The sequence below is a fragment of the Gadus chalcogrammus genome, chromosome 5 (genome assembly GCF_026213295.1).
Source record: "Gadus chalcogrammus isolate NIFS_2021 chromosome 5, NIFS_Gcha_1.0, whole genome shotgun sequence".
NCBI lineage: Eukaryota > Metazoa > Chordata > Actinopteri > Gadiformes > Gadidae > Gadus > Gadus chalcogrammus.
Genome location: NC_079416.1, coordinates 11,568,382 through 11,639,464, shown reverse-complemented (window position 1 = coordinate 11,639,464; position 71,083 = coordinate 11,568,382). Strand labels below are relative to the sequence as shown.

At 45.4% G+C, this 71,083-nt stretch overlaps 4 protein-coding genes across 10 annotated transcripts; 2 read left to right on the top strand and 2 right to left on the bottom strand.

Annotated features, from left to right (window-relative positions):
* Positions 1–25,130: 25,130 nt before the first annotated feature.
* On the bottom strand, positions 25,131–40,004 carry LOC130383264 (acid phosphatase type 7-like). 5 transcript variants are annotated; one of them, XM_056591386.1, is made up of 14 exons: positions 39,896–40,004; positions 38,926–39,047; positions 38,360–38,560; positions 37,604–37,783; positions 37,185–37,210; positions 36,634–36,731; positions 32,906–32,968; positions 31,257–31,371; positions 30,598–30,711; positions 29,179–29,245; positions 28,623–28,690; positions 28,453–28,524; positions 27,811–27,948; positions 25,131–27,508 (listed from the first exon to the last, which is right to left on the bottom strand). In XM_056591386.1, exons 2-14 carry the CDS (start codon positions 39,041–39,043, stop codon positions 27,443–27,445), a joined length of 1,326 nt encoding a protein of 441 aa, XP_056447361.1. In that variant the 5' UTR covers positions 39,044–39,047; positions 39,896–40,004; the 3' UTR covers positions 25,131–27,442. The 5 variants fall into 5 exon arrangements, with proteins under 5 accessions (XP_056447361.1, XP_056447362.1, XP_056447363.1 ...); XM_056591387.1 differs by having other exon boundaries at positions 38,926–39,070; positions 39,896–39,939; XM_056591388.1 differs by lacking the exon at positions 39,896–40,004 and adding an exon at positions 39,373–39,886.
* LOC130383269 (KATNB1-like protein 1) lies at positions 39,337–42,707 on the top strand. Of its 3 annotated transcripts, none has more exons than XM_056591394.1 (10): positions 39,337–39,719; positions 40,470–40,563; positions 40,673–40,710; positions 40,804–41,107; positions 41,324–41,439; positions 41,519–41,569; positions 41,771–41,860; positions 42,017–42,121; positions 42,221–42,314; positions 42,411–42,707. In XM_056591394.1, the coding sequence occupies exons 2-10, from the start codon at positions 40,477–40,479 to the stop codon at positions 42,441–42,443; spliced, it is 918 nt and encodes a 305-aa protein (XP_056447369.1). In that variant the 5' UTR covers positions 39,337–39,719; positions 40,470–40,476; the 3' UTR covers positions 42,444–42,707. The 3 variants fall into 3 exon arrangements, with proteins under 3 accessions (XP_056447369.1, XP_056447370.1, XP_056447371.1); XM_056591395.1 differs by lacking the exon at positions 39,337–39,719 and adding an exon at positions 39,798–40,230; XM_056591396.1 differs by lacking the exon at positions 39,337–39,719 and adding an exon at positions 39,798–40,270.
* Positions 42,708–43,040: 333 nt separating this feature from the next.
* Positions 43,041–46,193, top strand: LOC130383271 (fibrinogen-like protein 1-like protein). Its single transcript, XM_056591401.1, has 3 exons — positions 43,041–43,251; positions 43,462–43,615; positions 44,076–46,193. The coding sequence occupies exons 2-3, from the start codon at positions 43,471–43,473 to the stop codon at positions 44,771–44,773; spliced, it is 843 nt and encodes a 280-aa protein (XP_056447376.1). The 5' UTR covers positions 43,041–43,251; positions 43,462–43,470; the 3' UTR covers positions 44,774–46,193.
* LOC130383261 (muscarinic acetylcholine receptor M5-like) lies at positions 45,363–64,464 on the bottom strand. Its single transcript, XM_056591381.1, has 2 exons — positions 64,401–64,464; positions 45,363–48,678 (listed from the first exon to the last, which is right to left on the bottom strand). Exon 2 carries the CDS (start codon positions 48,606–48,608, stop codon positions 46,989–46,991), a length of 1,620 nt encoding a protein of 539 aa, XP_056447356.1. The 5' UTR covers positions 48,609–48,678; positions 64,401–64,464; the 3' UTR covers positions 45,363–46,988.
* Positions 64,465–71,083: the final 6,619 nt, after the last annotated feature.

The following is a 71,083-nucleotide window of genomic DNA, read 5'->3' as shown; positions in this document are numbered from 1 at the left end:
CGCTGTGTGTAGTTAAAAAGAAATATAGTCACATCGGTCAAATCAGCCGTTTTAGTGCACATCAATACAAAACAATCAAGTCAAAGTGTTTCCATGTGTCGTGACGGCCTGCTGGATAGCAGAATATATCACGGCCTGGGTGAACACAGGCCCAGGGCTTCAGCGTTAAGATGTTCTCTCGGTAATATCGTAGCCCTCTCCTGTCTCTTTCTTCTCTCTCTCTGGCAGGATTTATGAGAATCCTCTGGCCTCCTGAGGGGCTATCGGGTTTCTAACCTGGCAGTGAAACTGTTGTTGTCTTCAAAGCCCTCAGCTTACTGTATGAATCGTGTGTGTGTGTGTGTGTGTGTGTGTGTGTGTGTGTGTGTGTGTGTGTGTGTGTGTGTGTGTGTGTGTACCGTGCGTGCTTTGTGTATGTGAGGGTGCGGTTCACGTGTCTGTGTGTGTGAGGGTGAGGGGAGTGTGCTCGTGCGTGTCTGTAGAAGTGGTGGGTGGCGGGGGGGGATGGACACCTCCTGCACCCAGCTGACTGCTTTGTGTTCAAAGTTTTCGTAGAAACGGTGCAGCTCAGTGAATCTACGGCAGGCGAAACTGTTCAGTTGCATTTCAGTGAGTATCTGTAAATATAGAGACATCAATCTGGCCAGCTATCTTTCACTTTCACTGCTGCGGGGCCTAGTTGGCCACGCCACACTCTCTCTCCCTCTGGCACCTCAACGCCTTCACGTTCTGCTCTAAAGGGTGGGCTGGCCGTCCCATGCGAGCCCACCAACGCCGCCTCATACCGTTGGGTAACAGACAAAGAAAACCTTCGGACCACAGCAGCTGGAAATACTCCCGACCCTCACCGAAATGAAGTAGTGGGGCTATATCGTTTTCATTACCAGGGATTCAACTTTGTGAGAAATCAAACATTGCCTGTCTCTCGTACGGGCTCCCATGTATCGCATGCTGTGGCGCTGCGATTGTTTTGCACACACACTGGAGATTTATCGCTAACACCCCAGCACATGCACGGCGATACCCCGAGGAATTCAGCGGGCCAGAGTGATTGTGATAACAAACAACACAGTCCAGTAGCTCTGACATGAGACGGCAGACCTCCTAAAGCACTCATCGGGAGCCCGGACAGTCTCCGGTTTAAAAACAACCCCAGTCACACACAAAGGCCCTGTGCAGGAACGTGGACGAGAAGGAGCCTATCTTGACACTGTTGACTTTAGTCACATGTGAAGGTATGCATGTAACAGGTATGTGTGTGGGTGTGTAACTCTGCATGCTTGTGGTGTGTATGCGTGTGTGTTGCTTTACCTGCCTGTGTGTGTCTTTGTCTGTGTGTGTGCATGTGTGTGTGTGTGTGTGTGTGTGTGTGTGTGTGTGTGTGTGTGTGTGTGTGTGTGTGTGTGTGTGTGTGTGTGTGTGTGTGTTCGTATGTATGTGTGAGTGTGTATGTGTGTGTGTCTGTGCCTATTTGCTTGTATGTTTGTGTGGTCTGTGCGTGCATGTGTGTGGGTGGTAACCATTCGTCACAGCTAACAAAAATCCGCTCTGAACATCACCAATCAAACACATTAATCACTTAATCACTAACCCTACAGCTGCCAGGGCGCCCCTCAGACAATCACAGCTCTGCTTGCCTTACTCTGCCACATGGTTTGACCCAGCGCATATTCAACCCCGACCAGCACGGCCCACATGTGTGCCAAAAACAAACACAAAACATATTGACAAAAATTAACCTAGATTTTATTGACGCAGGTGACAACATACTTTGAGTTGTTCTTTACGGAACACGAGTTCTCGATCAAAACTTGAATGTTCCTTGGGGGTTGAGTTTTCCCATTGAACCTTCTGTGTAGAGATGTTTGTGGGCCTTCCAAATCTAGGGTTGATTAACAGCACACTACAGTCGACCCAAATGTCAGTTGGGACAGTGATCACAAACAGACTAGGAGCCGACTGTTTGAAACAGCAACGAGAACAAAACATGCAGTGACAGAATGATTCAGAGAAAGTGATTGATTTGTGGGAATGTATTTTGTTTCTTGATTCACTTGAAACAATTCTCTGTTATAAAACTTCAACCCTAACCTCACAGCCTGTAAATATTACAGATGTAATGTCAAGTATACACTTTATTTTAGTCAAGTCTATTTATCTTGAGGTATTAACTAAAGTTATAACTAAAAAGGGTTGAAGTTAGAACAATTAAGATATTTCTTAGCAGCAGAATGGAACAATATAGAAATTATATTGTGTTTCCAAGCGTGAATGATGACGGAAGTCGGTCAAAACCGTCCTCACCAGCAGAAAAGTGTATAATCTGAGGTCATAGGTCATATTTGGTTATAATTTGTGGTGGACATGGTGAACTAAATGATACATTGCTGATGGAATGCTTGTCTGGAGCAGAAATAACGTGTTTAAATATATTTCAGATATATTGGAAAAGTAAACTATACACATTTGAAAATAATACCATAATTGTTTCTCGGTCTGCGAGAAAAAAGTAATGTCTACATGGCCATCTGCCGTCAATAAAAACAAGAACAAGGAAACGAAGGGACCAATTATTGGTTTTTTAAAGAGAAACAAAAATGGCCATTGAAATATACATGTCCAACTCTATGACATAATATTTGTCCTGGCATAGAGACCTGTACTTATGTTTCTATATAGGCAATGTAGGGTTTCTGTGGACTAGTTGAAAAAGCACAAGGAAGAGAGAGATGGCAGAGTGATTCAACATTTGCTATATTCATCTGGACGTAGGCTTTTTCAAACGACAAATCAAACCGCCTCCACCTGGTATTTAAATTGTTGGTTTTGTTACATATATAGCTGACAAAGCTATTTACGAAAAAATGCCTTTGCATTTTTTGCATGGGTGAGGGGAAGGCCAGCCCCCTTCTCCTCCACGCCTCCCAACAGTCTGGACCCAGTAGACACAGAGAAAACCCTGGAGGACTCGACCTATGCACGCTGGCTGTCAGCTGAAATATGCTGACACAGCTTCGGGGGAGGCAGAATTTATCAGGCGAGGAGAACGGCCGGTTCCGCTCATATGGGGATGAGTTTAGCTTGGATAGACTGGAAGCAGATCAAGGCGCCATTGACTGTATGTTTTGAAGGCCTTTACCTGCCCAGATTGTCTGGGACTGTAAATCACTCCTGGGGATCGTGCAGGATTTAACTGTTAACCCACTGTTACACAAATACCGTGCCATGGAAAAGTGGTACGGTATTGAACTTATCTATTCAATGTTTTCACTGAAATATGTGCTTAAGCTTAAGTATGTTTCACGTCAAACTTCTGGCGACCGTCAGACCTTATAGAGATGGATACTCTTAAACTTAAACACCAGCAGAGAATTGTTCTTGCGGGAGCTATTAACCGAGGACCATGATCAACTAAGTGCCAATCAGAGTGATATGGACGGTCCTCTTCACTGACTCATAACACCAGGGAGGAGCTTCTTGATCTTAAGCCAGGATGAAGGTCTTGCGAGGCAGATACTCCCCTACCGGCTCCCCGGGCCTGCTGCGTGTCGAGGTCACACGAGTGCAGACTCCATCGCCTGCATACACCCTCCAGACGTTTAGCAAAGGGCTATTTCAGAGTGGGCTTGGAATAGCTCTGTGACAGCATCTGCAAAGATAAAGACGACAATATCCAACGCAAACACACACATAATACAGAGCTACGAACCAGGAAATACCCGGTGCGGGCCTAATCTTGCAGATAAGGAAAGAATGCAATTAATGGGATAAGCATGGAGATGGAATAATATGCGTGCGTTTCTTTCTCGCAAAATGTTGGAAGAGTTTGGTTATCCGCAGTGTTTGGATCTGAGGAAAAGTGGGAAAACAAACGATGTGTTTGGTTTACATGTTGGAGGGTTTGGATATGTTTTCGGACCCTCACAAGGTTTGCAGGGTCCCGGGGAGTCAGCCGTGGCCTGGGTGGTCCTGAAGATGACATTTATAATGATGGTGTTTACGCCTCTCAGCTGCAGCAGCTGAACACCACTCCAGTCACCCACCATCAGACATCGCCCCCCCACCCTCCCCCCAGGGGAGAGTAGGGAGGGTGGACTAGGACAGGGAGGGGGGGCAAAGGGGGGTCGGACCAAGAGACCGAAGAGCCTTGCTGTGTTGGATCGCTGTGGCAGATATGCTCCTTGCTTGGTTGTGATGAACAAATAAAGGGAATTAACACACATTGACACATTTACGTTGCAAGAACAGAACCGGGGTCAAAACGGCAACATTTAGAAAACACTGCCTGAGGCACCAGGAGCACACTGCAGTGCTTCACGCAGAAAGCACCAGTGGTCCACTGAACACAAACGCCATCATCCCACCACAGATAACTTTCCGTGAAACCACCCCCCCCCCACACACACACACACACTCATCTACCCGGACCGCCAGTTGGCTGCGGTGCTGGGATGAAGTGTAGCAGCAGAGAAACACACACTGCAGTGTTACAGAGACCTACTGTATCGGCACCACCAGTCTTTCCATGTGGTCCAGCACCCTCCATCTGGCTTTGGTTTAGAAACATGTCCCGCGGTTTGGAGTGTCGACTCTTCTCCCCCAGCCTTACAATGTCAGCGCATCCACATTGCAATGGGAACCCAGTCTGTTAAATGCTCACGTTTAACTTACAAGGCGTATCAGTGCAAATCTAAATGGACATATTTCTTTCCCTTATCCTTTGAGAAGTGTATTAACAATTATAACCTCGTAACCAAGACAACATTATGACAACATAAATAGGGATGTTTGATTCTCTTTGGGAACATATAAACACGTGTCTGAAAGAGAGAGAGAGAGAGAGAGAGAGAGGGAGAGGGAGAGGGAGCGGGAGAGAGAGAGAGAGAGAGAGAGAGAGAGAGAGAGAGAGAGAAGAAGAAGAGAGAGAGGGAGAAGAAAACAAGAGACAGAAGGAGAAGAGAGCAAGAGAGAGCAAGAGCAAAAGAGATATGCACACCGCATATGTTCAAAACGTGACCGATCCTAAACATTTCCAACGGCCCCCCAGAGGGGACCCATGCTTTTTGGTCCTCCAAGAGGAGGCTTTATCAACACAACAACACACCTGCGTGTGGACGGAGACGTCCAGCAGAGGGAACCGTGCAGGACTTAAATCACTGTGACTGAAACAACAAACAACCTCCAGGTTCCCTCTCAGTCGGGCAGCGCTGCTCCTGGGAGAATTCACCGCAGCTCGCCCCTACGTGGTCCCGTGTGTACTCACTATAGCGTTAGCGTGTGTTTGGCCCCAACACTGGCACCGCACACAGACACACGCACGCACGCACGCACGCACGCACGCACGCACGCACGCACGCACGCACGCACGCACGCACGCACGCACGCACGCACGCACGCACGCACGCACGCACGCACGCACGCACGCACGCACGCACGCACGCACACACACACACACACACACACACACACACACACAAAACAGCTCCTGTGTCTTCAAAGGGAATGTGAGGATATGGATGAACAGTCAGCTCATCCGGAGAAGTTAGGATTAGGTGCCTTGCTCTGGGACACCTCGCCACTCAGCTAGGACGAGGCAGGGATCGGACTAGCAACCTTCCGGTAACAAGTCAACCCGCTCTAATTCCTGGCTAAGCTAACCCTTGTGGCCACCTGTATAATTAAATTATAATATATGCAATTTGGTGTATTGTAGTATATGTATATGCATATGTGTATCTTTAGTTTACCATACTAGACATGCGTGTTACCATACTAGACACGGGTGGCCCGATGGGAATCAAACCCCAAACTCTGGAGGCGTTAATGACACACTGGACCAGTGACAGGACCACCGCGGCTCTGTACAACAGATCAGAGACATGAGGGAGGCCAGTTGACAATCGATGTCCAAGCTAAACATTCACACCTGAATGCTTTTCCCCTTTTTGCAACGGATATATAAACTGCATTAGAAGTCACATTATGAGTCATTGCTACCTTTTCATCCACTTTGGTGCTAGTCGGTCTCCATGGTACTTTCTGTGTTCAAATGTTCCACCACCTGCTTCATGAGGAGAATCACATGCATGGCCAGGGTCATATGTGTGTTTGGATGATCATGGGATCTGTGATCTTCTGAGACAAAACTGAGGTTGGCGTAAACCTCTTCACTTGGCGTCCACTAGACCCTACCACAATATAAATAACCAAACACAATTCATGAAACCAAACGTTGTGCATGCTCATCGCCTGCAGAATACAGCAAACGCAGACTCCTCTGGGCTCATTTGGTCTTTGGCTGAGACGTCAGGCAGGTGGGTAATGTGATTTAAACATATAATCATGAAAAACTTTCTATCATACCTCTGCGCAACCACCTCCGCGGATCGATTTCCTTCTGCTGAAACACTTAGGGTGATAGCATCGTAGCTTCATTCCCCATATGGGGATTCTCATGCTTACGAGCCAAGGATAAAGAAGTCCTAAAAATGGCGGGTATAGATATTAGCTTACCATTTGCCATCTTAATTGCCCATCACCGCAATTGTGGCCAAAGTCGATCAAAATACTTCAACGCATGAGCATCTTATGACACACTTGGTACTTCTTCCAAGAAAGATTTGGATGATTACTCAGACAAACAATGACATAGTCGAGAATGGTGGCTTGAATCATTTTCCCGCTAACCGGGAAGAAGAGACCATGATAAAAGTGACAAAGCGGTGAACTCAGAGCGGTCGAATGAAGACACATCTCTGTGTCGAAGCCGCACACGAAGGCTGTGTTCAACTGTGATCCGATAGGCTTGAAAAAGTATTTATGAAGTTAGCTCACGTCTGCCTGAACAGCCAACAGCATCTCTGCGGTCGGACGCCATGGTGGCTGTTTGCGAGGGTTCGAGCTCCAGGTCAGCCTGCGGGCCCCCATCGCGTGGTTTGGGGTATTGGTTCCATTTCGGTCACCCGATGAAAGCCGTTGTGCGTATACGATGTCGTTGTTTGTTTGTGCTGTCATCTGAATGGATAGGGCCTGTGTTGACATTCGTCATGACAAGCGCGTGATAATATCACAAACGCTAAAGGTAACAAATCGCTCACAAAAGGTTTGCAGATTAAATCAATGGATGTGGTCTTGTTATATATGTCAAAAAAAAGAAAACTTCACCGCTGTCTACGCAATTAGCATATCGAAAAACAGCAGCGAACAAACCGTCTACACCACAGCATACCTCCGTCTTTCATTCCCCCGACGTGAACGTCTCACACAGAGCAGTTTGCGATGACAAAACCAACGAGTGGATCCAGAGTGTCTCTCTGTTCTGATTTTTTCATCAGGGATACGGGGGCTAAGCAGGGCCTGTGGCTTTGGCTGGCTCCGTGGAGAATAGAGAAATTCCTTCTCACTAACAACATGGGCACGGAGGCGCAGTTGCGCTGGGGCTTAGCGGTTTGCAATTAGACCCTGGTGCGCTTCCCAGACCAGGTCCCTGTCTGGAGTCCACCCCCATTCCCTCCTGTTTGTACGTTGGCTTCCTCGTCCACCTCCATCCTGATGGATACACAGGTTGGAGGACATTGCAGGGTCCTTGCGTAACCTGCCCTTAGTTCCTTCCAGTCTCTTAATAGTGAACTAATAAGGAGAACATGTGGGAGATACGACCACAAACAAACAGTGCGCCTCCTTTTTATTGCTTACCAGGGGTGTGTGTGTGATGTAACAGGGTTTTTCGCTCTTAAATTGTACTGGAATTTATTTGATAGTATTTACTGTGTGGTTTCTACTAGAGGTTTTAATACGATTTCTTAGGAAGCATAGATGCATAATTTATTATTTTTTGGATGTAAGCCTACTCTGCTCATGTTTTCAGCCAAGACGTTCAACGTTCATCAAGACGTTCAACGTTCATCAAGTGTATGATGGTTGTGGGGACTCATAGTAGCCATACTACCACCCTGTGTTGTGTGTGTGTGTGTGTGTGTGTGTGTGTGTGTGTGTGTGTGTGTGTGTGTGTGTGTGTGTGTGTGTGTGTGTGTGTGTGTGTGTGTGTGTGTTAGCTCTCATGTGTGCGCTCTCAAGGTTTGATGCTATAGTCTTTACACTGAGCTTGTCTCATTTCGGCCTTCCCGGCAATCTTCAGCAGGGAATTAAGGGTGAAGAGATTCCAAATGATTATAGACAGTCCATTAAGATCTTTTAACGCATCTTTCGAAATATTTTTTATTAGCGTTGTCACTCGTCGACTTCTTCCCTTTTCTACTTAGTTGTACCGACAGTGTCTCAAAACTCAAGCCGAAGGCTCTGTGGAAAACAAACATGTTTTGGTGGTTTGCTGCAGTCCAAACCTCAAGGTGCTGTTTCCCTACTCCCCGGGGTTCATGGAAAATTGAAACTCCATCCACCAAGCACGCACGCACGCATGCGCACGCACACACACACACGCACACACACACATACGCGCACACACACACACATACGCACACACGCACACACACACGCACACACGCACACACACACACACACACACACACACACACACACACACACACACACACACACACACACACACACACACACACACACACACACACACACAATGATAGTTTTCCTGTCAACTATTGATTAAAGTGAAGCTGGGCTTAATGGTAGAACTTAAATGGAGGGCGATATCGTAGAGCAAAATAACCGTTGCAACAAGTATGAACTACTATACGTTATTTTATGTGGTCTCCAGTGTCATGCCTTGCTTCAACTGTAAGTCTGTAAGTTACACGTATCCTACTACAAGACTCTTTCCACGTAAACATCTACAGGACTACATGATTACATGATCTCTGTCTGTAAATGACATGTGAGCGTTCCTCTCTCCTGGCTGGTACACACGTCTTTATATCCAATATAAACATTTTTTAAGTTGTGTCTGTATTTGTGGTTGTACCTGTCAATCTTGTCTAGGCTGTGTCCCTCATCCTGTTGTATTTTCATGTTAGCTTTTGTTTTGTTGATGTATGTATGTAGTCCACCTTCTGCTTCCCGCACGTATGCAAATGCTGACCAACATGGAAGTGAAGATGTGTAGCCCAGCGCCTAAAGCATCCCCTCGTCTCTTTTTGTGGAGGAACACGTCAAGTCATCGCTGAGTGGTTGAGCGGGGAATCCGCCTCGTGTTTTGCTTTGTTTTGGACTGACAGGAGAGCAGAATGAATGCTCCCAGAATTCAAAACAATGCATTCTCAACTCTGCAATAACGGGAGCAGACCTGGTCTCGTGATTCACAGCTCGAGATCAGTCTTTAAGCGCTGATAAGTTGATGTTAATTTTTTGGGCTGCATGCACAAGCTTCCTTTGTTGTCCTCTTGACCAAGGTTAGTTCAATCCGTCGAGAGAAAGTGCCCAGCGTGATTCTGGGCCGATCCCGATGATGTCATACGGACAGGCGTATGAATGAATGTGTGTGTGGGTGAATAAATGCATGAGTGGGTGAATGAGAGGCCATTCTATGTTGCATCTGTAGAGGCTGGAAAAGCCTGAGTGCAGGCCATTAGACATTGTGTAATTCAAAAAATGCAGTTAATGTTTCTTTTTCCTACAGAAAGCATGTCGGGGCTCAAATATATGGGAGATTTACGAGCGTTCCACATATGAGTCATTGAAAAACACACATCTTTAGAGTGAAAGCATAAATATTCCGGGAAATATTTAGGGATGTATTTTCCTCTCCCGTTTCCTCGATAGAAGTTTAATAATAGCATTTGAATTCTTCCATAAGCTCAGTATAAACAATGCATTTGTGCTTCAGACATGAGACCTGACATGTGAAAATAAATACAGTGCGGTTTTTGTGAGATTTGTTTGCGATGAATCATGACTTCTTCATCCAATCTCCAGCTGGATAATGAGTAGGGGCTTTTTACCCCAAATTATGAAAAACCTAACATGGTCATGTTGTTCTGCCATTCTAAATACTTTTTGGTGGGATGAATGGGATACTCATCTGGAAAAGTGGGAAATCATTCAAGAATATGAAAGTGTTGAACTCCTTCTGTCTGGTCTGGTGGCTTGTGCATAAAAGCAGGTATGACTAAAGACGATATCTGGTGGTATGAATTCAGTGGCTCACCAAAGCTATGAGCTGAGAGACGTGACCTCATGTAAACACCGGGCCATGAGTTTGATCCCAACACTATGGCTCAAATGCTGCATTTATGACCTCATCTTTATCTCAGGCCATTGTATCCCGGCCTCCATCCTGTTTCACGTCCTCTAATATAATATACGGATATATTATAATATTATATATAGAATATCTGAGAATCATGTAGTCTGAACCAGCTATAAGGATTTAAAATGCTGGTCATGGATTCCTCCCCAAACTATGTGTCCAGAATATGCGTTTTTTAAGACTTCACAGTAGACTTTGGTCTTATTTATTAACATATTTTAGGTTCAATGCATCTTGCCATTCAAGTGCATTTCGCTTTTATAAATCACACCATCAGATTTCTTCACTCAGTGGCTCTTTTCGAAAAGGGAAGTTGGCAGTATTATGCAAATCGTCTGCGGATTGACTATTACAAACGAGTCCCTACAGTTCCTTGCAGAGACTCAAAGTGATTTATAGCGTTTTTACTTCATTCATCACATGGCTTAAAGGTCAAACCCCAGCTGGACGGCTGTCCATTTTTTTTGTTTTATCGTGGCCAGGATTCTTCTTCTCGTGGCCCAAAATGCCAACTTGGGAACCGTCGCGGCTGGAGAGAAAACGAAGGCTTCTTTTCGACATGAAATCAGCCGCATCCACGCACTGGTTCAATGTTCTGATGCATGTCTGTCACACACGTGTGGAAAGCATGGCTAGCATTACATGAACTGAATGGAGTGACATAAATTATGTTGTGTCAGTGCAGCTTTACCTCCTTCTTATCAACTTTTGGTGCAATCATGTCAATAATTTAAAACGAATTAAAAAACAACACATAAGTTATAAATTATATTGGCCAATACCTTATCACATTTTTTCCTATCTAATGTTTCTATGTTGGGTTACTATGCGGTAAACACAATCAAATGAGTAAAAGCTGCAATAGCAGACTAATCACATGCCATTGATTATCCACTTTTGAACCTTATGAGTCAAAGTGTGACCTTCTGATGTGCTGCCAGAGGTTTGCCAAAATGTCTGGTCGCCCAGACTTGAGTGAAAAGCGGTTCCAGTAAGCGATAAAACCAGGAATAAAAAGCTGTTAATGTTTTACCCGGTCTGGGAACTACTCTGTTCCATACAAAGCTGCCATATTAGCTGCAAAATTATATGTATCAGTTGATTTTGTAATGAAGATGTGCATGACACAAGCACACTTTCGATGATATAGTTTATAATTTTGCACCTATTGACCCCTGACCCCCTATAATTCCTTATAGCTGCCCTACACGTTATTTGTATATACTGTATATTCTTGCCTACTAACCATTTTTATCACATTCCAACACAAGATGCAAAACTTTCAAATGTTTGCTAAACATATTGTTTCCAGTATTTAAATGACAAAAGATATGTATTATGAAAGAAATGCAATGCTACCACGAGAACATACTGTATCTTATAGTCTTTTGATAAATATGTGTCAGATGTTGAATTCATGAGAGGCATGCTAAATAAGTACAATAGACATACTTTCCTATATTGTGGTTAAACACCCTCACTCAGCATTCCAAATCACTAGTAACAGATTTAAAGAATAATTGATTAAACCAATGCATTATGGCTTGGTTTCTTTATCACTAACGAGTAGCAGCAGCAGTATATGACAAAAAGTTGTTTTGCTACATTAATTGTTCGGCAAAAAATATTTGTCAGTAAAAGTCGTGGACAATTATGGGACTTTAAAACGACATCATTAAAGACAAGTATGATGAAACTAGTTCGCTTAGCATTGTCCGTAAAACTCATTTCAATCATTTCATGACTAAACATTGATTTAACCACAGCTGAAGTAAATAATGATTCAGGTTTCCAAGCAAACTAAGCTCTGTTTCAAATAAAGAAAAACGCAATAATAAAATCAATGTGCGATAAAAGCTTGCGCTTTATTAACCGAAAGTGACTCATCCTTGTGTTATCGTCTCAATGTGGCAACGACACCAACAGCCCGAATAACCGGATGTATCAAACCGAATAAAACACAGACAAGATCAAAAAGGATAGTTTTTGTTTAAAATGCATCACTCCCAAAACAGTAGGAAATATAACATTGCATTAACCACTCTTTACCATGGTGTTGACCCATTTAAGTCAATAACTCTTATCTCTACCTGTACATAGCAGTCACTAGCCTGACCGCGGACTACAATAGAAGCCAGTTTGTTCTTTCCAGGATTAACAAAATGCAGCTTGTACATGTGATCCTGTGAGCGGGTGGGGGCGTCCCAGACATGCCAGACATTCCGTCAGTTTGTCCCCAGTGCTAAATCCTACGGCAGGGGGTCAAGGGTCAGAGCGGTGCCTTACACATGCAGATGCTTGCTTCTGCTCAGTCTTAAGTCTTACGTCATAACTCTAGCTTTCACTGTACTCACTGTACTGCTATTGCTCTGTACTCCCGTAGTCCTGTCATTGGTAGTCGCTCAGTCACAAACAGTAGCTGCCACACTGGGAGCAGGAAGGAAAAGCGGGCGGTCCATATATGGACACTGCCAGTGTATCCATCTGGCCCACCATCCCTCCGTCGAGACAACCAGTAGAAGAAACGGTATGTACCTAGGGAATGGTTGTCTTTGTCGCATTCTTCCTCTGTATCCGCATGTATCTGTATGTCTGCCTGCTATGTGTTTGGGTCACTGTGTGTGTGTGTGTGTGTGTGTGTGTGTGTGTGTGTGTGTGTGTGTGTGTGTGTGTGTGTGCGTGCATGAATGTATGTATGTGTGAGAGCATACATGCGTGTATCTTGTGTGTGTGTGCGTGGTTGTGTATGTGTGTGTTTTTGTCTTCTCGCCGTGTGTGTCCACTTCCTCCTCCCTGAATATTAGTGTTTACATCAGTGGGCTCCCAGGTGTTTCGGAGTAAACAATAGTGTCTGTGTGTGTGTTTGGGTGGGTCTCACAGGTTGGGGGGGGTGAGTATTCAGTGAAAACACTCCAGTGTGTAATTTGTTTATCATTGGCTGTCTTATTCCCCAGCGGTGATATCACCATGGGATCATTTATGATTTAGTGCTTACTGACTGGGTGAGATCTGTTGATAGAACGAATGCTTGATTACTGAGCAGGGGAACAGGGGGAGTGCAGTGCTACTGCCTTGCCCATGTCTTAGACTGCTACACACAACGTTTTATTTAGTCTGGATGCGTGAGTCAGCCCCGGCAGTACTGGGGGGCTGTGGATCCCTTCACAGCCCGGGCCCGGTATCATGGGCTCATGGGCTCAAGTCAGGCTTTATTGGGTCGTGTTGGGCCAACAGCGCAGTGAACTCCTGGGAGCCTAGACAGCATTAGCCATCTTCCAAACAATCCCTTTTTGTTTTACATATGGTTTCAGAGATCTGCAAGGAGCAGCTGCTCCTTTCTCTCTCAGGGGGGGATCGAGTTCACTGCCAACCCTGTGTAATTGTATAATTATTCCCCGATAGGATTCATAAAACTCCCCCCCCCCCCCCCCCCCCCCCACGTGTAGGAACGTTTGAGAGCTTAGTTTGTTTATAATCAGTTTGAAGGTCTCGACTGTCGACCCAGGGATTACTCTACGTATGAAGGTTTAATGATGGGATTTTCTGATTAAGAGGAAGGAAAAGCTGGCGGAATGTGAATGAGGTGTGTTTACACAATTATGTAACGACAAATGGGAACGTAGAGGAAAAAAACATCCTATTCTATAATATTCCTATAATAATCCATAAAGCCTTCTGTTAACACAATGGACAGTGGCAAGAGACAGACAGGGACAAAACCACGTATCCATGACACCAAGAATATAAATCAAACATTTACATTGTCAAGACCCCGTGCCGCTTATAAACACACACTCCTTCCCTATCACCTTATCATTTACTGATACAACTCCCTAAAATGGCCACACCGTAAGCCAATTCATTATAAAAGAATCACGATAAAACTGATCTGGACCTCTGTGGGCCGTGCCGGCCAAAGGGCCGTGTTGAACCAGCTTCAAGTGCTTTAGTCTGGCCCCATCCCGGCCCTGTCCCCCCCAGTGACTAGGGGCTGATCTCTGGGCCCGCTGGCGTCTGTTCTTTGTCTGCGCCGATAGCCACTGGTCTCTCCCACTTCCCGCCCTGCTCTCACTCCTTCTCCCCACGGAGGTTAGAGTGAGTCATTGAGTCAGCAGCTGCTCTACGTCATCCCACCACTCTCCCAGGATTCCAGCCCTGACTCCGCCCACTGCTTGGAGAATCCGAAGGGGCTACGCACTCTGACGACATCGCTTCCTCTTATTCCAAGTATGGGCAGAAAGTTGACCACTGCTATCTAAAACTTATCTTTGATGAATGACCAGTGGCGAACGTGTGTTTACTGGACGTGCTCGACATGGTCAGTGGCTGTTGTGAGAAAACAAACAGTGCTAGAAAATAATAAAGTGGTTATTTTTGCCAGAGAGATGCCATGGCGTTTAACTGCCAACTCCATATCAAAGTAATCACTCTTTTTTCACCGTCTTTTTTATTTTATACGGGTGGAACAGCAAGGTACTGTCAGAGATACTGAATACCTCTGATAGTGAAACACGTTTGCTGATGGTTTGTCGCTAATAAATGATGCACTAATAAACAACATCCGCACATCTGGCATGTAAATAAGACAGCCAAACACGATGCCCTAATCCTCTTACCAGTGCAGCATTAAACATCTTGACTTTGATTTCTATCAAAATGACACTTAGAGTTGGCTTTCAAAGGGAATTCCATCTTATGTTTTACTGGATTAGTCTCAGATGAACAACATAAAAAATCAAAAATAAACGTTTTCATTGTGGCAAAGAGCTGTTGTTTTCCGGACTGGTGGATTCCGTTATTCAATGTTTGAAACCGCCATGTTTAGTTTTCCCATTCCAGAGGCTGACAGAACAGACGACTCAGTCTAGCGCCACCTCCTCGCCACTTCCCTAGCGTTCCTCTGGTGGCTGCGAGGGGGAGGGCCGAGTACCACAGCCCCACAGCGCTTTTTATTTGAGAAAGCCACCATGGATATATTCCCCCTTGATGATGTCCAGGCACGTTGGTGGGATGCCACGCTGAGACCGCTCGCTGCCCGCTGACAGGGGTGGTTGAGGGTGGTTTGAACTGGTTGTTTGTTCTGATGTACCTGCTGGAAAATAAGGCTTCCACAGTTGTTCTTGGAGACTCCTAGGAAAGGAATCCCTCTCTCTCTCTCTCTCTCTCTCTCTCTCTCTCTCTTTCCTCCTGCTGCTCTCTCTCTCTCTCTCTTTCTTTCCTCCTGCTCGCTCTCGCTCTCTCTCTCTCTCTCTCTCTCTCTCTCTCCTCCTGCTGCTCTCTCTCTCTCTCTCTTTCTTTCCTCCTGCTCTCTCTCTCTCTCTCTCTCTCTCTCTCTCTCTCTCTCTCTCTCTCTCTCTCTCTCTCTCTCTCTCTCTCTCTCTCTCTCTCTCTCTCTCTCTCTCTGGCCTTCACCTTCACCACACAGTTTGTAGAGGAAACGCTGCAGGGTTTCCCATCGAACGCCCTCTTTCCAAATGTTCTTGCAGCCAGTTTGTCTTTCCAACCTATCTCTTTTCGTGAGTCTGGAGCCAAGGTGGTTTTAAAAGAGCCTCATTGTGTTCTCTTTGTTCCGACACCGAACCTCTGCATTCAGAACCTCTGTTTTTTCCCTAAATCGCATGTTGAATGAATCACTAAATGGGAAGACGTTAACCACGTGCCAAAGATCTAATTTCGACAATTTATTGGGCATACTGCAGAATAACGAGAAACAGATTGGTTGGCTCTCTAGTGCGCATTGCTGCTGAAGCTCTCCGTGTAGATTAAGGTGGATCTTGTTCACGCTGAGCGCAGTGCAGAAATTAGTGAAATACTAAGTTATTCCTCGGAGATCGGGGAAAGCTTGGCAAAAGGAGAGCATCATAGAGTGAAGGACATGAGCCGTTTCAGCTGAAGACACTTTTCAGATCGGTGTGAGAAGGTCCATTCCATCCATTCAATAAACAAGGTGTTGCATTGCTGTAAAAGTTCGTTCACACTGAAATACACATTCGTCTCCCGTTCGCGTTGTCCCCCAAGTTTTGTCGCGCAACAAATCATAAACTGTCGCTGTGTAAGTTTTGTCAGGCGAATTTGCTGCGGTTCACCCTGGACTGTACTGCAGGGAACGGTTGGCCTGTTGAACGCTGATTGGCTGTTACATTACACATGTCGCTCAGTGGCCACGCTGTTCAACACTGATTGGCTGTCATCACGCGAATATCACGGCAAAGTTGAAATATTTCTACTCGAGCGAATTAGGAGGGAAAGCGATTGTACTCCCGGAGCTGAGCTGCCGGACTGCCGCAGAAGCTTCAGCGGCAGTCCGGCAGCTCCGGCGGGTGTACTCCGGGAGCTGAACTGCCGTACAATCCCTTTCTCCCCCATGTCACGGTTCAATATGGACTTCAGAGAGTCAAGGCCAAAGTTCCTTTCCCCAAATTCTTTTCAACCATGGCCGAGATAACCCCCACTACGAGTCTTTACTTGTTGGGGAAGTACCAGAGACGTCAGACGCAGTCTTTATGATTCAAAATATCAGCCGAGACGGCACATAGCTTTTGGCCGTGATATTAGATATAATATTATATAAATACCTATATATCGTATAATATTATTATTATTATATTGTATATATAGAGTTCCAGGAGTCCGCAAACGGCATCAATCACTTCTCCTCCATGCTGTGGTTCACTCTGACAGCTCATTGGTCAATGGGCAGCAGCTCATTTGCATTAATGCTACAGACACCAGAAACCGCGCATTCTGAAGGGACTGAAACGGAGGGGAATAGTTTTTTTTTCCTAAAAGCTATTTTCAGCAAACAGCTTCAGCAACATGTTTTCTTGAACTCATATACTATGTTGGAAAAACATCATAATATTTCTTTAATGAGTATTCACTATATATACACTATAAATACTCCAAACCACCAATCAAACAACTGTTTGGTGGAAACAAGAGTTTCCACCGAAGTGTTTAACACTTTTAGATGAAGTGCACAGTGTAATTCTGCAGAAAGAACTTCACATCCATAAACAGATATTAGACAAGCTCTTAGCGTTTCACTACAGTACTTCACTGCCATTTGTGTTACAAGCTATTTAATCCATTACAACTGAGAGCAAGGCTTAAGTCCTCATTTCCAATGGGCGTCGCCGTGCTTTGGATAATCATTGTGTCTGGATCTGCTTCAGATAAACAACAGAGTTGTAAGTAATAGCCGATTATCATCAAATTTACTCCCTGGTCCATTAACACGTAATTAACAATTATCCATCATTTTCATTCTTGGAAGGGCGATCTTGCATTCAGATCACAAATAACAGTTTCTGATAATGATGACATTACTCTCCTTGCAGACTCAGTGGAAAATTCTAAATGGCTTTTAAAGGGCTTTGGAGGGTTTGTTTTTTTTAAAGGAATGATGGAGCGACTCTGGGACATTTTTGTTACTCTGTAGCGTTTGGCCCGCAAGCCCACCTGACACCATGCCTATGTGACTTGGCCAGACGAACTTTCCTTCTCATTTGAATTTGGGCGACTGCTTTCATTAAGGTTTTATAACCCACCTTGTGGACTGGTAATGAAGGGTAAAGGCCTGTAGGAAAAAAACGGGGCGTTTGTGAGGAAAAGAGAATGAAAAAAGGTTTTTCTATCGCATAGGCTTAGCTTAAAGTGTCTCTTTGGAAGATCAGCGATGGACCACGTTTTCAGGCCCATAGTTTGAAAATGCCCGGTTCAGCAGACCTACACACTCAAGGTTTGTGTCGATGCGACAGCGAGGTCTGTGACAGCGGCAGAGACACTCTGAGTGTGTGTGCAGTGTGAGGAGGAGGGCTTTGGTTCCATAAATCAGTCAGTTAGCGCTCGGTCGGGTTCCAGACCAACACATTTGAGACCTGCTGGCCGCAGAACAAGCCCCAAACATCTGCACCAGAAACTCTCCTTCTTCCCAGAAAATATGGCAGGATCGGAAACCCAGTGGACGAAAAACACCTCGCCCCCGTCATCTGGTCTCTTTTAACGCACGCCGTTGGGCCGCGACCTCGTGTGATACTTTAACTGCACTTGGCGAGAGTCAATCTCCAATGAGGGCCTAATTTGTGGAGGAATTTGACTGTGGTTTTCTTCCACTTTTAATCGTGCCACCTTATGAAAGAGTTCATTCTTTGTCTTCCAAGGGCAACAACAATCAGCATGTTGGGATGCTCCCCAGAGCAGAGGGCCAACGTCTGTATCCCTGCGACAGAGACAGGGAAGACATTTTCTTGATTCATTCCATGTATAGGGAACTAAGAAATGGATCATAACGCGACACGACAATCGTCGTGCAGGTCTAAGACAATCGTCCTCATCGTTACAATCAGACCCCCTCCGCCCACTTTGACAGCGCATATACATTCGAGTGACGAGTTTTGTGTCAACACAGCGTTGCTAGACAACCGCCCAACACCAAAGGATTCTCTCACAGTAGTGCAACAGAACTGAGAAGCGGCGTCCAAGCTGGCCCGGGTTCAGATGGCAGGCGCTGCTCCACAGGGGGACAGTGGGGGAGTCAGCGTGGGGGAGGCAGCATGAGGTTGGAGGGGGCTTTTGGATCCGGCAGCACTTAGGAGTGAATCATGCCTCTGCAGGCCCCGGGTGACTGACTGATGTTTGGATCGGTCGCAGCCGTGCAGACCGCGCCGGGGATCTTGAGCCGTGGCTGGGAAAGCATGCGGCGCTGCAGCGTTTGTATACAGGAGGAAAGTAAGGGAAGATGGGCTGCCTGTAAGCAGCATCATAGGCGGTGTGTGAGTGGGGTAACATTGAATGCCTATGATTGTCAAGAGGGGATGTTCTGGTGCGGAAAGGTTTGATTGGCACCTGATAAGGTATTCTATACTGTATAGTTGATCGACTTTCAAAGTAGATAAAGTAGTCCCCTTGGTTATCTTCTGATAAATCGATTCGGATTGTCTGAAAAGATTTTTTTATTGCAGTGCGCTGAGAGGAACAGATGGATAATATGTTTTAACAATATATTATCCATCTGTTTTAATATCCGTTCTTCTATCGGTCAACTTGAAGTCAAAACTGTGAACGTGCCGGGGTTCTAGTTTGGTGTTTCTGGGAGTATAGATGTTAAGTTTAGATCTTAACAGTTTACATACCACAGGCAGGACTGACAAGACAGATTATATGGACCCTTGTACCACAGACAGGAAGAACGAAACCAAACATGACCGAAATATCTCACCATAGTGCCAGGCTTGAAACTGACCCGATGGCCGTTCCTCGGTTGAACACACCATGCTAAAATAAGACACTGACCCCCTGTCTCAGGGACCTGTCTGTGCGACAACTCTCTCAAAGAGAACCATGATGTGGTTTTGCTGATGATTGCTGATTTCTAAGGTATTCCAAGGAGTTCATATTTCCCTGAGCACAAGCGTTGATTAAAGTCTGGAATAAGGGCAAACTGATAATCATGTTCAACAAACATAGAGAAACCCAGTTTGGGAGAACTGAGCTTTATAAAAGCTGGTAGAAGTGAACCTGTCCAAAATGTTGTATTCTTTTTCTGGTGGCCGCTTCAAAATTATAGGAGATAACCCACCCATGCCAACAGGGAGTTGTTTTTCCATCCCTTCCCATGTGTTTTTCTTCTATCCCCCATCTACCCTTGAAGAAGTGTTATTCCACATTACACATTATTATAGAAATATTTTACATTATATTAAATCTTTATATTATTCATGGTTTTATGGTCATTTTTCTTCCCCCCCCCCCCCCCCCCCCCCCCACGTCCAATTTTAGGTCACGGTAAAATAATTTAAGGTTTACAACTTTCAAGTTATTTTTCTGCCAAAATCTAACGCTGATTGTAACAAGGCATGATGGGAATAATACTGTCGACTTCCAAATATAGCCCATTTTTCTAACTATAGCCCTGAAAAACCCACCTTCCGCTATTAGACATGAGACTTCAAGTCATCATTCAGTTTCTCAAGTGAATCATCACTGTGCTAATTTTAGATCAGAAATCAAGGGGGTTGCAGTGAAAATACTGATTGCCATCTGAAGCGCTGTGCTGTGAAGCACACAGCAGATATGCTCTCATAAAAAAGAGTTCTGGGGTACATTCCAGATGCTTAGGATCACCATGTGGATTAATGCCTGAATGGAAAACCAAAATCACTGGGAATATTTTGGCGGGAAGTAACAATCCCTGTCCGGTCAGAATCTTACATCACGTCCGTCTAGAGATTAGAATAAAGAGCCTTTTCATACTTGCTGTCAATTTCTCAAAACAGATATTTTAGGCTGTATTAGTTATATACTGTTTTACCTTGCTAATTGGAGTTTTAAATACTCTACAGCAGCACATGTACTCTCCTAACTGTTGGACTTCATTTCCGAGGAGCACCACAATCGATTTTTGGTAAATGCTTTATTTTGACAACTGCAAAAACCAAGTATGGTCTTGATTATAGCCAATTTTTTTTAATGGAAAAGCACAACCGAATAAAAAGGCATCTCTGCTAATATGATTATAAAACCGTGTAATTCAAACTCACCACCTTACAAAAACACGAGCTGCGTTCCATTAGCCCCAGCCCTGTGCTGGGCCTCCTCCCCTGCCCAACGCCTAATTGGGGTGACAGGGGAGCAAACACCAGAACAGGTCTGAGGTGGCAAGGGGGAACACTTGGTACGGGGCGTCCTCGTGCCAGAGTCTCTAAACTGCTCGGTTAGGCTCTGCTGTTAGAACAAATACTTGGAAAGCACCACTCTTCCATGTGGGCCTCGGATCTCCCTGGATCTTAAATACAGGACAAATAAAACCAAGGATGGGGGGGTGAGGGGTTGGTGGTCAGCCACAACAACCCGTGCCTCCTGCTTTAGGCCTCCCACAAACCGACCGCAGGCCCACTGCACTGGCCTCGCACTAGACGCTAGACAGCTCACAGGACTGCTGTCAGACCGTGTGCCTCGGTTCAGTCTGGGTCGGTTGTAATGTGCTCGTAAAAAAATTGGACGGCTTAGGAATCGGTCGTGCTCTCAGTCTCACGTCCATTTCCGTCCATGATGGAGTCAGATGTTCTCATCGTAATCTAGACCAACTCTTTTGGTTTGCTTCTCATCTGCTTGCTAGATACTGCTCTCGGAGAGCAGAAACATCTGGTTTGCCGATCAGAATAAAAGATGTGTGATTTATACCTGTGTTTTTGTGTGGCTTTTGTCGATCCTCGACCAATAGTGGCATAGCTGTATGATAACGAGTTATTCAAGTATTTCTCCTCCGGTGTGATTCCTCATCCTGTCATTGTAGGATGGTGTAATATTACTCAGGGTCACTGAAGTCTCCTTCTAGCATTTAGACATTGCCATCTCAATTTCAGTTCTTCAATGGTTAGTCTGGTAGTCTAACACAGACGCTTCTCAAATTCGATCAGACCATCTGGTCTGCGCACCGTCTGATGGCGGTGAAGTCATCAAGGTGTTGTTATGATCAGAGAGCCCTCCACCATCGCCGCCGCTTTTTCTGGACGGATTCTGTGAATAGTTCACCATTCATAAATCTCAGGCATCTGTGTTTTTCTGTCTGCAAGACGGCCAGTCAGTCACTGTCCTAGCTGCTGCTGAGGGGCAGAGGAATAGGAGGGACATATGAACAGACAAACAAGACAGACAGACGGACGGACAGACCGACAGCCCACTAGAAATCGTCTGTGATTTCTGAACTCTGTGTAAAGTTTTCATCAGCCCCGCAGTGCGGCCGTCTACTCAGCTGGCTCTCCTTCAAAACCAAGCTACCAGATATGCTCTCCTGCAGATGATTACCTTCACAGCCCGATACGTGGTTACGAGGCGAGCGATCACGCTCAGCATGATTTGTTTTTCTTCCCGGTTTCCCTTCAACGTTCCTCTCTTTTCTTAATTGTTTTCATGCATGTCTCACGCTCACACACTCACACACACGACGATCGGGTGGGCCGCCGGAGTGCTCATCAGTCAAGGTCCCTTCTGTTGACCACTGGAAACGAGGTGGAGCTGAATGTGGGACTCGACCACGTCAGGCGTATAAATCAGCAGGTTCTGAATAGAGGTACTGTGGCAGTGATTGTCTCCACAGTACCATAGTGTTATCTTTTTGGGAGGGTGCTGAAAATTCCAGTCCGGTAAGCCCTGCCGTGTCAGAGGATGACAGAGAGATTCCAAAACCATTTCCCTTGGCACATAAGGTGTTGAAATGACCACTGGATGTGTGGAACAAGGTTATGACCCTGTCATATCACTATGGAAGAGCTGAATGATCTCGTCAAGACATCATAGAGTTGCACTCAGTCCAACATTGTGCCGTGTCAAACCAGGACTCAGAAAGCTGTTTAAATTGACTTAATGGATCAAGATTCCCACCCCTCTTTATATCTTTCCCCAAGTGAGAAAAATAAAGTAACTTGCCATTTTCTCAATATGTGTGTGGAGTTTTGAGGTGATCATAAACTGTGAGTTCGTAATGTTTTTAAAAAGGGTGGTATCTGGCATAAAGGAGGGTGCGTCCAAATGTGCATCACGTCATTCCTATCTAGAAGGGCTTTTTCTTTTTTAAATGCACAGGACTTGTTGTTTTACCTACCTGTATTTGCAATCTGTAACATCCAGTAGATCTCCCTTGACTTTTTCATTGCCAGATCTAAAGATCACTGTTTCAGCAACCACAAGCGTGGGCCACTTAGCTAATTTCAGTGCCGTTTTCCGCACAAATGTAAGGAAAGACAGTTGAAATGGATCAACAGTTGCATCAAACCATCAGCATGGACAGGAAAGGACATTTCACAGAAACAAAAGCTCCAAGATGTCTTTAGAGCCAAATGTGAGAACATCCCCAAAGTTAGGAGACATGAGTGATAATTGGTCAGAAACTAGGCATTACAAGCCGCTGGAGTCACACTCTAGGTGATATCCTGTATTATGGGAAAGACATGGTCGATGTGCCAACCGGCCAATGGCCAAGCCTTTTGTCATCCCCATGTCCCTAACACAGAAATGAGGGAGCACAAGGAGAATGTCTGGAGAGTTATTATACCCCTGTGTGCAGGAGAAAAATATTTAAGATGATGAATAGACCTGCATGATTTATATTGCAGACCAAATCATCTGTTTGACATCAGAAGTATTCAAAAGGTGAAGAAGTGTCACTCTTGACTCAACTTCACATAACAACATAATGATGATGCCCTGTCTATACGTGTTCATGAAATGACTTTTGCTGCAGGATTTAGTGTTACTGAGAGGAGCGCAACTAGAATTCTCTCTAGGGTTGGCCACAGGTCGCTCGATGAGGACTTTATGATGCAAAACGGGGCCAAGAGACATGGTCTGGTGCTCCCTCTCCCCACAGAGGTGAACTTGGTAGCACAACACTGTTACCCTCACAAGGACCCTCAAGTGCAAAGGTTCAAAGTTTTGGAGCTGTTGAATTTGCCCCCCCCCCCCCCTCCTCAGGGAAGACGTCTCTTCTAGTTCTCTCTTGGAAAACCACCGGGCAAGGTTCACTCCCTAACCTCTGACACAGGGACTGCTTTCTGCAGCAATGACTCAGCTGTGCTACCATCTTGTATGCACACTACTCAAGGTCTAATTCAAAACACACAGAAAACAGCAGGTTCAATATATGATGCAATCTATTCTGGACAAATGGAAAGTACTAGTAAGAGAACAGGAATGCACAATAAAAGGCAGAGGGAAGTCATGTATAAGCGGGGCACCTTGTACCATTAAATTGTGCAGACCAGATGAGAATGGGAATCCGGCCAACCTGATTGGTTCCTTGCCAATTGATCATCAATTAAAGAATCAATCAAAAGTTGCACTGATTCAGTGACGGATCATTGGCCCGAGGTAAATGCTCCCAGGATGGGTGCAGCAGATGCTCAAGGACCCATGTGTATTGGAGTAGTCGCGCACGTGTTCTTTATGGAAAATACGAGCGCAGGGAAGAACCACACATGACACATTGTTATGGTCTGTGCAGCCCCTATGCTCGTCTAACATACGTTTTAAGACAAGCAAACAAAGCAGTGCCGTGTCTGCCTCTTACATTATTGTGATTTACACACGGAAAACCACAGGACTCGTGCCAGCTTCCAGCTTCCTCGCAGTCTCCTTGCGATAGTCCTCAAACCCCGAGCTTATATCCCTCTCTGTTATTCTGACCCCCGGCCTACTCGCTTCCCCACATCCACCAAAATAATATTCTCCCACCCCCCGCTCCTTTCAGTTTAATACCTCAGGTTTGAAATTTTCTCTGACAGCGGAAAATGTGCTCTTGATAATCTCTACAAACTTTGTTGAGTAAACTAAATCGAAAAAAATATATCAATGTGAGTACGGCCTGTATCGCCTGCTGAGCCTGTCCTGTTGTTCATGCCCGCGTCGCGGAGTCCTGGAAGTCATCGCCACACCAGCGTTTACTCTGGGAGCTATTCAGAGAATGTAAGGAGAGATGATGATGTGCTGTGGGGTCCGCTTAGCTGTTGGTCTCGGTGGTCTGAGGCTGCTGAACAGCGGCACTTTCAGGGGTTTTGGATGCACACTGGGCTTCTGGATTGATGGACCCCCCCCCCCCCACCCCAGGAGCAACTTCTGAGGCATCTGAATTCATTACACAAGGACCCCCCTCAAGTCTCTGGAGGTTAACTCTTGTGCTCCAGCCCTCCACCTTGAACATATGTGTTGAGTAATAGCAATATGCTGAAGCCGTCTCCTGAGTTTTGGTGGGAGGGAGCGCCAGAGAACACATTTGATTATATATCTAGGGTGTGGGTTGGGATGCGGTAGCTGACTAGAAGAACATGTTGTTCTTCACTGGAACAGTGTCACAAGTCCTTAAAAGAGGAGATGAATCCTTCTTCCAAACGCCTCACATGGGGTCTTTGAAGCTTGTCTTTACGGATGGGAAGAGGCAACATTTGGACATAGATATGGAAGGAATCGCACTGCTGGGAATGGGGCAGTGTCAGAGCTCTGACCTCAGACAGATCAAACAGAGGGAGGTGGGGACTCGAGCCCAACACTCTGCCTATAACACAACTGGGAATAAGTGCTGAGGCAACGTCGCGCCACACGGCCCCCTTCCTCCCACTGTCATCCTTCCTGGACAAACAGACCTGAGTTGGTTTTCATCAGCACATTTGTGCATCACTGTGTGAAGAAATCCTTGGCTTCCCCTAATTAGCAGGAGACTTAAGGGAGCCAGCAGATTAGTCTGCATAAGCGGGCCAGGGGATGGGTCCACTTAAGGGTGGCAGAGGATTGGTCAACATAATGGGGCCATTAGATTAGTCCGCATAAGGGGGCCAGAGGTTGGTCCACTTAAAGCGACCAGAGGTGGTGTCCACATAAGGGGCCCAGAGGATTTGTACAGGGCGTTGGTTTGAAGGGGGAGCACGGATTAACCGTGAGTCTAACAACATGAAACTATTTCTGTCGAGAAGGACCCTCAGCGCGACGCCGCAGTTCCGCTCTGCCTCCACCGCGTCAGTAAAACAAACTCCATACTTCGGCATCAGCCCTTGGATCTGAAGAGACACGTGCTTACTTTTCCTTTCTGCTTTCCTTTTTCCTGGATCACCATGAATCTTTTTCCTCTTCTTGCTTGGAGGAGTAATTGTAGATGACAAAAACATGTCGACTCAAGGCTATTACCTTTGATACGCTTGTTCCATAGATAAGAACCTTTTTATCCTCTGTGGAAACCATTGCTGACCACCATCAGAACCATGCTTTATCCATACATAGGTTCATAAAACGATTTATTGAATCGTAAATATGGTTAACGTTGTAATGTCAATCCCTTAAAGGATAGATTCTTTATTTTTCATAAAGAAATGTTTTATTACATCCTGGATCGTTCTTTCCAGAACTTCTAACTAGTCTCTACGGTTCGAACCTTGGAAAATGTCCATATGACTCCTCCATTTCAACAGCACTATCATAAAGAAGTACAAGGTGACCAGAGCATTATGAGGTGTAGTTCCGCTTGCTGAGCGGTGTTTTATCTGACACTAAACAGCAGGGTCAGAAAGTGTACCTTGTTGCTCCTTTAAATGATGTACATCTTGCTGTTGCTTGGCAAGTGATCCATCCTTCTGAAGCGGTGGTTCTAAACCACCGGGATGCGAACTAGTACCGGGCCCCGGACCGTTCGCCACGGGGATGGACGGATGTAGAAACTAAGGCCAAAAAAATGATGTATATAATTCTACCTGTGGTGCAGTCATAACTGTTTTAGGAACGGTGAGACTGCTACGGTCTATTAAATAAACACTTTACACTTTTAATTGTTAATAATGGTCCTATAGTTGCTGTGTTTACTCGATTTAATGAGCTAGGTGTATAACTTTTGGCCAAAATGCTACAGTAACAAATTAGACGAGGAGCCTTCTTCGAAACAAATTGGAGCCGATACTTAATGAATGACACAAGCGCACGCACACACACACATACGCACACGCACACAAATATGCGTATGGATCTTGGCGAACAAGCCAAGATCCATCTGAAACAGCACTCTGACGTTAAGGAATACACACTACCATAGTAGTGTGCGTCATGAGATTTGCAAAACTTTCTGGGAACTGTGCCTTCTACTCGTCTGGATATGCCCATGCCAGGCCAGTATCGCTAAGGTTACACAACAGTTCACTGCAGCTGGCCTGCGATCTCAGCCGTATGGTCTGGTTTTCCCTAGTGCCTACCTGTCGTCTGTCGACGTGGATGTGAAGGAGACCGTTCGGTCTGTCTTTTCTGTGTATTTGGTTGGTGCATTAGGGTCTTTCTAAAGACTCTGAAAAAGTAGGATGCATGACAAAGTCCCAAAATATTAATTTGAAATCATATATTTCCTTATTATTATTTTAGGGGAACACATTTCACTTAAACATAACATACATCATCACATACATATATGAGTTACTAAAAATTAATACAATTGTTTGGTTTGGCTGAAATATTTAAAAGTTAGTTAGTTAGTTAGTCGATTTCAATAAAAAAGCCACAGAAAAATCCAGAGAAGTAGAATCTGACAGTTCAAACATACAAAGTGACAGTAGTGCATAGACGGGTTCTGAGATCATTCGAGGTTCCTCTAGAACCTCACCGCCTGAAAACAGCATTATAGATTGGTCCACAGAGTGCAGAGAGAGTGCTTCAGCCCCTCGGTACCTGAGAGGACGGTCCGTCACCGAGCAGGACTCAAAACCAGGCATCATAGCCATGCTTGTCCTTTATAATCCATATGCTGTCAATCGTCTTGCCGGCCTGGAGTAAAAACAGAAAAGGTGTGTTTTGATTAATATTCACCTTTGACCCTTTCATTTGGTTTGTGACCAGGCAGTCTCCAAGACCCCTTAACACGCGGATGGAAAGTAATTCACCCGAGTCTCTCCTGGAAAGGAAGTGGAGGAGTTAGCCTTATAACTTCAGATAGCTATCTCTCTCTCTCCCTCTCTCTCCCCCTCTACCACTTTCTCTCTCTCATACTCACTCTCTTCCATACTCTCTTTCTTCCATACTCCCTCTATCCCATACTCTCTCACTCCCACACTCTCTCTCTCTCTCACCTGATCGTCGGACACCTGGCCGAGGTAGAGGTGGGTGTGGTTGACCACTTGCATGTGGGTGTACCCGTAGTCCGTGCTGCGGAAGGCGCTCCAGTCTTTGGGGTTGGGGTTGAATCTATCCGTCTTCTCTTTGCAGCCCTGGAGTGCAGCATCCAAACAGATCACCAAACAAAACATTGTTTACATTGCTGTGGTGTGCCTCTCCTGGGGGTCCCGCCCCCTGGGGATCCCGCCCAATGGCTGCCCAGGCAATTCGGTCTTGCCTTGGTGTGAGCCAGACCGCACCACGGCATGCACATTACTCACTCTCCTTCTTGTGTGTGTGTGTGTGTGTGTGTGTGTGTGTGTGTGTGTGTGTGTGTGTGTGTGTGTGTGTGTGTGTGTGTGTGTGTGTGTGTGTGTGTGTGTGTGTGTGTGTGTCAGGGGAAACCTGTCCTTTGTTGCCGGCTGCACCTCCACAACCCCATAAACACATCAACCGTGCAGAACAGCTGGCTAGCCAGAGAGGGTGGAGTGCGTGTGTGTGTGTGTGTGTGGGATATGTGGCATGAGAGTGGATCTATTCGTGTCCTGTATAAAAGGTGAATGCCCGGGGTTCCCTCCCTAGAAGACCATAGACGTGGAACACAGCAGGGCACTCACAGCAGAGCCGGTGATGATGTGCACGGGGGCCTTGGGGTTGGTGTAGGGCTCTGCGACGCTACCGTTGAACACCTTCAGAGAAGGGATTCCAAAAAGTGCCGGTTAGCATCCTCATCCGGGTAGAAACAGACACGGGCCTTATGGGTAGTTAATGGTAGTCAGGACCGAACCTTGTCCCCGTAGACCGGCCAGAGTCTCTCGTAGGTGTGCTCATGCGCCCACAGCTCCACGTCCACACCTGGGGAGGGAAAGCATCGGTCAGGACCCCCTTGTCCTCCGACAGTGAAGGACGCTCTAACCCGCTGCCTCACCTGCCCTCCCCTCCCGTCTATGAGACCATTTCTATGTCCGATTTCTCTGACGAAATAACGTGATGGCTTATGGGACGGTGTGTGCTGTGGAGGATATTCAACAGTGGTTGATCTGTGACAAACAGAGTGGGGTCTGGGTGAGGGGAAATGAAATGCAATACAAAGGGGGGGGGGGGGGTAGGATTTGAAGCAAAGGCCGCTGTCCCGGGACGACTGCCAGTCCCAGGTCTGCTTTGGTCATAATGATGTGTGTTTGGATCGCTCCGTGTGCTACCAGCGAGCGCTGGGGCATTAGCATGTCTGAGCATGCAGGAATGTAAAAAGCCAAAAAGGAAGAAGAAAATAACACAGCCATTAAGGAGGCTGGCAGCTGTGTGTGTGTAGGTGTTTTTGGAGGATCACTCAGAGGCCTTACCGTGGAGGTAGAATAGATCCTCCAAGCCCGGTGCTGCTGGGGTAGTGTCGCTGCGTCCTCGTCTTACCTGAACGCAGACAGACAGACAGACAGACAGACAGACAGACAGACAGACGGTCAGACAGACAGACAGACAGACAGACAGACGGTCAGACAGACGGTCAGACAGACGGTCAGACAGACAGACAGACAGACAGACAGACAGACAGACAGACAGACAGAGAGACAGACAGAGAGACAGACAGACAGACAGACAGACAGACAGACAGACAGACAGACAGACAGACAGACAGACAGACAGACAGACAGACAGACAGACAGACAGACAGACAGACAGACAGACAGACAGACAGACAGACAGACAGACGGACAGACGGACAGACGGACAGACAGAGAGACAGACAGACAGACAGACAGACAGACAGACAGACAGAGAGACAGACAGACAGACAGACAGACAGACAGACAGACAGACAGACAGACAGACAGACAGACAGACAGACGGACAGACGGACGGTCAGACAGACAGACCACATCAACACCAGTATCACTCAGCAACATAAGGCACAAGGCTTTCTATGGAAACTGTCTGTCTTACGTTACGATAGCGTGCTGGCTCGCCATGCATTAGGCTGGTACGAAGTCCCCCCCCCCCCCCAAACTACGAAGGGGGCAATTAAAGTGTCGAGCAAAATTCCACAAAACAAATCCCCTCATAATTTTTGCACGTAAATCGAGTTAAGCCTTTTACAGCCGGGACACAGCGCTCCAAACGTAGCTGGTAGCTACATAGTTTGCAGAACCCTTTATTACATGAGCTATTTATTCAACATGTCCGCTTTTCCTGTGCAAACCTGTTAGGTAAAATACAATAATCATAATTAGCATGTGTTTTATTGTCGTGTCTCGCATAATGACACATAATAGTCATTTACGTCATACTTGGGCCAAGCAAAAGTGCAGAACGGCCAGGACTGGTGTTTGCAATTACATATTACCCACTTTCTCCCAAGGACTTTCCCATAAGTAACTCCTATTACATCTACAATTAGGAGGCACTGGGGATGTATTGTCTAGCATGCACACCGTGCTGTAACTGCCGCACAGAAGACAGTTGTAACAGGATACATTCTACACTGTACGATGGCTCTGCTGCACTAGACACAGTACAACAGCACAGTGTGAAACTTAGTTCTACTGAATCAAACGTATTTCGGCTACGTTTGTGGAGATACCGCGCCGAGTGAACGGCCACTGCAGTGGCACTCAGAGCCGAGCCTCCTAGGTCACCTCACAAGGAGCGTTTGGAAGGATTACACCTTGGTGAAAGTGCTACCTTCAAGCTTGTGTAAGCCACACATCGGGCCGTGTGTTCGCGGTGCGGGGCGGGCCGTGTTTTGGGTGGTGCGGGGGACCTACGAAGGAGTCAAACGTGGTGCAGTCGTCCTGGTCGTCGTCGGAGCAGTACATGGGCCGGTGTCCCATGGTGATGATCCAGGGACGGGCTGCCCGGTTCTCTGGCCTGTTGGCCTCCTAAAGCACAGAGGAGCCAGGGCAGAGCGTTAGGTGACGCTACTGGTGTGCTGTATAATATACACAGCGATGTTCAGATAAACTAGGAGATAGGGGGGGGGGGGGGGGGGGTCCTGGGGAAATTAGCACTGCATTTACCAGTGTTGGGGGTTTAATTCCCCCCCCCCTTGGGACCCTTATAAGTAACTTATTAACTCAAATCTTTATTTATATAGCGCCGTTCGTTCAACTGCTTTGAAATGTCCTAACCCTAACATGTGTTTTGTGAGGTGCATTGTTTAAATTCCATATATGTATATATATATTAATAACATAAAGGTATCAAGTGAACACTCAAAAGTATTCACAGTGGTGGTAAAGAAGACTTATTCAGAAGGCTCGGATTTGGGCATGACATCACGAAACGCTGCAGTGGGCGTGCCTTTTACCGTACACAACGAGCCAACACCGGGAAGGACAAAGAGAATCGGTTGCTGATTGCATTAGGAAAGAAAATGACAAAGATAAACACTAGCAGAAGGATGAATACGTGTATGGTCACTGACCTCCAGGTCCTGTTTCAGCCAGTCGTACTGCCTGAAGAGAAGCTCCTGGCCAAACTCGAGGTAAAAGTAGACCTCGGTGGACAGGGAGATGATGTGGACGGGCCCTACGTTCCAGCTGAGGACACACATTCACATTTAGGGCATTAGGCAGACGCTCTTATCCAAAGCCACTTACGTTTTTGTCAGAAGAAAAATGAACAATATACCGGCGTCGGTGCAGTAAGGATGTTCATAGAGTCAAGTGCCAGGTACTAACAATTGTTAGGTTAACCCCTTCCCCGTAAACAACAAAGCTAGCTATGATAAGACGCTACACAATGCTAAGTACTATTTTAAGTGCAAGGACTTACATCATACAATAAGTGTGTATGTTAAGTTGTTACACAACAACAATGCTACATGACCCTGCCCCCAAACGCAGTTATGGATGGGAGAAGACTTTGTCCCAGTGTATAGGGACAGAAACATCTTAAAAAACTCATGTCAAGGCTGCTATGCCAATGTGTTTATATATACACATAGTCTTATTTTGGTGGGTTCCGAGGAAAATGTTAAAGCTGCTATAGTGCAAGGGTCAAAGAAATAAAGAGAAAAACACATATCACCATAGCTACTATGGGGCCTAAACACATTGCTATCAAGGAGTGGATGAGCAGCTGAGACGGAGCCAGGAATGATGAGTCAGGACGTTGGAATACCTCTGACGGCTATCGTTTACAGAGAGCGAGAGTGAGAGTGAGAGTGACAGAGAGAGAAAAGGAAAAAGAGACCTAGAGAGAGAGATGGAGAGATAGAAAGAAAGAGAGGGGGGGGGGGGGGGTGAGCGAGAAGAGAGCTAGAGCGAGGGAGACGGAGAGATAGAAAGAGAGGGGGATCGAGAGAGAGGAGAGCTAGAGAGAGAGTGAGAGTGACGGGGAGAGAAAAGGAAAAAGAGACAGAGAGAGAGACAGAGACAAAGAAAGAGAGAAAAAAAAGTATTTCCATTATCAATTCCCCAGTGGTCCCTCCCGTCTGTTTTGAATGTAAAGGGGGGAGGATGGGGAACGGGCCAGGGAAGCCCCTCTCAGCTCCTGGGCAGGCCGGTCTGGGTCTGGGGCTTGGGGAGGCAGATTGAGGCGTGGGCAGCTGGACCTGAGATCTTCCAAAGGGTATTATCTTACCGACGGAGAGAGGGAGCAGCCCCCCGATGTAAAGCTCCTTTGTGCGGTTCCTGTGGACGCCCTGTGATACGAATAAATGGGGGGGGGGGGGGGCTGGAGGCTCCTCTGCTGCCAAATCCCCTTCTGTTTCGCTGACTTACAGCTCATTAATAGCTACTTAGGTTCAGCAGGAGGTGTGTGAGAGCAACACGCGATACCGCACGTGGCCCTCCACCGTATGGAAAGAAATTCATCTGAGAAGGAAGGAAGTTAGTCTCTCTCTCTCTCTCTCTCTCTCTCTCTCCCTCTCCCCCTCTCCCTCTCTCTCTCTCTCTCCCTCTCTCCCTCTCCCTCTCCCTCTCTCCCTCTCTCCCTCTCCCTCTCCCCCCCCCCCCCCCTCCTTGGGGGTTCCCTGGAATATACTGTGGTCATAATTGATATGTTTACAAGGGGGAATGCTGAACGGGGCCATACAGTGTTGGCATTATGTATTGTTTCCTTGGTTCCTACCTGTACCACAGGCTTTCCGTCCGGCCTGGCATGCTGAAGCGGTTCCTGTAGTTTGAGAAGTTACTGCAGAACAAACAAAAGAAGGGGATTGGACAATCATGGAGCTGCGATCAGCATGTCCTGTAGTCAGCATTCCTTGGATATCAAAAAATACCAAGACGTCTGTCTGCCTTTCAAGCTTCGCGGAGCTAGACTTTAGGACATGGCACGATAGGATGCACTCATTACCCCAGATGTATTCTCATTATGAACCTTTGAGTCTGTCTATTTGTGAAGACGCTTCTTCGTTGCGGTGCACGTGTTTTCTGCTAGTTCTGCCAGGTAGCTTTAAGTAGGACGAGGGTTAGGGACACAAAGTGCAGACGACGATGAAAAAGAAAGCACACTCAATTGACTTATGTTGTTTTATGAATCAGACATGACTTCATATATAAAAGTACATACTAAATGCAGAAATACCGATCTTTCTTGTCAACCATAGTCTGGGTTATGTGTCGTTAAACACATAACTAAAATAAAATCGCATAAGCAAAAATGCATGGGTGTTATATACCTAAGGCATTATCACACCAATATCCAAATATCATGATTGGCAAGTTCTTTGTTGCCATCCTGCACATTCAAAAAAGGAAAAAATAAAAAAGAAGGAGACTGTCCATCCAATCTGTATCTTTTTACAGCTTAGAAAGTCACACACACAATGTTTGGGCCAATCCTCGGTCCATTAACCCTGAATGCGTGGAATGATAGCTGTCCTATCTTATGTAAGAGAGTGCAGACAGGGAGGAGTCAGGGCCTAAGGGGATGTGCACACACACACACACACACACACACACACACACACACACACACACACACACACACACACACACACACACACACACACACACACACGCTTAATAAAAGGCTATGTCTTGAAAGGTTAATATCATGTATGGGGGGGGGAGAGACTAGAGTTCAACGGGTTCAGGGTTCAAAGCCTTAGAACGAGGGGTCAAGGGGAGATAGCGATGGACGGACCTTTAATTAAATGGGTCTTGATTGTTCAAACGGCCAAAGCCTGGTAATTGGCCTGGTCTGTTCCTAAACTTTATGTCATAACTGCAATGTTTAATGATTGTATGACATTTGATATTCATAAATATAGGATCTAATCCAGTAATAATAATACTGTATTGATTATATTGCAATTGGAAAATTAGTACAAATCTTTAATCTGGGTTTCTATTTTATTCCCCTAAATACACTGCCTATTGTCAGATAGATGCTGTGGAGAGAGAAATAAAAAACGGTTTTCTGGCTTGACCAGAGAGCCACACGTTATGAACTTGAACGAGACTGTGTGGATGTGTTTACACTGACACCTTGTGGTGACAAGGTGAAACTAACACACGGGAGGTTACCTAATGACACTGAAACAGCTGAGGGCACCTGACAAGCGCACCACGTCATCACACTTGAACGACCTAGAATTTATGAAAGGCACAGAGATGCCATTATTATTATTTATTTTTATTTAGCTTTAAGGCTACCAATCTTTTGGCAGAGCTTTGCTCATAAATCCCAGACTAGGATGGGGAGTGATAATGGGAGAATAACTAATTCCAATGAATTAACTTTGTATCAAGTCACTTGGACCAATCCAAAGACACACCGACGATGAGAGTCATCAAATCTGCCCTTTCCATTGACTGATGAGCCGTGAGTCCACAAAACCTCCGCCTGAATCCAGTCTGGTCCGAGAGAAGTGCGGTCTGGAAGAAGTCTATCTCTGACTCTCATCACCAGCCTTTGTTTCAAATGGCAAACGGTCACTTCCCATTCCCACTGACAGCACAGTCAGTGAGCCGCACATTGTGCCCAGCGGGACAAAGATGCTCTTGATTAGGAGCTTTATGTGTCGCACGCAGCGCCGTCGGTCTCATCGTGGTGGAATGCCGACTACCCCTGTGGTCTGGGCCCTCTTCTTCGTCCTTAGACGTCGCTTCCCTTTCCCCCCCCCCCCCCCTGTGTTTGAGGTTGGAAAGGCTGCTGGAGCGAAGAAGTCAGAGGCGCGCAGCTGGAAGGTTTGGACATTTCAAACCAGTGCTCAGGACTAACAACACAAATATAATAGCAGCTTCGGAAGAGAGGAATGAGTAGCTTGGCTTCCACTGGCGCGCATTAGGTAAAGCGTGCGAGCGTGCGTTCTTCATCCAATGTCAGTTCCTTCTTTTTGGGGTTATCTTTCATTTTTTTTTAATGCCAGAGGAAAGCCAAGAGAAACAGACTACTGTTGGAGAATCTTCTAGATTAAGACCAGGCGGTAGTCACATGACCGGCAGCCCAGGCGCGGTGCAGGCTCGTCGATGGAGACCAAGGGGCACACAGCCATTACAGATCATCAGGGGCTTAGTGTTCCCTCTAACGTCTGAGGCAGCCATGGAACACAATATGTACCAACACAAACAGACACACACACACGCACACATGCAGACAGCATCTGGTTGACGAGAGAGCGGGCTCAAACAAAAACAAACAGTTAGCTTCTCATACCCGGCATCAAAGCCATCTGATTGGCTCGCGGCTGTGGAATTACATCTTTGTTTTGTCAGTGGAAGCCATTCATCAGGGGGGGGGGGGGGGGGGGGGGGGGGGGGATGATGCCCGGGCCTCAAGGGATTAATTGGCCAACCTGATTTCCATATCCGACGTACGTGGCTGAAAATAGTCCAGGGAGAGGTGGTAGGAACGAGACAATGAGCCAGGTCGAAAAAGCACAAAGAGGGGAGAGATCTCTTCTATTCTATTGAGAAGCAGATTAACGTGGTTCACGCTTTTCCTTTCCCCGTCTCCGAATGCTAACTCCAGTGGATAAAAACAAAAAAAAACATTCCAAATAAATAGTTAATTGCAGGGTAAATGTTTATTTCGCGTTTTGTATGATGCATTCAAGAAAGCATGCAAGACACAGATCACCGACCAAAACATCACAACACCACCAGCGATACGAGAGGGACGGACTAGCCTGCTTGTGTATTGGTTTTGGCAGACCTTTCTTTAGACCTGTTTAGATGCTGGTGGTGACTTATGTGTCTCCACTCCTTCCGAGCCTTAAATAGAGCCCCATCTGCAGCCTCTCTGCACCAAACAGCCATCCACAGAACCAAAGTGTTCTGTGCAGTGGAAAACCTGTGGTTGACCACAAGCGGTTTTATTTATGTTTTTTTTTTTTTTTCTCCCTGAGTGTTACTCCCCCACCATTACCAACCCCACAGTTAACCAGTCGCCCAGTCACGGGGTATTTCATTTCATTTCGTCCGGGATCTGGCAAATCTCCGCTGGCCGATATATAAAATACAGAGTGTACACCAAAACACATTAATAACAGCAATCAGTGATGGGTACGGGGCCTGGCTGGGATGTGGCGTAACATGTAAACAGTGAGAGGGGGGAAAAAACATTGGTAGATGGTGCGGGGGGGTGGTTGACAGACGGATTGCTTCCACGCTGAGTCACAGCGCTGGGAAGCACTTGGTATGGCTACCCCACACATGGCGTACACAAACACACACACACACACACACACACACACACACACACACAAGTATCGTGACTGCCACACGTGGTTGAGTGTAAACCGACGTTATGTGGACAGATGCAGCGAAAATGGCACTCGTGTTAATCAACACATGAAGGGTTGAACAGAGTGGAGGAACAACAGGGAGGTCATGCGAGGGCCTACTTACTAGGCAGATTCGTGGTTGCCAGGACAGGTCATGTAGGGAACGTAGGCGGCGATGGACTGGATCTGTCTCATGAACTCATCGCCGACCCTCGCATTGTCCTGAGAAATAATGCCTACTTAGCTAGTTGGCATCAGATAATTGTACAACATAATATGAAAATGGCGTTAAGCCGACTGCCAACACTTACAATGTGTTTCTACTGGGAAGTAACATGTCACATTTTGGAGAAAAGTGACAGTTAAAAACCAAGTTGACATTTCTCTAAGACAAACTTAGGTTTTTCAATATCAGGCACACATGGTGGTCCTTCCGCAAGAAAACATTCATGCTGTTTTTCTATTTCAACTTTTGATATTATACTTTGTGGAGACTTTGACTGGAAGCAATATCAGCAATATTAATTTAATATTTATATATTCTGCAACTACTATTTGAGGACAAGCATACTGGAACAACAGTTCTGATCAAACTCAATTCAAAGAAATTATATAGACAAATAGCCCTAGAATATTTAAAACAGTGACCGAGAAAAGCAGAAGAGATCTACTTACATCATGCATATCATAGGCAAAGTCCCCTGCAAAACACACAACAAACACATTTATGAATAAAAGTACAAGAAAGCAGAAGAAATACTTTGAATTGTTTTGAGAGATTTAAATGTAATTGTAGGGTTGAAATGTTGTTTTCTTTATATAACATTTTCTTTTTATGCCGAAGCCTGTACGCAGAGGGTACAGGCTTCGGCAGCTAATTTCCTCTGAAGAGGATGATAAAAAACCCATCTAAATGTAAAGTCAACGTATTTTCAACAATGTCATAGTATATTGAGGTCCGGGTGTTCAATCCCCATGTCCACAGCCTAGCTGTAAGCATCCTGCAAATAAACTCACAGATGATAAAAATCATCGACACATGACTAAATACTAAACAGTTATTCTAGGAGGTTGTTGCCGTCGACAACTGGTACCTATGTGCAAGATGGCGTCAAGGATTCCTAGCTGGGTCTCCTTCTGCAGCCGGGCCAGGGACTGGGGGTTCTCGTTGCCCAGGTCTCCATACAGGGCGAAGGCGGGCTGGATGATGGTTTCGTCGATTGGTCTGAACCAGAACATGTCGCTCCAGCCCATGTCGCTGCCACAGTGGTACACTAGCAAAAAAAACAATACAAAGACAGGCACTCTATGACCTAAATCAACCCCAAACTAGTTTAATGTAGAGATTTGCTTTGCGCCAAGGTATGTAAAAGGCACTTTTTTAATCGGTTAGTTTTTATGTTGGGTTTGCTTTTAAGGTGCTTTATGAATCGTTGTTACTAAACTTGAAACTTACACTCATATGCACTCACACACGCTCTCTGTCTTATGTAAGAGAGGAGGAAGGGCATTATGGTTTGCACACATGAGCATGCGCACACACACACACACACACACACACACACACACACACACACACACACACACACACACACACACACACACACACACACACACACACACACACACACACACACACACACACACACACACACACACACACAGTGTTGCTGGACAACAGGGGCTGAGCCGAAACTCGACCAAGCAAGCCTCCAGTACACAGAACTATCACCCCCCCTCCTGGGTGAAGAGGTCCTTTCGGGTGAACCACCCAGCAGCGCCCAAACAAAAAGTAAACCATACTTTCTGTAGACGGCTCTGAAACCCTGTGTTGTTGTCCCAGCACCCACCATAATGGGAACCTGGCTTGAGGTCGCTGAGCGTGACTCTGTGGATGAACATCTTCCTCTTCTCGTTTCCTGAGTCCACAAACGGCGTCACGCTTCCGTTGGCGCTCTTGTGAAAGAGAATGTCCCCCCAGGGGCTGTACTCCACCAGGCTGTCGGTACGGTTGAAGGTTGTCCACGTGACCACCATGGATCCAGGGACCCCTGGGAGGGAACACAGTGGTTACTACCAGCCTGGCATGGATCCACTGGAGTGTATCCCTCAACGATGGACTCCCCTGTGAGGCATGAGTCACTTGATGATTTGATCATTGAATGTTTCGATCATCTAGACTTTTGCACAACACTCACCTATTGGGAGGCAGAGTTAGGCTGAGGATCTCCCAGGTACAAATTTGAGCCGCACGTTTCACATTTAGTTTCAATTTAATTTAAATACATTTAAAAAAGTGTTAATTTAAATAACACTTTCATGTGCAAGTGACTCAAAGGATTAAAACAGACAAATCAGACAACAAAAGCACTAGATCTCGGCACCCACACACGAGAAAAAACCCTTCAGATCCTACCTGGATAGGAGAGGTGCACCTGCTCCGGCTGGGTCAAAACAGGAGGATCACTGACCACCAATAGTGGCGCAAAGCACAGCAGGGCACAGGCAGCATATACAGTCACCATCTTGACCATGGAGCTGAAGCACACAGCCCGAGTGTCCTCATGAAAAAAAAGTTGTGGACACGACAGGAAATATAATGAGGAATTCCCATCTACAGTCACATGATTTCTAACGACAATTACATTCCACATGACAGTGATTTGATGAAGTGGACTACCAAATAACTTTTGGAAACGGAATATTTAAGAGAAAATTTTCGAATTGGCAAGAAAGAGGTTTCTTGGTTGCAGATGTTCTCCATAATTCAGTGAGCCAGAATGATTACACAGTGAAGTGAAACTAATCATGGTCAGCCGTTGTTTTTCCCTTGTAAACACATCGGGAAATTCAATGCATGTACCATCAAATAGACTGAGCAACTGGCTCCAAAACCCATGCAGCAGCTGATATCAGCAGACATATACAACGGCTCACAGTTAAAGGTCGCTGCCTGGACACTAGAGCGTTTGTCTCGGTCATCGCTTAAGGATGTGTTTGGATTTGAAATCATCCCCACCAGCCAAAGCAATAAAAGACACTAGGGGGAGCACTTAACCCAGTCTGTGCACACTGGGAGTTGGATCATCTGGGCGAGATCATTGGAAATGATTTGTTTAACTCCCAGCGTTCATCCCAGATTACCAAGAACAGAGGAGAAAGGCGACCTTCTTAGTGTCCGATTGTCTTTGGCCACAACTGGGTAGGAAGGTAAGCTAAGCTTGAGCAGGGTTGTAAAGCGTCCTTTTAGTGAGTGCTGAAGTACGTATTGTCTGAGCACCGCTACTGTTGAAAATGAGGAGGACGAACACGAGATTGTTTCAAAGCCTCGCTAGATTGATTTTTAATGATATTAATGTTCTTAAATGTTGTTGTCAAATACTCACAAGAACTTCAGCAGTGGATGGACAATAGTTCCTGACTACGTCATTGGCCAAGTCATAACAATGTGCAGCTGAATTGTGGGTAATGGTGTGTAGTAGATGGGTTGCCTCCTGTATAAGGGTTCAATATAAGGATTAACGTTTGGCAAGAACATTAAAATAATGTCATATTGTTTCAAATGTTCTATCTACATTTGCACGCATCTATATATTATTTAGACATTTAGGCCTTCAGGGAAAGTGAGGTTGACGTCATATCGTCTTATAGGGCATGCACATCGCGACGTCACATCGCAATGACCGGAGTTGAAACGCAGTAATATTATTGGAAATACTAAGTAATGGTGTTTTGGTCATTGTTAAATTATAATCTTGAAGGTTATTATCACTATGGGTAGACGCTTTCGTGTTTGAAACTGCCTGATTAGCTGACGTTGTAAAACAAAGTTTTGATGAGCCTAGGATAAGTTATATAATTTATTTTGGATTTTACATTACAACTCTCTCGAGGCATTACAAAAATGCCTTTCCCTTTTTGGGGAAAAATTCCTATATAATTTATTTAATTTTTTCCCAGTTCGGTGATGGATTCTAAACTTGGAGATGAGCACTACATGGGTGAAGGCCTGCCCCAGGATGAGATCCACTACAGTGAGGAGAACCCAATGCAGGTGAACAAGCGGCATTTCAATGGCGTGCTGTGACCTCAATCTATCTTTAATATTCTTGTGCAAATATCCGTGCAATATTTGCCTCATAACGGTTTATTCCTTTCTTCAGGTGGTGTATGCCAAAAGGGATGATTTCACTAGAAAGAGGTATTAACTTTCCGTTGCTTGTTGCCCTCATTGTCGTCCATGCGTTTTAGGATATTTGATAAAACATTTGCAACCGTGACCATCGGCGTTTAGATTTCCGGCGACCAGGCCCGGCACCAGCAGCACGGGCCGAGCGAAGCGGGTGGTGTCGTGTAAAAGGAAGACCCACCACCTGGTCGTGGTGCGCAGGAAACCGGCCACGGCTGGGAGGCCTTGCGGCACGGGCAACAAGGAGAACGAACGGGCGCGCACGGAGGACCCGCGCACATGCATGCACGACGACGACACGGACCAGGAGATGTTCCACGTGGATCCCTGGGAGTTCCCTTTAAATGTCAACAAGCATCAGGGTGGAGGAACAGGTTCTAAGCACACAGACGGCTTCACCCTTGGCGAGGTTTGAAATAGGATATTTCGCTGTTGCGGTTTTATTTGTTTTCCGCTGAATGTTTGATGCATGAAGTACTCTGGGAGAAAACATGTCCCGGGATGGTGATCTGCATGAGCAGGTAGACACGATGAGCTGTAGAGGGATGGATGCTGTATTAGGATTAGATGGATGAGTTATGAAAGAATATATATCTGAATGGGACTTTTTGGGGTTTACTTTCAGCTCACTAGAGATCATAGCTCCATGGTCAATGTGCTCTTTGGGAGAAACCTGCGATTGAAAGTGGCGTCGACTCTGTGGCAGAGAAATGTTGGAGAGCTGTTGACGTACTTCCTAAGGTAATTATTGCTAGTAGTTAGCACTAGTCTGCATGTTACCTACCATTTTTTAATACACAAATTAATCTCTTTTTCCCAGGATGGAAGACACTGGTGTGATTGTCGACTTTCTTCCCATCATAACCCAAAGGTAATGTTTCATTCTTCTTCTTTGATAATTCAGAAGTATCAAATAATATCAAAATCACATCAAACTCCAGAGGGTGTGTGTGTGTGTGTGTGTGTGTGTGTGTGTGTGTGTGTGTGTGTGTGTGTGTGTGTGTGTGTGTGTGTGTGTGTGTGTGTGTGTGTGTGTGTGTGTGTGTGTGTGTGTGTGTGTGTGTGTCCTCAGCATTCACGAGGACTCTTCCGGCTTCACTATCGGCTGTTGTGTGGACCTTTTCCCCTTCGTCAAGAAAGTCCTTTCTAGTCCATATGAAGAGTGAGTGTTCTCCTGAGTTTGTTATTGTGATGAAATGTACAGCAGCAGGAATTATGACCACAACCACACAGGTTGCAAGCAGTGTGCTGAAAACACAATGTGGTAGGATAATATAAATAAGAGGAGCTTCATCTTTTGTCTTGCTTCTTTCTACAGGTACGTCGCTGTCGGCTTAAAATGGATTCAGTCCGTTTTGAAAAAATGGTTTGAACAACTCCTAGCGAGTGGCCTTACTGGAAAGACTAACAATCATTTGGATAAGTAAGAATCAGCTAGTTATTAGATATTCATTTTCGCACTATAGATATTTGCTTCAATTTAACTAACGATTGTTTCCCTATTTTTATATTTGTATTCTAGAAATTTCCAAGTGTTCAACCAGCAACTTGTGAACTTGTGGCATCACGACCCGGGCTCGAGCTTAGTCCTGAAGATGCCCCCTACCTTGGCAAAGGTGAGCAGATTGTTCCTAAATCCCTGGCTCAGCTAAGCCACTCTCTGCTCTCTCTGTGTTATGCAAATTTAGTTGTTTTGTTTGTTCCCCTTGTAGGTCATAGATTCATATCTCTCCCAACTCACCTGATGTTGTCAGCCTCATTAAAAGCTCCAGATGGACTCTTCCCCATCATGTTCAGAGTGTTGTGTTGTTGTCACGGTAGAAGGATGTGGTTTTATTTGTCATGTTAAATGTAATTATTGTATTGAAGAGCAGAGAATGTAGCATTGATTATTTACCATTTCTCAAGTTATATAAAAAAAAAAAAGGTCAAAGCATAACAAATAAGTTTGGTCTGTAACCAAACGTCATGTGGTATTATGTAACTGAATAAAGAAATGTATTTTTATTTATGACTTTTTTTATGATTCCGAACTTGATAGGAGAAATGCTTGTCGAATCAAGTTTTGTTTTAAGTGAAATTAGAAGTGTGTGTGTGTGTGTGTGTGTGTGTGTGTGTGTGTGTGTCTGCCTACATCATTGTGTGCATTGGTTATCATGATACTCTCCTGGAATCCACCTCAAAACAAAAATGCTATCCCATAGCATGACCCCCGCCACCAACATCCCTCCCTTTGCAGTCCTTAAACAAGTAAGCCACAGGTGGACCTTGGACTCCTACTGTAGGTGAATTACTGTGAGAATGATAATGGATTTTACAATCTGGTGTGGCTTTGCATGCGTGGGTGTAGTGTCTCCAGTTGAGACATGAACATGGGAGGGGGGCTAAAGTCCTGGCGTGTGTCACCTCCATGGACTCTGGAGCCAGACAATGACATCATGCTCAGCCTGGTTTGTCCAACCGCGCTTGTCATTCCTTCAGTTGAAGTGTATATTTGTGTTCGGGACTGAGGAGTTGATTTGGTTTTTGATTCCCTCCTGGCTGCACCTGAAGGTGAGTACTTTGGATATGCATTTCACATGTAAAACCCTCTCTGCCCTTGTTCATCTAGTATAATCCATCACCTGATCATAAAGATTGTGAAGGTGTTCCTCATAGTGAATGAATGGTCTGGTTTGTATGTGCATTGGTTTGTGACACAATGACTATTGTGACACAATAGTGTGCGTGATAACGGTGGATGTGCTTGTTGGTTTTGGACAGAGGTGAAGGATGAGGGGTCTGAGATGTTGCCTGCTAGCGCTGCTGGCTACACTGCTTGGTGGAAGAGGAGCAGGGTGTCAGCCCATCCAGGCCGGGAACCTCCACCTGTTAACCACGGAGGAGCACAAACTAGTGCTCAACCGCCAAATGAAAGGTATGGTTCAACACACTCTAATTATAAACTCTTCCCATTGGCTGTAAACCAGTTTATCTGCCACAGTTACTTAAATTATAATTGAGAATGTTATACACTTTTATCACGTCCTAAATCAGTGTTCTGGTAATCTTCAATATAATCAAACCACATAATACTCATTGTTACAGTGTGACTCATTAACTGGTATATTAACAGTGCACACAATTTGTGTGACAGTTATCAGACTTGTTAACCTAATCATGTTCAGCTATATCCCTGAGAGACTAGCATTATTTCAATCCCAGCTCCCTACTTGTGCAAACACACATCTTTGACGCAGATTCTTCAGAAACCTGATGTGTTTATTCGGGATGAATTTGCATGAGTAACACTGAATGCAAGGGATGCAGAAAGCCCACTATAAAGATCAAAGATCATCCCATTATCTTATCAATAAGACCATTATCCTTCCCCCTAGGAGTGCTGCCCAGGGACTGCCATGAGATGCTGATGGCCTCATCGGGCCAGGCCAGAGACGGCGTCTACCTGATCCAGCCGGGGCGGTTCCCCGTCCTGGCATCCTGCGCCATGCAGGCGGGCGGCTGGACCGTGGTGCAGCACATCACCGTCAACAGCAGCGTGAGCTTCGACCGCACCTGGGCCGAGTACCGGCAGGGCTTCGGCTCCCTGACGGGGGACCACTGGCTGGGGAACCAGCACCTCCACGACCTGACCCGGGGGCCCGGGCGCTACACGCTGGGGATCAACCTGGTGGATAAAGACGGCGTCACCAAAGCCGGGGAGTACGACCCGTTCCTGATCGAGGACGAGGCGGCGGGCTTCCGTCTGAGGCTGGGGCTGTACCGGGGCACGGCGCTGGACGCCCTCACGCAGGACACGGAGAACTACCTGCACGACAACCAGAGGTTCACCACCAAGGACCGGGACAACGACAACTACTTCCAGAACTGCGCCAAGCTGGAGTTTCAGGGCGTGGCGGGGGGGGGCTGGTGGTACGACGCCTGCGCCGGCGCCAACCTCAACCGCAGGAACGTCATCTACTGGCAGAAGGACTGCCACAAGGAGCACCTGTGCAAGTACGCCTGGATGATGGTGAAGCCCTCGGAGACGTTGAAGCTGGTGCACACCGGAGAGTGCCGGAAGGACGAGCTGTAGAGGAAGTGGATGGGCGGCCGAGCCCTTCGTAGGGCTGGAACATTGGTACGTCACGTCGCAATGACAGCCCCCATTTTGCGAAGAATAGCAGCATAGAAATGTTATGTCTGTGGCATTTTTGTGTTTGAAACTCCCACAGAGTTACTCATGCAAAGCAACGTTTTGATGAGCCTAGGCTACACTATATTTATGTTTATTTTGGTTTTGTCATTACCACAACTCTCTCGAGGCATCGAGAGTATTGCCAACAAAAAATCCCATAAGGCATTCTGATGTACAAGCCCTATTGAGACGCTTAATGTCGTATTCCTAAAATGCTCATATTCTGTCCATAACCTAGCAATACTGTATACGATGATGTATCCCAAGATGGTTTGGGGGGCTCTGATGTTAGCACATCCTAAATGATCTTATCCTAACCCTGACCAGATCAGCGGTTTCAATAATTTGAGATGGTTGGGTCATCTAACTCATTATTCCAAGTTACTCTTGCAGCTAATTGATTAGCAAACGGATGAAGATGTAAATACAGCAGGAACCATAATTAAAATCGTTTTTTTATGATGAGGAGAAGGAAGAGGTGAAGGAGATGGCATTTTGGCAATTGTAAGGCCTCCTTTATAAAGGAACAATGCTAACTATCTTTTAGTTCAACATTTTATTCAAATACCAAATAACATGATCACCGAATAACCGAAAGGGAACAAAGGATAATTTCATCCATCAAAAAATATTTTACCTCTTTCACTCAGATTTGTGGTTCATCACAGTTAATATTGAAGCGTACCTTGACTTTGCAGCTTATTACACAAATAGACATACTTTGCAGATAATTAGGCAATCCCATTTAATACTTACGGAAGCTTTAAATCCTTAAATGTACAACATTTATAAAATAAAATTACTTGGCCAGTACTTCCTTTGCTATGTTTTTAAGACTGTAGTTTTAATAAAAACAGTTTCTTTAAAAATGGATTTGGACTGCAAGGAAAAAATAAAAGATTTCTTCATTAATTGAATCCTTAAGAGAGGGCTGTTTTCAACATTGGAACACAGTTAGCACTAAGCAGTATAAGAGGCATGTATTATTGCAACTGTTTCATTAATGCATGACTCATAGTGATATTTCTGACTGCATGACAACAGAGTTGGCAATTGTGTTAAGGGGGGCTAGTTGGTAATTTGGTCACCTATTGATTTGTCCCCAGGGTAAATACAAATTACGTTTTCATCATCAAACATTGATCTTATCCTGAGAAGGGAGGGATACGTAAAGAGAGATGTTAGTTATTGTAATGACCACTCTCCCATCCAGCCACATACAAACACTCCTTGTTTTTGCTGTTTCTTTGTTTGTTTTTGTGACCCAGTGAAAATAAAGATACTGACAATATATCACAAATATTTTGTAAGAGTTTGTAATTTAGTTGATTATGCTTACTATAAATACCTGTAGGCTCAACTCGTATGTGCCGTAGGATACTGTCATGTGTCACATTTCAAGATGTTTTCTGGTGTATGTAAATGTTGTTTAAATTGCAAAAGCTGAAAGTGCAGTAAAAGCTTAGATAATTTTTTCTTCCTAAATGCAAATGGCACGTGTGAGAAGGCTTGGAACTTCATAAGTTACAATCTTTACATAGCAGGCAGATTCTGACATCAAAACACATCCCATTAGCCCTTTAGAGCTACAGAGCAATATCAAATCCATGTTTTGCATATCAATACTGACACAACATCAACAGTACAAAACAATGTATATTTGTGTGCAGTGAATCGCTTGTGGTGCGCGATTGTGTGTGTTGGTTTGTGTATGTGTTTCCGTGAATTCACGTGTGTGTGTGTGTGTGTGTGTGCGCACATGTATGAGGCTGTGTGTGTGTGTGTCCATGCACGCACGTGTATTTGACTGTGTATATGCGTGTGTCTGTGATACAATGAGATTATGTGCATACTTACATTGGTCCCGGACGCATACATTTGCAGTTTTGCAGTCTTTTTTTTTTTTTTACCAATTAACAATACAAATAGTGGAGCAATTTCACAAAATGATCCCATTTTTGGTTGGAGAAATACTCAGCATACACTACACCTAATGATTAGACTTACACCTTTTATATCATACCAACATGAACTCAAATTAGCATGAAAAACGTACATGTAAAAATCCAGCTCTCGCCGCAAAACAGCAGTGGAGTGAGATCGGCGCGCCGGGTCATGTGAGTTTGGCGGTCACCACAGGGTTCTGTCCGTACCAGTAAAGTTTCTCATCCACCCTCTTCTTCCACTGGCACAGCAGCAGCATGCGGAACGTCTTCTGGAAGGTCTTATTACAGAGGGCGTAGCACATGGGGTTGACGGTGCTGTTGACGTAGCACAGCCAGTAACCCAGGTGCCAGAGGGGCACGGGGATGCAGTCGGAGCAGAAGGTGGAGATAAGCACCATGATGTTGTACGGGGTCCACGTGAGGATGAAGGCCAGCAGGATGGCGCTGAGCGTCTGCGCCGCCTTCCTCTCCTTGATCAGCACCATGCGCTTCCTCTTGGTGATCTGGCTCTTCAGCGTGGCGTCCATGGGCTTGGCCGCCGTGGACGGTGCGGCGATGGACTCTGCCGACGAGAACATCTTGCTGTCCCCGTTCTTGCCGTGCTGCTGCTGCAGCTGCAGCTGCTGCTGCTGCCCGCCCGCGTCCTTCACTACGGGTTTGAACTTGTACGACACGCACTTCTTGCTCTTCAGCGGGTTGCTCTTGGGCGGCGTGCCGAAGAAGCTGTCCTCCTCGCCGCGGCCCCCGCTCATCCGCTCCTTCTCGCTGCATGCCACACTCCTGCGGGCCCCCCCGCCGTGGGCCGCCTGGTCCTGGAAGTCGGGCTGGAAGGCCACCGGGGACACGGGCCTCTCCTCGTCCTCGGACGAGGCGTAGCTGTTGAAGGTGGTCAGCTGGTCCGCCTTGGACCACTCGTCGTCGTTGTTGGTGGCGGCGGCGGCGGCGGCTCGGGCCGCGTTGCTGCGGCTGGACGAGGACCACGACGCCTGGTTCCTGTCCTGGGTCTTGGAGCTCCGCTTGCAGCTGAAGCAAGACCTGATGATGGCCTTCTGGGGCTGCGCCAGCGCCGGGTCCGCAGAGTAGTGGATGCCCTGGAGCTCGGCCAGGTCCTTGGTCCTCTTCTCCGTCTCCTTGTAGATCCGGCAGTAGAGGATGGTCATCACCGACACGGGGACGTAGAACGCCGCGATGGCCGTGCCGAAGGTGATCACAGGCTCTGAGAAGAACTGGATCTGGCACTGCATCTCCGGCACGGTCCGCTTGCCCACAAAGTACTGCCAGCAGAGAATGGGCGGGGCCCAGAGAACCAGGGACACCGTCCAGGCTAAGCCTATCATGACGCCGGCCCTCTTGGGCGTCCGTTTGGCCCTATAGGTGAGGGGCCTGGTGATGGAGAAGTACCTGTCGAAGCTGATCACCAGGAGGTTCATGACTGAGGCGTTGCTGGCAACGTAGTCCAGGGCTAACCACAGGTCACAGGCCAGGTTGCCCAGAGCCCAGTAGCCCATCAGGATATAAGAGGTGTACAGGTTCATGGAAAACACCCCGATGATTAGGTCCGCCGCCGCCAGACTCAGCAGGTAGTAGTTGTTCACCGTTTTGAGCTGGCTGTTGACTTTGAAGGACAGCATCACCAGTACGTTGCCAACCACAGTGATGAGGCTCACTATCGCGGAGAGGGTGGCGATGGTGATCACCTCCCACAGACTGTGCGTGACCAGGTGGAAGGGCTGGCCAGTGGCACTCTCATTAATGGTAGCGTTCAGTATTTTCACTGCTGGCTCCATTGTCTCGATGTATTTATTCTTCCTTGAGAAAGATCAGGGAGTTCATCTTCGTCATGGTGAGCGAGGTATTCTGAAATGAGAAGAGTTGAAAGAATCAACATTGTAACAATGTACATCGATCACGCAAGTAACACATTTGCCCTAAGTACCCTAAATGACCACCAGGGAGCAGCATTGACATCAAATAGGTGAACAATCTGGGAGCGTTCAGATTTCAACTGTGCGTGCGTGCGTGCGTGCGTGCGTGTGTGTGTGTTCTTGTGGTTGGATTATCATTAAGTGGTTACTGGGTAAAGTTACTAGTAGCCTTCTTAAAAAATTAAAATTGTAGCTTTTTTGATCATACACATACAAGCACACATGCATTATTTTGTGAGCTATAGCAAACATCTGTGCTACATTTTTTAAAATAGGTCAGCGAATAATTTGCTTCATTGCATCACGTTAGTGGTTTATCTCAAAATAGTGTGTAAAGGAGAATATATTTGTGAATGACTTTCTAAGTATCGGGTCGTAGCTTTTTGTGTAGGCTATAATACCGCAGGAGCAGGTAGGCCTAAATGCAATTGCATCGTTATTTATGGTCCCTGGTGTGATGTGCTCGGTACCTCAGTGTTTACCCAGCCGTACAAACCCTGCACTGTGGCTCGAGAACAGCATGATAACTTCACTGGAAATAGACTTCAGCACATATCGTGCCTCTGACAAAATATCTGCTGTTAAGCTGCTTACCTTTTTTAATTTATTGGAAACTAAGAGGGATTTAAAAGGAATTAGTTCATGCGTTTTACATTATCAAATCGTCAATAACATCAATCTAGCCTATATATTTGAATGAATAGAGACAGATAATATACTACTAAGTTTCCATGATTACAGTTGTAGTCCCTTACATTTTCTCATTGTATCATCTTTCTTTCTTTTTTCTCGCAAAATGCAAACAATTTAATCAGTCTGAAAGCTGCACACCACCGACCAGTTCCAAGATATAAACGAGCACCAGCCAAGAATGCGCTGCTTATACTCCGACATTTATAATGGGGGAAACCATTTGGAGAGGGCCTGGGCGCCAAAGTGCTTTGAAGGTTTTTGGAGATTTTCGAAACATTATTGTTCATGAAGATTACCGAGGTTTCTCCACACTGTATATTTAGCTCCAAAGCGGGGAACCACTGTGGAAACCAGAGCGAGGGGGGTTAACGAATGGCTCATTATCGTTGAAAAGAAACTCCAGGGCAAGCTGAGTGCTTATTTCCCACCGTGTAACGTCTCTTTATGGACCCGAAGATGGCCATCAAGATATACCTCTGTGGAAATACAATTTAATTGTGTTATGTAATGTAGTGGTAAATTACAACCTTAAGAGTGTGAAAGTAAATCTATTTTACCCCAATTAAAAATTATTGCTGGGTAATTTGCGTAAATAAGAAAATTAGCTTGGTGTTACACAATTACATTTTATCACGTTCAGCTGAAGTCTGGGGCCTCAACCACAGGTATCAATGTCCCTTCTGCCACCCCAAAACCACCTTGCTAAAAACTGTCTTGCATTTTATATTACAGTGCTTCAATCAGTATTGCCATGCCCCTCATTAGTAAGCACGATGAGTCGTTATCTTGTCTTCAATCCTTTTCCTTGAGATTTTAGACAAATTGTCTAATAGATGGAGCTTAGATGGACTGATCTATCATTTTCCACGATTAATAAGAGTTTCCGCCAGGAAACCATGGATGCCTTTGACAGGAAGGAGAATCTCCTCATCCTTTTCTTCACTTTGTAGGCTCTAAGGAATACTGGTGTTGACGGATCAGACCATAGGATCGTTTCTGGGAAGTCTGTGCTGAGCTTTAGCTGCACACAAGAAAAAAGTAGGCTAGGCTTGTAGCGTTCATTTGCTAAGAGTGACTCACTGGGTGGGACTTTACAGTAAGTGTATTCAGTGGCAGTTAAAATCATGAATTAATGATGGCAGCTTCACATAAATGTTTGAATCAAGGGGAGCTGTCGTGCTTTGCCTTGACTCTCTAATGATGCGTTGTGTATCAAGTGTACAAAAAGACTCACGAAACGCAAACACACAGCTTTGTTACTTAAACTCTTGACGGAAACAGCAAGATGGCTAATAGCTTCAAGAGAAGCAAGAGATGCTCTTAGGGTATACAGATGACATCGAATAAATCTGCTCTCCTCGTGTAGGGAATGCACAAAGTACAATCTGTTCCTCTTGTGGGGATGGGTGGTGTGTGTGTGTGTGTGGTGTGGTGTGTGTGTGTGTGTGTGTGGTGTGTGGGGGGGTCCACAGATGCACTGAAGCATTAGATAATCATATGTCACGAAGGGGGGGGGGGGGCGGAAAAGATGCCGCGCATCTGTAATGACATGACGCTGTCTGGTCTGGAAAAAAAGCCAACCATTCCATGAACTTCCCATCCCTTCCTCCCCTCCAGCCCGTCTAAAGCATCATCCACCATCCATCCTCACTCGTCTCCCCCCCTTAGAGCCCGGCAGCAGATGTGAGTGAGGGAATGGCCACTCACATGGGGGTCACAGCGGTGTGACCCCTGCTCAACCTGTTGGGGGACCTGTGTACGGGGGGCTGAACTCCCTGCGAAGCCATTTGAGTCTGCTCCAGGATGTAAACATGGCGTAATTGACTTATGGCTCTCCTCCCCCCCGGCCCCCCACACCACGCGCTGTGAAAACGTCGTGTTATCTTCAATATACGGGATTGATGATCAACGCGCCGGCCCGCTGACGGATGGCGTCCAGCCGCTGAGTCGTGGCCCGAGATTCATCCCCATAAACTTCGTAGTGCGTGCACTGGGTCTGTCGGCAGATTTCCTGCGAGAGGTTGTCTCACAGTGGGTTTTTCTTTTTGGTTCACTTCCGCTCTTGTATTCTCTAAAACTACAGCTGAGCCCTGGAGTGAAAGGGCCCGGAAGGGGGGGGGGGGGGGGGGAGTGTATGTGTGAGGTGAATGACCTTTATGCAGTGTGTATTAGTTGGAGAAAATCACAGAGTTATGATGGGAAGAGGACTAATGTAACCAAACGCTGACTATTTATGTTTGTGTGTGTGTGATAGCTTGTACTTCTGTGTGCCTGTTAGTGTATGTGTGTGTGTGTGTGTGTGTGTGTGTGTGTGTGTGTGTGTGTGTGTGTGTGTGTGTGTCAGTGTGTGCTCCCGTATGTGTCTACGTCTGTGAGTGTGTGTGTGTGTGTGTGTGTGTGTGTGTTTGTGTGTGTGTGTGTGTGTGTGTGTGTCTACATGTGTCATTCTAGGATTATCTGTGTTGTGTACAACAGCCCACAGGCGGTTCAGCTCGGTGAGTCTTGCATGACTGCAGTCGGCCCAGTGACCCATAGTTAAGACTCCTGCATATCTGGGCCTCCGTAGGGAGGCCCGGCAGAGCCGTCCTGCCTCCTGGGGCTGGCTCACAGGAGTAGGGGAGACAAAGAGGAAGCACACAATGGAATTGAAAACACCACCACCTCAGGAGCAATCCGGTCCAGTCTCATGTGATTCTCTAAACACAAGCACACGCTCCCCTGCGAGCCACTGTTGATCATAACTTAGCCAGGAGATGGGTTGGACAGGTGTGTTTATGGAGGACTGAAATAATAAATACAGGAGACATTCCTGTAAACAGCGCTGGGGGGAGATGCTTTTTATTTGAGCTCTTTGTTGATGTTTTCAAGTGAGTCGGATATTGTAATAAACATCTTTACCATTACGTTAATCTTCCCTGCGTCGCCGCAACCATCGCCGTGGAACAGTGTGCGCTCGTTGCGCATGCACGCGGACGCACGCATGCAGGTACACTCACACAGACACCCTGACACACACACACACCGATGTATCACCCCGCTCTCTCTTTGCTTGTTTATGTATTTACTGCAAACCCATAGCAGCGTGTCCATGACATTAAACTGGCCATTGGTTCAGAATGTTATTAGCTCTGATTCATCACATTACACCCCATGCCAAAATCTCCCTTTTCCATTTAGTCTCTCACTCTCTCTCTCGCTGCCCCCCCTTCTCTCTTGCACTCCCTTTCTGTCCGTCTTTCTGTCTGCCTTTCTCTCCCCCCTTTCTCTCTCACTTTCCCTCCCCCTCAATCTATCTCTCACACACACACGTTTACCCTACCAACAGGGGACTATCGGTTTTCATCGAAGTGTCGACCTCTATTTCTGGTCATTTAAAAAATACAAAAACAGAGTTTAGTTTTAAGTTATTTTGTCATAATATAACTTCAAATGTGTTTGTTTGATATCTTTTAAAGAAGTTGCCAAGAGGGGACTTGAATACTTAAGCGATATTTACATATCAAAGAGGGGACTCCATTCACTGCAGCAAGGGAGCTGTCTGTGCCTATTGTTTCACTCAATGAGTGTTTGCCAACTGCAACTGTTAATAAATACGCTTAATATGGTACTCTAAGACGCTTAAAACTTAAGCTTAAAACTTGCTTCTGTCAATGTGTTTACATGGGAAAATATAAAAGATGGTCTCCAAAAGCAGTACAAATAGATACAAATGTAGCTGAAGTTTCAAATGTCTTGTTTATTGTATTAACCAGTTCATTTCTCTTTTGTGAAAGTCATCAAAAGTCCAAAAAAGTTAAACGCAAGGTCACAGGCTAACAGTGGAGCTGTGTTGGGAACCAGCAGCCAAGAGCTTCCATGGAAACTTTCTACCCATGTTAAATAGATTTAGTTGGCAGTTCCTTTTCTGCCCATTCTTTTTTTAACTTGTGGAATCACTTTGCAGTACTGGGAGACACCATTTCTAACGGCAATGGAGCTAGATTCTAAAAATATCAAAAGATGCCCAAAGCAAATACCTTTAACCCATAGTTGTGTTTTATCAAATTAAATAATTTGAGTTTCATTTACCACAAATTGAGCAGAAATATTTTGCAGACAAATCTTTAAATAGTTTAACCACATTAAGAAAAATACATTTGTTAATTTTTTTTATTAGTGAAGCCACAAGTTTTGCACATTATCCAAACAGAATACCTGAAATGTTGATATTTTCAGCCCTTTCGGGTTAAAAGAGAAAAGGACAACCTAACAAGAGTGAAAAGTTTGGGTTAGGTGACCTATAGTTCAAAGATGTCCCTGGTCAGGTATACTAAATAAAAGTGTATTCCCAATTGCTCCAGGACATTCGTGTAATTTACTTGTGAGCTCTCCCTCAAGCCTAGAGAGACATCAGTGTTGAACCACCAACTGAAAGGGGGTATTTGCCAGTATGAGTGACAACATTTCATGGCTATTAATTTAGTTCAATATATTTAGCCGATTTGAATAGACTTTTCTAGCAGGTGAGGCTGTCAAAGAACTAAATATGGAGCAACTACAAAAAGTAAATTTGCAGCATGACCATATTATACAAAAAGTATAGGAACTGTTCTAGCAGATATGTTTTAGAAGTCTCTTTTGATAGGCAGGGAATAATTGTCTTTGTCACCCTGTAGTCATGCCATCAAATCTGTTGGGCAAAGTACCACTACTGATTAATCCAGTAGACTCACCAGTCAAGTCCCCCTAGTTAGAAAATGGAAGAAACCCAGTTAGTCATGTTAATTATTCTGTTGTTACAAATGAAGCCCAATACTATCCACATATTGCGATCCAAGTTACTGGCTGCAGTCTGGGATTTTATAGTTCTATATGAATAGATTCAATTTACTAAACTATTAATCATGCTTCAGAAGAATTAACCTTTCTTGGATGGCAGATCTACCACAAGCCTCCATTGCCACAACCTCCAGATGGCTTACGACCTACGCAAGTCCTCGACTACTGCAAGCCAACAAATTGGCTCTTGCACACCAGACACGCATTTTGCTTTATTTTAGGTTTTCAAGCATCTTAAAATACCCAAATCATCGCTCCAATACACAAGTCAGCTAATGGCCTACAAGGAAATGCTGAAGCTAGTGTTAGTGATGGCGATAGAAGTGGACAAGCTTGCGTGTACAAATATGCAACTAGAACTGCAAGGTTCACAGCCTAGTTGCATAAGTGGTCGCAACCGTTGGATTGTAAGCAAGGGAAAAAAAAAAAACCTTCCCACAAACTAGTCAACATGGTCAATTGAAAGCCTGTACAAAACTACCCTGGAATAGCCAAATGCAGTTTTACAGCGGATGAATTAAGCCAAATTGCATAAACATCCAATGGTAAACAGTATACAAATGCAATCAAGGTTGCACTCACACTAGGCCATCTGGCCGTGGCCGTCGCAACTGTGGCCTGGCCACGGTAGGCTCTTGTACATACGCCATCACGTCGCTAGCATCCAAACAATTCTACCAAACCTTAACCAACTAGTGAAAAATGGAACAAAACTTTAGCAAACACCCAGTGACTAATCACCTTGTCCAGGGGTGTTCCAACGTGGTTTACCAGAGGGCCTTGTGGACTTAAAGTAAGCCACACATTTGACAGACAGCACCGAATGACGTTAAACTTAGCTAATCTACAGGTTACCAGTGCTAGTGCAATTACATGAGCATTTTGCACAATATTTGTACTCCAATGCTACGTAAAGCAGGCTTCTTCAGAAACCCGTAGCCTGCTACATTGAAGGGCAACTGTAACAAATCCTGACCAAGACCGAAAGATGGCTCTGGAAGCCACTCCGGCCCACGCAGCAGATTACTGCGTGGACCGTGGTGGCTTCCAGATCAACCCTTCGGTGGACCATTCATACACATGTATTCCGAGGATGTTTTGAAGACACTGGAGTCCCATGGCACTAGATTCCTTTGAAGACTAAGTTGGTATGGGGGGGCCCAAAGGGGGCCCCCCCATAGATCTTGTCAGTCATCTAACACCTGTTAAGAAAAACACACACACATCACAAGATACAAATCAGCAAAGCTAGGTTAACAAACAGCGGTGACATGCATGTCAAGGTGCAAAGAGCAGGGATACTGATGGCTTGTGTCTGAGGAGACAGCCCAAAAACGTCAACATTTAATAAAGGAAAATAACTTTTACTCACTGCGGTGGTCTGTTTCAAAGTGCCATGTTGGTAGCAATATTTGTCTGGGCTGTTCAGTCAAATGCCCACAAAAACAAACACGCATACTTTCAGTTTGTATAAAGTGACAATAGTGATCTGCAATCTGCAATCTGCAATCTAGATCGAAAACTTTCAACCCTCACTAAACTCAACCTCGAATGACACAGGCCGATGCGAAAAGTAAACGAAACCCATTGCGTTCACCTTTAATAAAGGAGTGCGTGACAGGTGATCTCAATTAAGAGCTAATCAGAAAGAACACACTGATCAGCCATGAGTGACCCGGGGATTCCACCGGACGCGTTACGGCAGCGCAACGCTGCCTTGCGAGCCAGCCGTATTCCCGCGAGATCACGAGATCCGGCGATAATCCTAAACCTAATGTACTCACCTTCCACTCCCAAAACTACTTCAATTAAATGCCAGGCTTTGTTCTTTCTGACATTGTTCTTATAAAAAGGATGATTTGAGACCCTTTGATTGATTCACTGCTGACCTGGTGCCACCGGTCATGACGTAATAATGTTGGTGTTTTATTTATTGTGGTTTATTTTGAAAAATGACCGGAATGCTCTATGGCTTTTACTTTTTCACTTCCTGCCCTGATCGATCTGCTCTGTTGAAATTGACGCGGTTCAGCATCGGCTTGCGGCAAAAATAGAAATGCTACGGAATGATAGCGCTGCGGCACGGCGAGCCGCTCCTGGGAGCTTGCTTCAGAGCAAAAAAAATCACGTGACATGTGACGTCCGAAGCAGCAACTGGTTCGTTGCCTGAATGAATCACTTGACTGGTCCGCGGCTCGGTGGAGAAGCTTTGAGCAAAAAAAAGAAAACGACTCAATCCATAAGGCAGCCTACCTCAATCCAAATTTTTGAGTGTCTAACCCCATCCCACATAATCACCCCCTAGAGTTACTCAAGCACACCCAACCAACCTTGCCCGAAGCCAGCTGGTCACCGCCTAATTATTTAATGAAAAAAAAAAAACACAAGCGATGCTACAACCGTTTACGGGAGTTGTGCATACTACGGTATGTATGTAATGGAACAACGTAAGCTATCGATTAGAGTAGATTAGGGGATAACACACTGACTGTGGAGTGGAGGATCCGGATTCGAATCCCGGGGGGAAAGTTTTTATTTGCTGTTTCAATTATATCCTAGCCTACATCAGTTAGCCTATCTGGACAGAAGGCTAGGCATATCCCTTTAAGAACAATTTAGACATCTGTATTTAGATCAATCTTTATTCGTGAAAAGATCATGCTATTAAGTATTTGGGTTTGTGTGTTTGTGCGTCAAATAGTTTTCAAAGCAGGGATACGTTGAATCCACTGCAGCCTCGAACTTCGCCAGCAGAGGTCACTGTCACTGAAGCTTCGAGTAATGAACCCATTTTCGAAACATTGGCTCAACTGGTTCAATGCTTCATAAAAGCTTAATTTGCCCATCACTACTGATTAGCTCTTAATTGAGATCACCTGTCACGCACTCCTTTATTAAAGGTGAACGCAATGGGTTTCGTTTACTTTTCGCATCGGCCTGTGTCATTCGAGGTTGAGTTTAGTGAGGGTTGAAAGTTTTCGATCTAGATTGCAGATTGCAGATTGCAGATCACTATTGTCACTTTATACAAACTGAAAGTATGCGTGTTTGTTTTTGTGGGCATTTGACTGAACAGCCCAGACAAATATTGCTACCAACATGGCACTTTGAAACAGACCACCGCAGTGAGTAAAAGTTATTTTCCTTTATTAAATGTTGACGTTTTTGGGCTGTCTCCTCAGACACAAGCCATCAGTATCCCTGCTCTTTGCACCTTGACATGCATGTCACTGCTGTTTGTTAACCTAGCTTTGCTGATTTGTGTCTTGTGATGTGTGTGTGTTTTTCTTAACAGGTGTTAGATGACTGACAAGATCTATGGGGGGGCCCCCTTTGGGCCCCCCCATACCAACTTAGTCTTCAAAGGAATCTAGTGCCATGGGACTCCAGTGTCTTCAAAACATCCTCGGAATACATGTGTATGAATGGTCCACCGAAGGGTTGATCTGGAAGCCACCACGGTCCACGCAGTAATCTGCTGCGTGGGCCGGAGTGGCTTCCAGAGCCATCTTTCGGTCTTGGTCAGGATTTGTTACAGTTGCCCTTCAATGTAGCAGGCTACGGGTTTCTGAAGAAGCCTGCTTTACGTAGCATTGGAGTACAAATATTGTGCAAAATGCTCATGTAATTGCACTAGCACTGGTAACCTGTAGATTAGCTAAATTTAACGTCATTCGGTGCTGTCTGTCAAATGTGTGGCTTACTTTAAGTCCACAAGGCCCTCTGGTAAACCACGTTGGAACACCCCTGGACAAGGTGATTAGTCACTGGGTGTTAGGGCTGTCAATCCTCCCCTCAAATCATATTCGAATTTCTAATGCTTCTTATGTTGAATATTCGAATAATATTCGAATATTTTAATGTTTTTTTTAATTTTTTTTAATTATATCATTATATACACCGATACCATCTTATTATTAGGCCTATGTCCCGCGTCCACTAGAGGGCGCGTCAACCAAATCTGTTATGCAACATTTGCAACAAGTTTTACAAAATCAATACAAAACTTATATAAATAGGTAAGATATAACGCCAGAAATATTCAAGCAATGATGTTTAATGAAGATGTTGTCTGCCGCCCAGCTTGCAGACAACGAGATGAATGTGAAGGATGTTTGGTTTGATAGTTATGACGAAGAGGGAACGCTCCGTTCACTTGCATGGACAGAGTCTCTGGTTACTAAGCAACCTCAACGTCTTGGCGGACTATATATCTGCTGATCAACACTACGAATGCTGGAAACACACCAGACACACCATGTGAAGTTATTTAACCCGATTATTGTTATTTATATCCGAGATTATTTAATCTAAACCGATCTAAACTCTATCACCCAAACACCGCAGCGTTTGGGTTTCCTACCTCGGACTCCAGCGCAGCCACGGCCGACAACTTTCTTTATTCTGGGTGGAAATAGTAACATAGTTACGCCATTAAATGCGTTTATGGAAACATTTTTAGCGAGAAATGTGCATTTTACTTCAGTAATGTTCGCTCGGTGAATGTGAAGGATGTTTGGTTTGATAGTTATGACGAATAGGGAACGCTCCGTTCACTTGCATGGACATGGATTCATCTAGGCGCGTAGGAGCGTAGGCGCGTAGCTGCGTAGGACCATTTCTGACACAAAATGGTCAAGCAACATTTTAGCTGCGTTACGCGCGTAAATCTTTACGCGGGTACGCGTTTGGTGTGTTCGTACCTATGCTTTCCAGCTCTGTGTCTGCTCGCGCGCTGCTCCCCGCCATCTTGTAAGCATACAATGCCGAACGTCACGACGCACAACGTTGACTTTGATTTGCGTGGTTGCTAGGCAAAAGTTAAATGTAATTCTTGACTTGTCAATAAAATTTGCTAAAAAAAAAAAAGTTCGAACGTTAGTTGCCGCACTCGAATGTTCTCCTTTTTTGAAAAATTCGAATTGTATTCGAATAGCGAAGTTCGTTTTGACAGCCCTACTGGGTGTTTGCTAAAGTTTTGTTCCATTTTTCACTAGTTGGTTAAGGTTTGGTAGAATTGTTTGGATGCTAGCGACGTGATGGCGTATGTACAAGAGCCTACCGTGGCCAGGCCACAGTTGCGACGGCCACGGCCAGATGGCCTAGTGTGAGTGCAACCTTGATTGCATTTGTATACTGTTTACCATTGGATGTTTATGCAATTTGGCTTAATTCATCCGCTGTAAAGCTGCATTTGACTATTCCAGGGTAGTTTTGTACAGGCTTTCAGTTGACTAGTTTGTGGGAAGGTTTTTTTTTTTACCCTTGCTTACAATCAAACGGTTGCGACCGCTTATGCAACTGGGCTGTGAACCTTGCAATTCTAGTTGCATATTTGTACACGCAAGCTTGTCCATTTCTATCGCCATCACTAACACTAGCTTCAGCATTTCCTTGTAGGCCATTAGCTGACTTGTGTATTGGTGCGATGATTTGGGTATTTTAAGATACTTGAAAACCTAAAATAAAGCAAAATGCGTGTCTGGCGTGCAAGAGCCAATTTGTTGGCTTGCAGTAGTCGAGGAGTTGCCGTAGGTCGTAAGCCATCTGGAGGTTGTGGCAATGGAGGCTTGTGGTAGATCTGCCATCCAAGAAAGGTTAATTCTTCTGAAGCATGATTAATAGTTTAGTAAATTGAATCTATTCATATAGAACTATAAAATCCAAGACTGCAGCCAGTAACTTGGATCGCAATATGTGGAAAGTATTAGTCTTCATTTGTAACAACAGAATAATTAACATGACTAACTGGGTTTCTTCCATTTTCTAACTAGGGGGACTTGACTGAGTCTACTGGATTAATCAGTAGCGGTACTTTGCCCAACAGATTTGATGGCATGACTACAGGGTGACAAAGACAATTATTCCCTGCCTATCAAAAGAGACTTCTAAAACATATCTGCTAGAACAGTTCCTATACTTTTTGTATAATTTGGTCATCCTGCAAATTTACTTTTTGTAGTTGCTCCATATTTAGTTCTTTGACAGCCTCACCTGCTAGAAAAGTCTATTCAAATCGGCTAAATATAATGAACTAAATTAATAGCCATGAAATGTTGTCACTCATACTAATGGAAAATACCCCCTTTCAGTTGGTGGTTCAACACTGATGTCTCTAGGCTTGAGGGAGAGTTCACAAGTAAATTACACGAATGTCCTGGAGCAATTGGGAATATACTTTTATTTAGTCTACCTGACCAGGGACATCTTTGAACTATAGGTCACCTAACCCAAACTTTTCACTCTTGTTAGGTTGTCCTTTTCTCTTGTTTTAACCCGAAAGGGCTGAAAATATCAACATTTCAGGTATTCTGTTTGGATAATGTGCAAAACTTGTGGCTTCATTAATAAAAAAAATTAACGAATGTATTTTTCTTAATGTGGTTAAACTATTTAAAGATTTGTATGCAAAATATTTCTGCTCAATTTGTAGTCAATGAAACTCAAACATTTTTAATTTGATAAAACACAACTATGGGTTAAAGGTATTTGCTTTGGGCATCTTTTGATATTTTTAGAATCTAGCTCCATTGCCGTTAGAAATGGTGTCTCCCAGTACTGCAAAGTGCTTCCACAAGTTTAAAAAAGAATGGGCAGAAAAGGAACTGCCAACTAAATCTATTTAACATGGGTAGAAAGTTTCCATGGAAGCTCTTGGCTGCTGGTTCCCAACACAGCTCCACTGTTGGCCTGTGACCTTTGTTTAACTTTTTTGGACTTTTGGTGACTTTCACAAAAGAGAAATGAACTGGTTAATACAAGAAACAAGACATTTGAAACTTCAGCTACATTTTTATCTATTTGTACTGCCTTTGATTTCAACCCGTGACATGTTTGTCAGGTGATAACTATGTACCTGTGACCGCATATCATGGTACCATTTTGAACTGTTTGTGGATATTGCATTAAATCCATATGCTTGAAACTTTTCAATAATGCATATCAACGAAACAATGGAATGAGAAATAGTTCAAGCAATTTGTGGGACTTGGCTGCTTTTACATTATTACTCATTTTGGGGGTTATTTCAGTCTCTCCAACCTGCAGGTCGTGCGAAGAATCATGTGAATAGGAATATTCTATAAATGTCTTGATATCATCTTTCGTCTCAACACTTCTGCTGCAGCCGCTTAAAGTCTCACTCCGAGAACCTTAAAATATGAATCAATCCATTAGAAGTATGAAAATATCTTCACGGTGGCGTAACGGGGCAAACGAGGTGTGCTTTGACATCTACGTTTTGAGGCGATTGCAACAGTGCCCCACATGATCATATTTGAATATGTTTCGGGGTAGTAATTAGCTGTCGATTTTGGAGGCCTTTATCAATAATGACCAGCTATAGATTTGCTTCCCGATGGAGATTTCTGACAAATTACATGTTATTTAGCATCTACACGTTAAGCTGAGTCCAATGAGATCAAGCTCGCCCTCTTGCTACACCGAGATGATGTCCTAGACCATAGGTGTACCATGTAAAATACATGTTACCATTTGCTAGAGTGTCATGCTTGGTGTCTTTGGACTCAGCTCAACTAGTACATGTTGAGCTGGGGATCGAACAATTTCAAAGGTCTAGACCCTTATATTGTATTTTAATTGTATTTGTTTATCATTTTTATTGATACAAATGAATAGATAGGTTTTTGTTAGACTATTCTGTTCCTAAAAACACACTAACAAATCAAGTTTGACAAATTATTATTACATTAGTTGAGATTACTATCTTTCCCTTACATTATATATCATATATATATATATATATAGTTATTTCCTCTTTTCATAAAAGCAGGAGTGTGAATGTCGCTCCATGCTATCTAAGAAGGGACTTGTGTCATTTTGTCATAGCCAACAGTGGACCCCGGTCATTAGAAAAAGTTATGTTATGCAAATCAACAGATACAATTCATTCCTTTAACCGTAGACTAAGCACACAACTTTGCAGTTGTAAAAAAATAAAAAACATTAAGTTTAGATATTTGTGTTCATGATAACATTGTTGGGGCAACTTTAATTGCAAAATAACACTATGTATATACATACTATTTAGATTGTTATTACCTCTTAAGAACTATCCATTTTGCTTATTTATTTTTTTACTCATCCATGATGGAGTGTGAACGTCACTCTATGCTATCTAAGAGAGAACTTCTGTCATTATGTATCCGCCAACAGTGGACCCCTGTCATTCCATACAGTACAAGTGTGGACCATTTTCTGTGATGCAAATCAACAATTCAAATGCATTTCTTTAAAAATAGATTGGGGACTGGAGTACATTGTAAAATGGTAAATTAAGGCTAATTTGGGGATTGAACCATTTCAAAAGTCTAGACTCTAGACCCTTATATTGTATTTGTTTATCATTTTTATTGATACAAATGAATAGATAGGTTTTTTGTTAGACAATTCTATTCCTAAAAACACACTAACAAATCAAGTTTGACAAATTATTATTACATTAGTTGAGATTGCTATCTTTCCCTTACAGTATATATATAGTTATTACCTCTTAAAAGAAGGAGTGTGAATGTCGCTCCATGCTATCTAAGAAGGGACTTGTGTCATTTTGTAATAGCCAACAGTGTCATCCAAATTAAATGTATTATTATTATTATTATTATTATTAGTGGACCCCTGTCACTACATACAAAAAAAGTGTGGAACTTTTAAAGTTGAGCCTTTTTTGTTTGCATGTTTCAAGAGACTTTACTAAGTAGTCTGTTTAACAGCCCTCTACACTCTGACAGACGTGTGAACGACTGCAGGTCGTTCACACAATAGAGGAGTGTTTGAAGCGACGTGTGTGGATTGGTCGTTGAAAATCAAGCTCTGGCCAGCAGAGGCGCTATAGAGTATGGACTAAACACTCACACACTTTCAGGTCCCCTCTTGGCAAAAGTTGTGAAAATGCGCCAAAATATTTTAGGCATGTTTTTAGGTTGATTTAAGGCATGACCAAAAGGGGACCTGAAAAATGTCCCCTCTTGGCTCGGAGGTCCCCTGTTGGTGAAGGTGTTACGACGCCGAAGTCCACTGTTGGATAGTTAGGCGAGTACACACACACACACACACACACACACACACACACACACACACACACATACACACACACACACACACACACACACACACACACACTACAGGACACATGCACAAGGGGCATGCTGATCGTATTCTCGCGCTAAAGCCCAAACGTCGTTGGTTAACTCGCTCGCCGTGAAGCCATTGAGATGGAACCGGCCCCTATGAGGGCTGGTTCCATAACAAAGGTTATTAATGTAATCATGAAATGTAGGCCAGCTATAGCGATCGCGACTATGTGTTTGATACTCCTGCTGCGTTCTGGCTGGTATAGGCTACTAGGCCAGCATGGCTAAGTCCAAGGCGAAGCCCATGCTTCCATTTGTTGAAAGATAGAATATAAAAAAGGATAAAGGGACGTTTTACTCTCGAGATATTTATTAGGTGTTACAATTGAGTCAACCTGAAGCTGAATGTAGCCATATTAAGTGTCAATTATTTAAGCTATGCAAAATCATACACTCAAAATATAACACAGCCTCTGCATACACATTACTCTCCCAACAGATGGAGATATAAGGTGGTCATGTGACAAACAGGGACAGAGTAAACGATGAAGTTAAGCAACAGGAAAGTATTAATTTAACACAAAATACCCCAGGAATAAGGCGAAAATGTCATGTTGGGAAAATGTTACCAAATGTCATGGTATGTAAATTCCTTCGCCCCCCTTTGCCCCCCCTGCCCGCCCACCTCCGCCCCTAACTGCTCATCAATGACTCATTTTCACCCCCACCACGACCGCCGTCGGAGAATACAAAAAGCCCAGGGATACGCATTCTCTCTCCGCCTTCCCTCACCTCCATGGGAGCCCCTCAAACACGTTCCGCGCTACGGTATAAAAGGTTCTCTATTAAAAATGCATGGGCTAGATCTCTCAGACATGCACTTGCCCGTGCCCGCGTGCTCCCATTATCAAATTTTCCCCTCCCTCTAACCAGGTCAGGTTCCGTGTTCTTTGATTCAAAATGAAACACTGCACTTTTGTTTTTGCTGTGTTTTCTTTTGTATGAGAAAAAGTAAGTACGTAAAGTAAAAAAAGAGGGGGGAAATACTCACAGTTGACCTCCAGTAGGAACCCAGCCTCTGTTTCTCTCTTCGGGCGGTGGTGGGTGGGTGGAGGTATCCTTGGGGGTGGGGTTGCGCGGGGGAAGTGGGGGGGGGGGGGGGGTGTATGCTGTTTGTCTCCCGCCAGCGAGGACGGAGTTCATATCCACGGATTTCTTTGTTCCCGCCGGGGGGGGGGGGGGGGGGGGGGGGGGGGGGGAGGCTCCGGAGGTCAAGAGGCGCAGCTTCAGGTGGAGCAGAGGCACACCGTCGGGCTCCGTCAGGGAGAGGCGGAGACGACACGAAGCCCCCGCCGGCCTGAGACACAGGCATCGGGGCCGGGCGGGTTCATGGCCCCCAGGAGCAGGAGGAGTTGGTGGGTGAGAGGAGGCGCGGGAGGAGGTGAGAAGGAGAGGAGGAGCACCTCAGGAGCCCTGGAGACTCTTCAGACCCGCTCCCCCGAAGAAGAGCTCAAAACTCAACAAGAACTACGAACCTAAAATAAAATCCAGGCGCGAAAGTATCCACAAGTCTTTGTTTTCGTTTACTTCCCCTCAGTCAATTCTGTGTACCATAGCGTCCGGGTTCAATCAGGGAAGTAGATTGACCACCTCCAGCACCACCAGCACCATCACCACCACTGAGAAGCATGTGAGCCGGAGCGGCAGGCAGGAGGAGAGCGCTGTGCCTGGGCGATCGCAGCCCTCCAGTGGGGAGGAGTGTCAGCGAGAGAGTGAGGAGGGGCGCTGGTCCCTGAGCTGGAGTCCTCCGCCGCCGCTGTCACCGCTGCTCGCTCGCTGCCGCGTGCGTATAAACAGACTGACAGGCACAGATGTAGCTGACGCTAGCTAAGCGGGGAGGAAACATTCCCATAGGGCTGCATGGTTCATCATGTTTCAGGACAGTGAGCATCCACAGAGTGTGAGAGGGGGGGGAGAGACCTAGAGAGAGGGAGGGAGAGGGAGGAGAAAGGGAGGAAGAGAGAGAGTCAGAGAGAGGGGAGGGAGTGAGAGTCAGAGAGAGAAAGAGAGAGAGAGAGACAGAGAGGGAGGTAGAGAGAGTCAGAGAAAGAGAGAGAGAGAGCCAGAGAGAGTCAGAGAGAGAGAGAGAGCCAGAGAGAGTCAGAGAGAGAGAGAGAGCCAGAGAGAGTCAGAGAAAGAGAGAGAGAGAGTCAGAGAAAGAGAGAGGAAGGGAGAGAGAGATGGACCACTAGAGAGGAGTAGGAGGAGGTGGGTGGAGCTGAGGGGAGGGGGTGAGGGGTAAGGTTGAGGGGTGGTGCTACTGGGAGGGTTGGGGGTGGTTTGCACAATTGGAGGGAAGGGAGGAGGGGAGGAGAAATAGGTTACTCTTCGGAGGTGTGTGTGCGTGTGTGTGTGTGCGTGTGTGCCTGCGTGCGTGCGTGCGTGCGTGCGTGCGTGCGTGCGTGTGCGCGTGTGTGTGTGTGTGTGTGTGTGAGTGTGTGTGCGCGGTGTGGTGTGTGTGTATGTGTATGAGAGAGAAAGGGAGAGAAAGAGAATGTGTTTATTCGTGGGCCAGTAATGAGCAGTGCAATGACACACAGAGCAAGGCAATTGATGACCTCCAACAACAACAGGATTTTATACCCCTTCATGGAAGAGCAGCAGCAGACAGAGCTGGACGGCCCCCAGCCAGGGCTGTGTCCTGGACGTTTGAACAGCTCTTTTTGTTTTGGGGCAGGGTGTGCTATCACATAGACACATCTGGAGAACACAAAACATCGGCGCTGCCCATGGTCTTTCCCGTTCACATGGAAACTGGGCTGGCTGTCCTGACTAGATAAGCAAAGTGCAGAAGTGAGAGACATCTTTTTATCTACCTTTAACCTGACACCTTTGTGTTATCGTGATGAGTGTGTGCGCATGTCTGTGTGTGTGTGTGTGTGTGTGTGTGTTTGTGTGTGTGTGTGTGTGTGTGTGTGTGTGTGTGTGTGTGTGTGTGTGTGTGTGTGTGTGTGTGTGTGTGTGTGTGTGTGTGTGTGTGTGTGTGTGTGTGTGTGCATGTCTGTAAAGGTGGCTGTAGGTCCATTCACACATGGATTCATTGTGGCTATAGGTTAATTCAGACATGAATGAAGGTTTCTATAGGTGCATTCAGACATAGATGGCTATAGATGCAATCAGACATGGATTCAATGTTGCTATAGGTTCACTTACACATTTCTATTCAATCCACATTCAATCCAGGGGACCACCTTTGTGCTCCCTGTATCCAGGAACTCAAACCAGCACTTTGTTTGAAACAGCCTTCAATGTAGATCAGATTCTGATCTGAAAACCCACCTGCAGGGATCTCTTCACGGCTACATCTGAATGCTGCCATTTCCGAAATTTCGCCTTTGGTTGTTCTGAGAAGAGAGCTGCTCTTTTGCGATGATAAACGACGGTACTTAGTGCTAAACCCATAATGGAGGGGCAATAGGCACTATGGCGTGATTATGCAGGGAGCTATCTGTGGTTAGGTCAAGGTTGATGCTGATCACGTAAATCCTGGCACATCTGTCCCGATGGAGGGTTAATCAACCAGGGATTAGACTCCACCATATGCCTCACACTAATGACACCAGACCAGGCTGGAGGCAGCCCGGGCTCCACCTGTGGAGGCCGGAGGGCCAGGCTAGAGGCAGCCCGGTCTCAGCCCTCTGGAGGCCAACGGGCCAGGCTAGAGGCGGCCCGGCCCTCTGGAGGCCGGAGGGCCAGGCTAGAGGCAGCCCGGTCTCAGCCCTCTTCAGGAGGACGGCGGGCCAGGCTAGAGGCAGCCCGGTCTCAGCCCTCTGGAGGCCAACGGGCCAGGCTAGAGGCGGCCCGGCCCTCTGGAGGCCGGAGGGCCAGGCTAGAGGCAGCCCGGTCTTAGCCCTCTTCAGGAGGACGGCGGGCCAGGCTAGAGGCAGCTCATTCGCAGTCCTCTTCAGCCTTGGTTCTCTTGGGTCGGGTTTTACTGACAGATTTTTTCTGCTCAGCATATTGTATCTAATGTTCACAAATTTCTTCTTCAAAATATGGACCAGATTATGCATTATTAACTTTCCCATTACGGTCCTTTGATTCACCGTGTCATAAATATTTGGCCTGTTAAGCCCTTTGAGACTGTAATGGTGATTAAGGGCTAGAGAAATGCAATTGAATTTAATTTAATTGATTGGTTTTCCCATTGATCAATTGGAAATATTGAAGGCTATGATCAATGGAATTCATGGAATATATGGGGCTGAAATTGAAAGGGAATGAATGCATAAAACAAAGCTTTCGACATATCCCTTTCACAATTTGTAGGATAATGATCCCTTGCCTCTGACAACAAAAACAACAACTAACAATGTTCCAGATGTTAGCGTATAATCCTTTACATAAAAGAGACCTTTGACGGAAGCAACTCCACACAGGTGCGTATGACACTCTGTCATCAGTACAGATAGTGGCGGCAAAAGTGGTGGTTGCACATTTGTGCTTTCAATCAAAATGATTGCTCGAGACAATTCGATCATCCCCTGATATCGGTTGGGAGACAACCTCTCTCCGTCCCTACTTCACCCACCGTTTCCTTCTACTCTGATTGGATGTAGAAGTTGTTGTTCCGCAGTCACCGTCTAATCACTGGGTGAGTCTTAGACAAACCCCACAAAGGAGATACGTGATCAAAGTCTATGCGTATAGCCCCATCCCTCAGTCATTTAGACATCTCTTAGCATTAAATGTATGTATTTTTGCTGTACTGTTGTGCTGTCAAACGATACTGTCCACCCGATGTTCGGGTAAGGGACTGATGATGTGAGGAGGACAACTTCGGGAGCGTAATTGAAAGCTAGAGCGAGGAATTTGGAGACGGATGGTGTCTTTGCGCCGGGACATTGATTTGCTTTTAGCCAAATCAAACCGATTACCCATCCTTCGCCACAGCCGCCATGATCGATGGTCTGTAGAGCCCTTTTTAATCTAGTTGATCCCTGGTCTGCCTCTGAATGCCAGCTAATAGCATTAGCTCCGATGTTGTTGTCATTTTGCTCATGGGCTTTGATAATGCCACCGTTACTATTCCCGCCTGGCTCCTGCTCTGTCCTCCCTCTGCCCTAGAGCCACACTTCTTCTCCTTTGATGTATTGACTTGCCAATACACCGCAGACTGTTTGAGTGGGTTCATAAATCCCACCTTTGCGGACCCCCAGCCTGCCTTCGCTCGTTTATATCTCAACAGACGGACCCCTGCAAGGTTTTGATGCAGCGTCTTCGACTAGGTTGCTGCTTTTATTCGTTTGGGTTGAACATTTATTCATTTCTCACGTATTCATGTCTTTCATTTAAGGGAGGCCATTCCAGGAAAACACGACAACTTAATGGTTATTATTATTCAATAGGCCAATTTCTGTTTCTTTACAGGAACGTGTAAAAGACCATGTAGAGCGTGCTTTATTATAATAAATTGCATTGAAGCAAAACCACGAGGACAGGCGATGAAAATTTATTTTTCTCACTTATCTCACAAGATGTCGATGTCCCTCTTGGCACTAGAAATCTCCATAATAGTGAAGCATAATGAATACAAGAGCAACACAAAGTAGTACATTCTATCGGATCTAGTGTGGGAGGTTTAAAATGGATCAACTGCAACTGGGAGGGACTTTGTAACATTTTTAACAAATAATTCATGAATAAATGAATACAAAAATCGAAGCTGTCATACAGCTATTTCTGAGCTCATTTGGCTGACCAGCATTGACTCCTCTGTCAACACTTAACCTTGATTTAAAATATTCAGGTGAGGACGCACATCAGAACTCTAAGACCTGGGCACCAATCAGGAGTGGTCGTGCGGCGCATGAACCCGCCTCATCGATGCAACTTTAATGCTGGCTGGACAGAAGGAAGATTAGGTCGCTCTGACATCACGCGCACACCCCTGTGTGGACACCTAACACTGTTGCTGCATGGGCAGCCGCACGTCAGCAACGCTGACCTTGTCCGCCTGGACTGCTGGCGCACAGTATGGTTTAGTGTGTGTGTGTGTGTGCGTATGTGTGCATTTGTTAGTGTGTGTGTGTGTGTGTGTGTGTGTGTGTGTGTGTGTGTGTGTGTGTGTGTGTGTGTGTGTGTGTGTGTGTGTGTGTGTGTGTGTGTGTGTGTGTGTGCATGCATGCACGTGTTCATGTGCACGTTTATTGCGTGCCAGTCTACTCATTTTCACAATCAAATGCAAAGAAAAACAATGGCATCGTTGCCAAGGTATTCCTGTGTTTACTGTGAGACAGGTAGTGCGACAGAGTGAACGCCAAGCAGGCGTGACTGATGTTCATGCCTTATTACTTGGTGTGCATACTTAACTAACCATAGTGGAGAGTCCTTATCCGGCTGTCCAGTTGGTGTGCTAGGTAAGGAGGAATAAAGAGGGGATTCAGCGGATTCAAATGAGGCGGGCCAGCTCCGGCCATCGGGGGATTGTATCAGCAGCCGGCCGTACAGATAACACATTAAATAACTTCCACTTCCTCCCTCGTCACGGTGGGACACGATAAGGGCGAAAATCGAGCGAAAATCCTTGATAATGATTATTCTGACACCTGACTGCGCTCCCTATGCATGCGTGTGTGTGTGCGTGCGTGCGTGTGTGTGTGTGTGTGTGTGTGTGTGTGCGTGTGCGCGCGCGCGCGGTTGTGCGTGCGTTTTGCCGTCTCGTTTCACTTCCCTTACTATCTTTTTTCTTTTTACCCCCTGCTTACGACCCTGTCTGGGCACCATCTTGTGCTGGCGATGGGCTGGCAGGGCAGGGGCGTCTGTGTCCGTTTAATTACTCTAAACCAAGACCGCCCGCCTCCCGTCTCCATCTGCTGCTCTTTGAGGGGAAGAGAGAGAGAGAGATCCAGAAGGAGAGGATGCACAGCGTAGAGAAGGCACAGCGTCCTACCTGCTTGTCGTATTGAAATGCCTTCTCCTGCTAGCATGCTAATTAATCACCCTGCTAGACCACACAATACCACAAGACCACAAGACCACAAACCCACAAAAACTTCATTTTGGGACAATGAATTACACACTTTGTTCCAGGGCACATGGTTAGGGAAGATTGACCAGCCAGTTTGAACTAATATTAGATGAGTTAATACGCCGCTGCATTGCACTCACTAAGGATGTGAGTTATTTGGTTTATTTCAAAGACATTGCCTGTATATCTGCTTTGTATCTGCCCTTTTATGTGTGCTACGTTCAGAATTAATAGAAAACCCATTTTCCCGCAGCTTATCCTGCAGGTCAAGCTCCAGGGGGTTTAAATGGCCATGTTTTGGTTATAAAAAAGTCCTAGATTCTTCCCCTCGCTGCTTATGGGAGATGATGGGTTTTGTCCCGTTAGGGGAACCTTTACAGTCGCAGGCACTGCCTGGTCAGCAGCGATTAAACTGCCGGCCAAGTCATGCCTCACTTGGCCTTAATGACCCCATGTAGCACTGTGTCAATTGAATAGAATAGCGTAGAAAATATTACTTGTAGCAAAATATTAATGACACGAATAACAATACGGATATTTAGTAATTGATTGTTATTGAGTAAATGATGTCTGCCTTTTTGATTTTCATTGTATCATTAGTCAACACTTTTTCCATTATTTCGATCTTGAAATAAAATATGAATTTAGGTTGCGGTTGCGGTACAAAATCTAATTTTTCTATCGCAGCCTAGAATCTCAGTCTT

What these genes read in the sequence shown, in the direction of transcription:
- LOC130383271 (XM_056591401.1), top strand. Translation starts at nt 43,471, where the DNA reads ATGAGGGGTCTGAGATGTTGCCTGCTAGCGCTGCTGGCTACACTGCTT. An exon ending in GCTCAACCGCCAAATGAAAG is followed by an intron (nt 43,616 to 44,075) that starts GTATGGTTCAAC and finishes CCTTCCCCCTAG; the next exon opens with GAGTGCTGCCCAGGGACTGC.
- LOC130383269 (XM_056591394.1), top strand. Translation starts at nt 40,477, where the DNA reads ATGGATTCTAAACTTGGAGATGAGCACTACATGGGTGAAGGCCTGCCC. An exon ending in GATGATTTCACTAGAAAGAG is followed by an intron (nt 40,711 to 40,803) that starts GTATTAACTTTC and finishes ATCGGCGTTTAG; the next exon opens with ATTTCCGGCGACCAGGCCCG. An exon ending in CTTTCTAGTCCATATGAAGA is followed by an intron (nt 41,861 to 42,016) that starts GTGAGTGTTCTC and finishes TTCTTTCTACAG; the next exon opens with GTACGTCGCTGTCGGCTTAA.
- LOC130383264 (XM_056591385.1), bottom strand. Translation starts at nt 39,163, where the DNA reads ATGTGGAATGTAATTGTCGTTAGAAATCATGTGACTGTAGATGGGAAT. An exon ending in CAAGCCAGGTTCCCATTATG is followed by an intron (nt 37,784 to 38,359) that starts GTGGGTGCTGGG and finishes TTTTTTTGCTAG; the next exon opens with TGTACCACTGTGGCAGCGAC. An exon ending in GCCAGGTGTCCGACGATCAG is followed by an intron (nt 27,509 to 27,810) that starts GTGAGAGAGAGA and finishes TTTTTACTCCAG; the next exon opens with GCCGGCAAGACGATTGACAG.
- LOC130383261 (XM_056591381.1), bottom strand. Translation starts at nt 48,608, where the DNA reads ATGGAGCCAGCAGTGAAAATACTGAACGCTACCATTAATGAGAGTGCC.